This window comes from Echeneis naucrates, chromosome 13 (assembly GCF_900963305.1).
Source record: "Echeneis naucrates chromosome 13, fEcheNa1.1, whole genome shotgun sequence".
Classification (NCBI taxonomy): Eukaryota; Metazoa; Chordata; class Actinopteri; order Carangiformes; family Echeneidae; genus Echeneis; species Echeneis naucrates.
In genome coordinates this window covers 12,693,557-12,765,645 of record NC_042523.1, presented here as the reverse complement: position 1 = coordinate 12,765,645, position 72,089 = coordinate 12,693,557, and the positions used below count along the sequence as shown (strand labels likewise).

Sequence of the window (72,089 nt, the reverse complement as noted above, 5' to 3'; positions counted from 1 at the left end):
ATTAATTTAATTCTTGAACAACTTGTTAATGATTTGAAAGTGCTTGAGACAAAGGGACTTCAAATTCCAATCTTAAAACATGCGATTCATGGTACTGTAGTTCAGGTCACTGAGGATATTCTTGGTCTGCATTGTCTGTTTGGCTTTGTGGAATCATTTGCGGCTCGTGACTGCTGTCGTTTCTGGTGTCTGAGAGGTGTCAGGAGGTGACCTGAACCTGTTAAACTGGTTAAACTGGTTTGCTCTGTCCAGGCTCCCTGTCTGCCTGTCTTTCCCTTTCATCCCCGTGATGTGCTTCATTCCCATCCACACATCTTTCACACTGTTTTGCAGGAATTTGGCTTCCAGCTTCCTCCTGTAATTGTTCTTGCATGTCCTCTGCTCCTCTGTCTCCAGACCTGAAAGCCCTTTTCTTCTCGTTCAGTGTGCCTTCAGGTCGCTGGTGATGCAAGGCTTGTAGTTGGAGAAGCAGCGTACAGTCCAGGCTGGCATGGTGGTGTCCTCACAGAATCTGATGTACTCAGTGATTCAGTCAGTCATGTTGTCATCGTTCTCCCCATGTGGCTCGAGAGTACATCCCAGTCTGTCGACTCAAAGCAGTCCTGCAGTGCTTCAGTGGCCTCATGTGTCCAAGTTATTTAAAGTTTTGTCCAGTGATGATGCACAATTAAAATCACCTGTAATAACCATGAATGCATCTGCGTGTTCAGTCAGTAGTTTAGCAGCAGTGGAGCTGATGTCACAGGCTCCTGCTGCATCAGCTGACTGGGGAATGTAAACAGCGATAACAATGGTGGACGTGAACTCCCTCGGCAAATACGGGCACATTCCCACAGCCAGCAGTTCAATGTTTGGATTACAGAGAGATTGCTTCACATTAACATGTCTGGGGTTGCACCACCTCTCACTCACAAAGTGCAAGTCTGCCATCTTTTTTCTTCTGACTTTGGGAAAAGTTTGCCTCCCCGTACCAAACTAATCTGGGACCTCAACACTGCTGTCTGGAATGTGCGAGTGTAGCCATGTTTCACTGAAGCAAAATAATCACGGTATTCCCTCTGGGTCTTCACTAGCGCTGCCAGCTCGTCTCTCATTCCCCAAAGACCTCACGTTCCCCGTTATACTTGCTGGGAGCGCTGGTTTGTCTTCTTTTTTTCCCTCCATTTCGCTCCGGACCTGCAGCCCCGGCATCTCCTCCGTAGCTCCTGCGGGACCACAGGTCTGTCTCCAGGCAACAGCAGGGGTTTACACAGTGCAATCAGCTGTTCACGGGTGTAAACAATGCTCCCACAGCTGCCGGCGGCAATCTTCCCAGTTAGAAACAGTAGGAAAAGTAGGAGAAAAACGTGTAGGAGTAACAAAATTAAGTCCAGCTTTAAGCAGCAATTAAAGCTTTAAAAACATAACAAAAAAAATAGCCAAAAAGCACCAAAGTTATATGGCAATGTATCAGGAGTCCTTTAGCAAGGAAAGATTTTTGACTTTAGGCCCAGGAACGACTTACTATTCCCATGCCTTTAAGGTCAGGCTGCATCCAGACAGGGTTCCAAAGGTGTTGCACATAGATGATCTTTTACTTTAAACCATTTGATGTTCAAATGAAGTAAGGAACGACAGATTCCCCCTTTACAATCTTATATTGTTAAATGCCTCTTTGCAAAGTAATTTCGTAAAATTTTGAAGATAGAATAAACTTGTAAAATGTATTTTTGTGGTAACTTGTGATTTTTTTTATTATTTATTTTTTTTTTTTTTACTCACTTAATAGTGCATTTGAAATAGCAATACTGCAGTATTTGAATGGATGCAATTTGACACTACAAAAGGGTAAATTAAAGTGAAAAATTAACACCATATTTATTTGAGCAGTGTTAATGGGTGTGAGGATGTGACTCTATTCGAATATGTTTTTCACTGCAACAGAGTAAATTATCAACACGGTAATGTGCAATATTAAGACTTATTAGAGCTTAAAGACCCTCCAGTGTTAACCTTTAATAACTCAAAGCAGTGTTAATGTGCATTAGAATCAGTAGATTTTTTTTCTTTTCTCAGAAAAGTAAATTGTCAATTCTGCAGAGAATCATATTTGAACTCTCCAGAGTTATTTAACCTGCAGTGTTAAATTTGAATAACACTATGCAGTGTAAGTAAGTTTTCTTTTTAACTTTGAGTCCATCACAGGACCAACACGCAAAGACAAACAACCACTCATGCTCACATTCACACCTACAGTCAATTTATAGTCTCCATTTAACCTGGACATGCATATCCTGGGACGGCGGGGGGGGGTAACCCACACAGGCCGGGAAACAAACCCATGACCCTCTTATTGTGGGGTGACGGCGCTAACCACTGCGCTGCCGTGCTGCTTAAGTTCTGTCTTTTCTGGGAAAAGTCATAAGTATACAATGTCAATAATGCTTAACAAGCAACAAAACATTAAACACTTAACAAAAACAACTTAACTTCTCCTACTCCAGCGGCTTGAGCTCAAGTATTAGTTTCTTGATTTCGTTTTTCTGATCATCCAGCTCTAGATGGTATTTATAAAGGACCCTCACATTGTCTGCTCCAATATGTATATTAGCAAAAACATCAAGCAACAGATATGAGTGGGGTAGACTTTTCAGTTACGCTGGTGTACTGTGTTCTTCACTAAATGTATTTTTTGTAAGGATTAATTTAAAAAAGTTGACATAGGACTGCTAGAAATTATAAAACCCTTACTCCTTATTTTTTTTTGTGGGCCTTGAGGTGGTGGCCACAGGCTGAGGGGAGGGTTGCACAATGTCCTCTCCCTGTGACATTAATGAGCAAGAAACTTAAGTATTTCTAATGTAAAAAGATGAATTTCAATTTTAAATTACATTTTTATTTAGGTTAAGATATATACCCCAAACGGTACCTCTGAATACACTGAAACTGTCTCATTATTGATCTCCACCTGTGGAATAATTTAAGAGAAATGAATAAAGTGGATTCAACACAGCAAACAAAGTTAAGAGTACATGGCAACTTTCTTTGACAGTTAACTCTCTGCTGGCGGCTAGAGCAACTCTACGGTGTTTCCTTCAACTGTAAATTAGATGAAGACTTTTCTCATCTGAGAAAAAAATAAATATGCATTTGTTTTACCACCAAAACACTTATGCATACCTGGGAAAGAGAATTGCTGCTGGGAGCTGCAGGCACCAGGGTGTGATTGTCAGGGTCAGTCAGTCCTTGTGCCAAGTTTAGAGGGGATTTTGTAGTTCAGGTAGTAGCTCCTCTTATCCTACGTTTCTATCGGAAGTCTACATTTGTTTTTTCCCCAGTGATAAGAGCGCAAACAGATCCAAGTTGATTGAATTTATGTTGGGATCTATGTGTAAACTTTTCCTGCATTTAAGTCCTCACAGCGTAGTTTGCAATTAGTTACATTTCAGATTTGTTTGACCTGTTTGAACTTAGTCACCATGCACATACATGTAAATGCTGGGCCTTTGTCCTGTGTCCATGTTTTGTCTTTTCATTTCCGTTTTATTTTGAAAAGTAACTCTCATTTCAGGTCACTTTCTTCAACCCAATGGAGTTGGAGGTCTTAATGCAGGCCTATTGAGAGTATTAGCACGTTTCACCATAAATGTAATACCGCTGCAGCAGCGAAGGAGAAACAGCAGGAGAAAAAAAATTACAACCTGAGTCAACGCGCAAGTTTGGATGTACTCTTCGATTGATTTTACATTTATCTGTAAGAGATCATAGCTTACAGTTCTAAATATAAATGGGATCAAAATCAAATATTCATTTAGGTGCAGTCCATCAGGGGAGAAGCTATTAAAACTGAAATATCAAAACATCATTCAAAAAGGTAAGGGATATTTTGCTGGGCTATGACTGTACCTCACTTTGATTTTAATTTAATTTTTTCTAAATTGACTTAAGCTATTAAACTAAATATTAATTTAAACCCCTAACAAAATGTCATCTCATTTAACAGCCCACTGAGTAGATGAACACATCATACAATGTTTATCCATTTTTATCGAAGTAATTCAAAAAGTGACAATGTGTACACGAACGAAATAAAATCTACTAATTAAAAAAAGATTAACATTTTAATTCTGTTTAGCCAACAGAAAGAAGGCGGAGGGCCGCGAGTGGAGCTGCCGCCACCACCACCTCTGACAGAGGCTGAGGAACTGAGAGCATCCTGGGGGCACCCCCCAGGACACAAGTGCCTACATCGGATTTAAGTATACATGTGTCTTTTAAAAGATAGAACGTATACATATGTAAAACTTCTTATATATAAAATCTCCATCCCACCTCCTCCCCCCCAACAGTTGTGGATGGTGTCATCTGCCTCGTTCATCCTCTGACTGAAACGATTTACCGCCCGGCAGCTGTAAGTATTCCAGACTCAGATCTTGCCCCAGGTGGCAGTTCAAAGTAGAATCTTTACCTGTATCACAGAGGGATGATGAAGAAACAGTCTGCTGCCACAGGGAGAGCAGCAGAATGTATAACATTGTGTTTCGGGAACACTCCCATCATTGGGAGCAGCCGCTTCAGTTACTTTTCTCACAGCTCCAAAGTGCTCTGCATCACTGACGTTGTAAAGAAAACTATTTTCAAAAAAAATAAATAAAAAAAATTGCACCACACATAAAATTTTCTGTGGTGTGAGCACACGTCCAGTGTGTGAGGTTGGAGATGTATGGCCGGAGATTATTGAGATAAATGAGATATTCCTCTTTAAACGCCAGGACATCTAATCTCTCACCACATATACACATACTTGGCCTTCGATATCAATCGGATTGGGAATGAATGGACAATCCATGTCTAACAGCTGTGTGTGAGGACACAGGTAGAAACTCGGGGTTTCTTAAAGGAAACCTGCTAGCGAGCAGACTATGTTCAGTCTGTTACCATGGTGATAAACTCAGAGTTTCAGATACCCATCTTTCTGGAAACAGATAACTGAGACTTTCCCTCATCTCAGCGTTATCATACTCAGGGTTTTCAGATAACTGGAATACCCCTCTGGAGTGTTTTCCCTTCTGCCTTTTTATTTATAGTCTTGTTTTCCTCCATACCTGGAGTGAATTTCACTTACTGATAAACGTTTGATAGTGTATTGTGTATTTCCTCGTTTTAGTGGAGTGATTCTTGATATTATTGATATTTTTCATAGCCACACATTTTTCTGTACTGAAGAGAGGTGATTGATAGAGCTGGGTTCATAGCCTGTTTAGTTTCTTGATTTTGGAGTCTTTTGGAAGTAAACAATAAAGACTTCATTGTTGCACCTGAACCCTGCACCTGTGTCCTGAGTCCTCCCTCTCACTTTTCTTCTTGTTTGCTTCAGATAATATTAACACATAATGTTACGCATTGTATTATCCACGTTATAGTAAAACAGTGAACACATACTACTTTGTATTATATTTTTGTGCTTGGTCCGGATTTGCTGCCAAGACCGTTTTGCACTGCTGGTACTACAATAGGATACCAATTAGAAAACCGCTTAGACTTTATCACAAATAAGACCAACCAAATGAATCTCACTATTTGGCCCTAATCTAACTGATTAACTTGCGCATTTACACGATCTGCAATTTTATACCAGACTTCTTGTCTTGTTTGCAGCAACAGTGTTGCTTTAGGCTGATATTATTGGTCTGAATTCTTTGTAGATCTCCCTTATCGTAATCTGTTCCTCTTGGCTGAAATACGCAGCACGTAATCGGACCATTTTCGTGCCTTTCTTGGGCCAGGAGAGGGCTTGCCCGAGCCATAAAACAGGAAAAAAGGTCAAACACAGTTTAAAGCAAAGAATGTTAACGACAGAATATTAACTAAAATGTGTGCAAACAAACAAACAAACATTGAAACATCAAAACATTAAAGTGTGTGCTGTATGAAAACAAAAGACCATGTGTACTGTCATTACTTAATGTTTGCATGTTAATGGTGCTTCAAAGAAATACTAACACTGCGTGACGACATGTGGTGTGGCCACCACAATGTTAAACGCGGTTGGTAGGATGGCTCAACAACACGGGGCTTTGCGACAGTGTTCCATCACCCAGAGAAAACAAAGAGGGGTGAGTAGAGTGGAATGTTACCAGAATGTTACCACGTTACCGTGTATTCGCACCAAATGCCCTGAACAAAATAGTTCAGTACAAATACACGTATCGTTACACCCCTACTTACCCCCGACTGAGCAAATCAAAGCAGCAGTTCTTCCCTACAGGGCTTGCTGACTGAATAATTTGAAATGAAGAGAAAACTTATCGAACAGAACGGAACAAGAATCAAACAATCAATCTTTGTCACAGTTATACGATACCAGTCTACAACCTTCAGCTCACAATTATTCTAATTAATACTAAACACAAGCCAGGCAGCATCTGGCAGAGAGCAAATCCAAGAGTTGTTATATGAGCCAGGGTCCAGGCTGAGGCCTAGGGAGCAGCAGCCCAATTCACAAAAGAAAATAAATTCCTCCTGGGGAACAGACTGTATAGAGCTACTTAGAGCTAAAAGTTGTTGCCTCTTTTTGCAGTAACACAATAATTTAACAGTTGAAGAAAAAAAAAAAAGTAGGTGAGATTTTCTATTTTTCTGGTGGTGGATTTCACTTCTACCATAATCCTCCTTTTCTCTAAATCCTCAACCATGATATATACACTCACCACATTCATGTTGCAAATTCATCATACTTTCAAAATCTTCATGCTTCAACAGTGAATGTTATCATCTATACAGACTGGAGTTGATTCTCTTTTTTGGAAGCAGAGATATATCACCATCTTCTCAAAAGAGTTCCCAGCAGTGACTTGCATCAGCTGGTCAACACGCTTGGTCCTCATTCCCCACACTTCCACAAGCCTCTCAAAATTTGAAAAATGGTTGAGTATATTTATCTTACATGGGAAACAGGGTGACTTTCGAGTTCTACCATATATTCTTTGATGTCAGGACTCTCAGTTGGCAACTCCAGAGATTAAGGCCAGGTTGCCAAAACCTCATAACCTACATAGAACAAATGTGTGTACATTAAAGGGAAGGGAAGGGTACCACTGATGAAGGAATTTAGCAAATGTAACAGTTTGTATCAGATCTTTTTAGCATGAAACATGAGAAGTGCATTTCAGGCTAAAGCTGTAGAAAATGCAAGACATTTTTACACAGTGCGAAGCAAACTCAGTTCATTTTTTAAGACTGACATGAAAAATTCAAGCCATTCCAATTTGAAACCAAATTTCTCCAAAATTACCCACAGGAAATAAAAATACACTGAATGAGGTCTACACAAACATCCCAGATGCCCTATAGTTGCTACACCTTGGAATCAGAGTACGTGTGTCCCTGCCTCTCATCCCACCATAAAAATGACTCATCTGCAAACAAGAACCACCCATGCTGCTTCAGTTGGAACGTGTTTGCTGAGGATACAAATCTGAAGGAATACACCTGGGCTGTCCTCTCCTACTCTAACTTTGTGTAGCAAGTGTGACTGCAGCAGACAGTTTAAATGTTTATAGTATGGATAAGCCTCCATACTTACTCCTCTTAGATCTCAGTGCTGCATTCAACACCATAGATCATAACATTTTACTACGGAGGCTGGCATTGGCATTAAAGGAACTGCACTAAGGTGGTTCCAATCCTGTTTATTTTATGTTCATGTTAACAGCTCCTCCTCATGCACTGCAGTCAGTTATGGAGTCCCACAGGGTTCGGTACTTAGACCAATCCTCTTTACTCTTTATCTGCTTACTCTAGGCAACATTATGATTAAAATGTTTATTGTACTCTGCCCTTAGCTTATGTCCTTTGTCCCTCACATAAAACAAGTTAGTAGGGCAGCTTTCTACCACCTGAGAAACATTAGGAAAATCAGAAACATCCTTTCTCAGGGTGATGCAGAAAAACTAGTCCATGCATTCGTAACTTCTGGGCTGGACTACTGTAACTCATTACTATCTGGATGTCCAAACAAATCTCTGAAAGGCCTTCAGTTGATTCAGAATGCTGCTGCACGAATATTAACAGGAGCTAGGAAAAGAGATCACATCTCTCCTGCTTTAGCTTCTCCTCACTGGCTGCCGGTAAAATACAGAGTAGAATTTAAAATTCTCATGTTAACATATAAAGCTCTCAATGGCCAAGCTCCATCACATCTCAGAGAGCTCATAGTTCCTTGCTGTTCTAGTAGGCCACTCCGCTCTCTAGATGGAGGTTTATTCGTGGTTCCTAGAGTCTCCAAGAGTAAATCTGGAGGCAGATCTTTGAGTTATCAGGCTCTTCTTCTGTGGAACCAACTTCGAGTATCGGCCCACGGGGCGGACTCCTTAGCAATTTTCAAAACCAGGCTTAAAACCTTTCTGTATGACAGAGCTGAAAGTTAAAAAGTTAAAGTCCATCTACTCTTTAGCTATGCTGCTATAGGCCTAGGCTGCTGGGGGGAGCGCTGAGCATCCCCCCCTTGCATGCGCTGACAATGACCATTTCTTAGAAATCCCTGTTGTCTCTCAGTTGTTTCCCTGAAATCCCTGTCTCTCCCAGATCCTCTCCTTTCTCCCTGTTCTCATCCTGTAGGTGGTGATTCATCGCCATCCATTGTTCCTGCATTGCCTGGTGCTCCCTTATCTTCCTGAATTCCAAACTACAGCATCATCTCCTTGAACTTCCTGTCTACACCTGTCTTGAATATCCCCCTCTCCTGCTCTCATTCTCATGGTACACGACAAAAAAGTGCAGACTATGCTCAGGGCACGAGACTCTTCTAAAGCTGGAGATTGACAGCCAGGTACAAACTGCCATATCCACCCACACCCACATCTCTTTTTGCTTACACAACAAAAAAACAAAACAAGGAAAAGTACTTTGTATTCTCTACGTGAGAGAAAGTGATATGATTGTCTCTGAGACTTTACTTCCTGGGGGTTGGAAGAAACCTGACACCCTAAAACCGGCCCAACAATTTCTCAGAAAGCTTCTGCCAAGTAAGAATGACTGTTACATTGCGGTTCAATCTTCCATCTCCCATGCCATCTGGTCTCTTCGAAGAAGTTTTCTGCAAAGGCTCCGCTACACCGAGTTTTTCTGTTCTCACTCCCCAAAAAATTGACATTTTCGGCGCGACCTGCACGGAAAGAAAACGAAGTTACCCCCAAAGGTCCACCTGCTTCCGGTGCCGCGCGGAGGCTACGCTACATTCATTAAACAAGCAGCGAAGCCGGCAGTGTCGGAGTATTACAGCAAGAATGACCAGGGAGCCGTTCAAGACGTCTGCAAAACCTGGCTAAACATTCAAACACATTAAACTTTATGCATTTGACTCCTTGTTTTGTTAAAAAGGGGAATACATAGCTAGCTTGTATTTAATTCCAGAGACTTGGACCTTGCTCCTTATATTTATTTTCAATATTAGTGTTATTTATGTTTAAAAAAAAAAAAAGCCAACTAGAAATTTCTTTCCACCATGTTTGCTAATTATCTACTCATCTAAAAGAATTATAGAAAGAATACGCAAACTGAAAATACAAAATCAAAATAATTTTGTGATATTTTTAATCAAAATAGCCATGCAGACAGACAGACGTCCAGCAGCCTTTGATTCCATTTTTTATTTTTTTTTATTTTATGTTTACAGAGCAGAGGTCACTTTTGTTCAATTCCAAAGGGAGCGATAGACTTTTTGTTTATCTTTGTTTATTGTTTTATTACTGTGTTATTTCTGAAAGCAATAAATAATAATAATAATAATAATAGATGAATTAAACTCTCCAAAGAATGGTCATATGCCTTTATGCATTAGTTCATTAGTAGTGTTGTGAAATTAATTTATTCATAATAATTGTGATAATCGTGAAAACCGTGATTATTCCTCAGACTATAATTGTACAATCAAAATGTATAATCGTTAAATCCCTAGGTGGTAGTGTAAGCTCCAGCCATGTTTGTGTAAACATGGTCCAATGTTTTGTTTTCTCTTGTCTTGCAGGAAACATGCTGATGGATAGGTTTATGCTTTATACTTTTTATCCTTGCGATTGGGCAGCAAGTTTTGCAACTGAGCTTGCATAGATAAAGTTGAATGCTGTCAAGGTAAAACACAACCCCTTACACAGTTGTCTTAAAGAATCTAACCATATAACAGCCTAGGTAGCTGCATTTGTGAGAGAGAGATCAGCTCAAAAATAACTTAATATTGCATCTTCTCTTATACAAAATTAACATTTGTGCCCGTCATTCCCTCTTATCATAATGACAAATTGTCCCAAGTCATTAACCAACACCTCAGCCAACCGTAGCATTCCAAGAGTTTCTGTTTAGTTTCAGAACACAATAATAGAGAGCATGACAGAACAAATACAAGGTGTAAGAAAAAGAGATGTCACGAGTAAAAGAATGGGGGGATTCAGACTACTCTGTAAGGGTGAGAGATGAGGGTGAGGAAAAAGAAAATGGAAAATGATAGTGTTTCTTCAATGTGTAAAAATCAAGTTGTTGAAGTCATTCAGAATAACAACACAATAAAAGGCAGAAAGTGTATACTGTAGGTGTAGCATTGAAAAGATAATAAAAAAATTTGGTTCTACTTAAAGTATCTAACCTCTGGATGAACTTGAGGGTGCATTTGCCTCTTCTTGGTATTGAAGATTAAAGTTGTACAAGGTTCGCAAATAATGCAGCAAGCCCCATCAGGAAAGTGGTCTGAATCCCCTCAAGGCTGACCATCCAGCACTGAATACTTCCTGCCATTTCACCTGAAATTTAGACAGTTAATCCATCATGAGCATTCTGTCCATCTGTATTTAAAGCCCTCAGAAGCAATGCCAACAAAACAAAGCAAACCATCACTTACAGTAGCTAAAGACTTTGTATCAATTAATAAATCAAACAAAATTGCTACGCAACAAATAATTGGTAAGATGGGGATGGATGAATGGAAACGTGAGTATCTGGCTTCACATGTGCAGCTGAGGTGATGCTTTTCCCAGAATGCAAAAAATACTGCATCATGCTGTCAGTTAAGATACTTTAATGGGAAAGTGCTGTATTTTAAGAATGCATTACAGTTCTGTTAAAAAAACAGTCAATGGAGTGGACTTTAACAGATTTTATTTGCATTAACAGAGCACTGTATTTTACAAAAACAAGTTAAAACTGTTGAAATTCTGATTTAAAAAACATTAACTGTAGACAGTCATAAACACCACACAATAAATAAACTCGGTGTGAAAGCTATTTTCACGTCTCGCTGCCTGCAGAAAACAAGCATCTTGAACACTCATTACAGGGTCATTTAAACACACACCACCAGACTGTTGAACAGTTTCTATTCCAGATTTACTAGATAGAAAAAAACCGCAATGATGAAGTTTAGTAACAGTTTTTTACATTCCTTCTCAATGCAATGTGCTTTTATATGAGTCACTGAAAGCAGTCTTGTGAAATGTGAAAATACCTTTAAAATGATTTCAGCCCAGCCCAGAAAATTCGAGGTCTCTTGGAAATATTTTAGTATTTTGTGTCTCAATTTCTGCATCAACTGTGTTTTCGCTTGCATTTTATTCCTCCTGCTCTCGTTCTCCCTCTGATGACACACTAATTCGCTAAAGAGAGAAAAGAAATGCTCGAAGTCATTTGATTGAAAAAATAATTGATTTAAGTGAGAGACTTTCATATCTCCATCTGTCCGGAAGGTGGCGATGATGCGCATGCGGTACGGTAGTTCAGACCATAAGTAGGTCGACGAAGAAGAAAAGAGGAACCGACGGACAGAGTAGGTTAGTGTCCGTCTGTAGAAACATGTTTTATGTTTTTAGTTTGTTGTAGTTACGCCAGCTTTAATCTGAGTTGTATGAGCTGTAGGAACAACCAGAAAAGTGTAAACTAGTGCGTTTGAAACTTAAACTTCCTATAAACTGTTCAAAGTTCCTCGCTAACATGCGTGTGAGAAAGATCACGTGATCTCCATTGATAAATATAAGCGATGTAGATGTTGGAGGATGATTAACTAGTTATAGTCGATTAGCCAGTTTACAGGGAACACTGATGTTGTTGAGGTAGCTTATGTAAACCGAAACTAATCTCCTGTGTTTTGAGGCATTGCCTCATTGGTGTTCATAATCTTCGTTGTCCATCCACAGGTGTCCGCTAAAAGAATCAACATGGCGACGCCGGTGTCTGTGCTCCGCCTGCCGAAAGGACCCGACCCTAACAGCCGAGGGTTTGACCCCAAATCAGCCCGTTTCATTGCTCTCTGTCGCCCCTCCATCGCCACCTCAGCTGCCTCCGGAGCGGAGCTGCAGAGGGAGCAGCATGCACGGTCCGTGCTGAGGGAGACTTTCCTCCGCTGCCTGCTCTCCATGAACAACAAGAAGGTCCGTTTTCACATGCACGGGAAGGTGAAGGTGGAGGCCACGTTCGGGGCGTCCGACATCGACGTGCTGAACTTTCAGGTGTCGGACTTGCACACTCCCATTGGGGTGCAAAAAGAGGCACTGATCAGGAGTCAGGATGTGATTTCATTTACCGTAGATGAATAACAGCTGGGGGATTTATTTTCTGTCTGAGAAGTCTGAAGCTCAGCTCTACATTGCTATTCAAGTCTTGTGTTGTGCTTTTCCATTTGATCATCCTGATGTGACGAAGCAGTCAAAAATCCAACTGTGACAAGTAGTCCCCCTTTCTGAGCAGAAGAGGGAGTCCTAGCTCTGTGTGTCAAGGCAGATGTCCAACCCTAACGTTAGAACTTGTTTGCACCAGGACCTGACCAGTACTATTGAGAGTCATTTTGGCAAGATATTGACCAAAATGTTGTTGCTTTGGTGACATTTCACAGAGAATTAGTCGAGCTTTCAGAAGGCACCAGGACCAGGAAATGAAACAGTATACTAAACATCATATCTCAGTCTTAGTGTTGTTCATTTCTGCCATACACCACAAGGGAAAAGAGACATTGGACTTTAAACATGTATGTACATTGTATTTTGAAAAATTAAGTCTTTGATTCAAGTATACTAGAGCTGGTTTTGTAAATATCTGAGGGATGGTGCTAAATGTTAAGCGTTTTCACTCTTTGTCAATACCCTGGAAAGAGATAGTTGTCCACTATGCTTGTACAGTATGTATTGTAATAATTATAATAATAATAATAAAAAATTTGATTTATATAATGCCTTCCAAAATTCCTAAGAACATTTTAATTCAATTGGTGTAGTGTCTCTATTCTGTTAAATTAAGGTTATTAGAGTTTCATTGTCTGCTCATCAATGAGTCATAGATGTTTTAACAATGAATGCTGCAGTAATAATATAAAATGTCTTCATAGATAAAGAATGGAAAATATGTGTTCAAAGGTACTATAGTAAAAACCTAAGATGGAATTTTTATAGCTTTAATCCTGTTTACAGTGCCATAAAACATTTATAAATGTTTATATACTGCTTATAAAAGCTAAAGGGATGATCTCGATCAAGTAGTGTTGCCATCCAGTAAGACTGTGCTACTAAAAGCAAAAACTTGTATGCATTGAAAGATGGGATGGTTTTGTATCAACTGTTGGGAGTGTGGTTATCAGAAGATGAACTGGGTATTGCAGTGATGCGGACACTGATTTTCCACTGGGGGAGTCATGATCATGCCTCTGCCCTCAAGGGACATTGAGAAAGACCTACCTGTTTCTGTTTAGTTCTACTGTAGTTTAGTCTGGCCGCTGACCAGCCTGCATCTCAACTTCTGGGGATATTTTCACTGACTTTTGGATAAACTTGGTAAAAAACGGGTGCTAAAATAACGGATAAAAAATTACAAATAGTCTGGAGTTGGTCATTTCATTAACTGTTTTGTGCTCTTGCTGTTAAAACTGACAGCTGTGCCTCACTGGCTGGCATAGGCTAACATGTTTGACTGTGGCTGTTGGACTACACCAACACCTCGTGCTGGTTAGCAACATGGACCAACTAACCCATCAACACATTGAGTTGGTGACTGGGTGGAAATCATCAACTGCTCCCAACCTGCAGGAGATGACGACAAAGGTTTTGGAGATACAGCTCCTCAGCAGTATCAGCAGTGTCGCCTCAGGACTTGAACTGCAGTTGACCCCCATTGACACTCCACCAGTGATCACCTCCACTGAGAGGACAGATGTGTTTATGGGTAGCATGGGTGGATGTGGGGTGAGCACGTATGCCATGTAACTGCTGCGTTCCAGGTCTAAATCCAACAGAGGGACCTATGCTCCAAATCATTCCTCTCTCTCTCTCCCTGTTTCCTGTTGGCCTCTCTGCCAATTGCTGTCTGAAAGTAATGGCCTAAAAAAACAAAAACGTGAATGATAGGAATGTTGTGCTTCCACCTACGTATAACGGACATGCTCCAAGTCCGTCTTTGGCTAATTTTGTGTTGAAGAGGCTGCAGATTGAAAGGATTTCCCAGCATTATCTCGGGATACTAAGTTGGTTAGTTGGTCTGATCATGCACCATCACACATCTCCCTCTCAAGATGGTGATGCAGATAAGGCAACAAGCCAAAAAAGAACTTGTCGGAGTCGTTCCCCCGTTCTAGGAGTGCGATGGTTTGTCAGTCTTTGCCAGCAGGGAAGAAGCCCATTGGAGAGAGCAAACATCCAAAATGGAAAGGAGGGCAGTGGTCATTTCTCTTCTTGCACTTCTGTCAGTTATGGCTCCTTCTACCAGGGCTTTTTCCCTGCAAGGCAACAGATGTAGCAGGTGGCCCTGTTCAGGGTCCTCTATTTCCACTATCAGGACTGAGTGTATCTCTGTGGCCCTGGAAATTAAATCCAGCTGAGAATTTGGAGTCACCTTCTAACTCTCAAATTGATGAAGAAAGCAGAAATCTTTGTGCCTTGTAGTGCTCCCTTCTTACATGTTTGTCGGTAGGGAGCTGATAAATAGTTTTTTATTCATAGAAAAACTGAGATGGCTACTTTCTGATTGGTTGGTGTAAACATCCATAGTGCCAGTGGAGGGCTGCTCACACAATCAGCATGCACTTCCTGTTTTATTTTGGATTGGGTGTTCTGTTATTCAGCGATGCACTGTAGCATAGTCATTAGCATTGTTGCCTCACAGCAAAAAGTTTGTGGGTTAGATTCCCAGGTCTGGGGCCTTTCTGAGCCGGGTACTCAGGGTTCCTCCCACTGTCCAAAGATATCATGTTTGGGTTAACTGGTGACTCCAAATTGTGCGTAGGTCTGCGTGTGAGTGGTTGTTGGTCTCTGTCTCTGTGTGTTGGCCCTTGTTTTCTAATGTATTTCACCCAGTCTCATGTCCCGGCCTTTGCCAGATTGTCTTTGTTACTCCTCTGTACAAGTTTTCTGGGGTTTCTCTCTCTCATTTGTTTTCATTGACCTGTTTTTGACCTTGGATTTCTCTGCTTTACCTGTTTTGTGCTGCCCGCCTTTTTCAGTAGGACTATTTGCAACTCCTGTATTAAAGAGCTCATTTTTGGGACATTGCACTTCTGCCTCACTTCTCTCTTACATTTTTAAGAGTTACATTTGGATCTTCACTCACCTGCCCTTCACACACATACTCATAGAGCTCAAGTTACATCCCCCCAACAATTTCTTGGCCTTGTTTAGTTGTGATACTTTATCTGGACAGCATATTATTTATATTGCTTCAACTGCTGGCTGTTGTTCCAAATTATTCATTCTGCATCAAATTTCCTAATGGCCACACTCCAAGGGCAGTCAAACTTCACTCTCATTTTGAGTAGTTAATGTTACTAAAGTTATAATTCTGGACACGGCGTTTGTGCATTCCCATCAAACTGTAAAATATTTAAATGTTTTAGAGTCTGGCATTTTAGTGATAATGTTGCGATAAACATTATGTTTATGTCATATATCTCATATGATATTTTAGCCCGAGTATTCCTGAACACCAGTTGTTGTAGAAATGAGAAAAATAAACTCAAAATGTAACATATTTTTCATCTAACCATATCAAATAATTCAACAGAAATATGCTGCATAATATCTGAATAAGCAAATACCAGACTGAACAAAAAATTAATTTAATAGTTTTCAGTCACTGATCCAAAAAAATTATAGACAGAGGTACATTTCTGAATTTAACTAGCCACTCAACATATAGTATTTCATCAATCAGGTGATCAGATCATATTTCTGTATGTCTCAGTAATCTTATAACACAGTGAACCCAGATTCCATATCTGAGCACGGCACAAATATTAGTTATTTAAATCCTAGGTCATAAATAAAAGAATACAGAAGTGCAGTATTCGTCATGGTTTAGCACCAGCACCATAAGGACAAGGAGAGGGCATCAATACTATTTAATCTTCCTAAAAGGTGTATTTTGCGAGTTCCCAATAAGTCATTTTATTTGAGTGCCATTAGGCAGGCGGGCTGTGCCTGTGTCTCTTTTTGTGCCTGAATTATCTGACCACTCAGTGTAGACAGTCATCAATGAGGCAGTGACTCATCTTCTGTCCCTCTCTCTCACTCGCCCTCCCTAATCCGAAATATGACTTAAAACCTTATGTGACGTCACTGGGCCTGTGTGATTCAATCAGGAAGCCCTCAAGGACAACCAATGTTAATTTCATCTACACAGGCATGCTGTTCTGTGACCAGCACCTCTCAACTCCCTCAGTTCTCACTCTCAATTCTGTGATGATCAACTCTGAGTCCATAAGCATCTACAGGACTACATGCAGCACACAGACATACCTGTTTCTCTATTGTTTCACGTGTATAATTTTGGTTGCGTATTGTATAAAGCCCTGTACAATTAACAGTTTCATTACATATTTTTAGATCGTGGTTTGACTACGTTCAATAAGTGAAATATTCTGTAAAAGGCATTTTGAATAATAAATGTAGTGACAAACAGTTTTCTTTAGTGTGCTGGTGTACTGAGCAGAGTCACAACCTCTCTCCCTGTGTGTTGTAACGTTCTTTGGTTCTGGTATGGTAATTCAAGCAGGTATCGGCCCTCCTGTTAGTCATCCCCACGTTTATAAACATGCAGGCACTGGCCATGGGTGAACCGACACAGAGAAACCACAACGTTTCGGTGCCTCCTAAAAAGATATAATTATAATACAAGAGCATCGGTGCACTGATGTGGGGGAATGCCAGCACAAATTCTTTCAGATGAATTCATGAAGAATTTGTCAGGAAGAAATTCTTCAAATTAGGCACCAACATTTATTGAGCTCAAGGATGTAGTTGATTTGTTTTTGCTGGTCAATATTACACATCCCTGTAGTGTGGGATCAAATAATACATTTTTAAGTATTTTGATTTGAGATTGCAGATTGCATCCTCAACAATGGCCTTCTCCTGTCTGAAGTTCCTCCCATCTCGACAGAGGATGTCTGGAGTTCAGGCACAAAGACCATCAGGGTCTCTTATCAAAACTGGTCTACCCTTGTAGTTCTTTGTATTGAATTACTTAGAGGCCACTGTGTTTTTAGGAAGCTTCAGTGCTGCAGAGTGTTTGGAGCCCTCCCCAGACCTTTGCCTGCAGACTCCTTATGATGACACTAGTTATGGATCAAAGTAATCACACTCAAGCCGATAGAACATTTTACTGGATGGAAAAAGAGTTCTGGGGGGCTTTCTTTGTTTTGCTGTGCATGTAAACCCTTTTCAAACATGTTTTTAGGGTTAGACACCAATTTGAACTTAATCAATACAACTAGATTGCAGTCTAATTGCTGGTTGTAAAGTGCTACCATTATCTCCTCTCAGTTGGATTCATGCTCTCTTATTTGTGGCGGTGCACGGGAACACACTGTCTCGGTGTTATCTAGCCTCACTGTTTGTCTTTCCTGACAGTCTGCTTCTCCCTGATTTCAGTGCAAAAACATTCTTGCCTTTTAGTTTCCATTTGTGTTTGTTGGTGTGTCAATGCCTTAGTTGTGATGGTACAAGGAATCTGCCCTCTATAACACCGCCAGCCAACAGGAAGCACATTCCGCTCCTTCCTGTTTGTGGCCCTTTCTCACTTCCTGGCAAGTGTCTGATAACTTAGAAAACCACTTAATCACCCTTTTGCCCCAAACTCCTGCCAACAGACTAAAATAATTGGGCAGTGACCTCATGATCATGTATTTTTAGTGTGTTTGATTATGGACATTTTCAGGGGAGATGATTCACATGATGAAACTGAAGAGCTTTTGAATGAGACTGAAACTAAACATAAACAATGTAACTGATTAATGAGCTTGCCTCTGGGCTGTCGCACACAGAGGACAACAACACGGACATGAGTCAAGCAGTGCGATGGCGAATTTACTCAATCAGCTGACAAACCAATCAAATTGCCCCTAATTCCGTTCTGCTTCCTTATTAACACAAAAGTAAATTTGAGACAGAATGAGTAGGTAGATTGTCCAAAGATAATGTCCTGAGTTTTTATAAATCTACTTTTAAATAACTTTGTTTGATATGTGCCTTTTCTAAGTCAGAGTTTGACCTGCAACCTCCTCACCACCTTCTGGCATATTTGCTGCTTTCAATAAATGCAATTTTCCATTTATTCAAACTAGGTAAACACAATCCAGCTATACATTATGTTTTCCATAAAACACCTCTCATTTCTAGGAGGCAGGGTGTAACTGACTCTGGTGAATCACTGACTTTTCGGGTGCTGCAACCAGACTATTAGCTTTTATCAAATGAAATACCTTGACATGCTCTTTTCCCAGTGCAACCTTTGGGTTAGTCTGATTCATGACCAACCAGCAAAGCTGTTCCTACCACAGCATGTTAACATCTTTGTGAATTTGCTGATGTTGGGATGTTAGCAGAGCCATATGTGTGGTCTTAGACTCTCCCTGTAATTACTATGTAGTTTGTGACAGTTTCTGTGTCTCATCTGTGACTGTAACATTTGTGCCTTCAAAGATGGTCATAAACGAATGAAAGCTGCAACCTCAATGCAAAACAAACAGGAACAATGCAACAATTTATGAGAATTACTGACATGCAATGTTACGTGAGAGATGATGCTTAGCTGATCATGAATTATTATTATTTTTCATGATCACCATTTTTATCTCTATTATACAGAGACACCATCATCATGATCATTTTTGTTATTATTAATATAACTCTTCCTGATTAAAACAAATCCCGTTTGTCCCAGTGTGATTGCATGCTGGTATTTACTGTTCAGTGTGCAATGGAAGTGTTGTTGAAGCAGCCAGACAGGCAGACACGAGAGGAATGGCTGAGTCACAGTCGGTCCCCAGGTTTGTTTGAGTTATTGTTGGATTGGGGGGGGGGGGTTTGGAAGATATCCAGTGATTGTGAGGGCCAGGCGCAATGTGGCAGCCTCACTTCCCCGACTCAAGTGGCCAGAGAGATAAAGGGGCCAGCAGGGGAGCATGCCAGCTGGACCCCACTGAGCTGCAGTCTGGGCCCTGAACATAAATAAGCTGTTTGGCTAAGAAACATTGCTTTTTATATGTGTTTAGGCTGATTCTGTAGTATATATATGCTTTATAAGCACTGGCTTCCTTTGCAAGTCACAACATTATAACCTGTGAAATTACAAAATGCTGCTGTAAATGTGCAGCATGAAGAGACAAAAGGCTAGTTAATGAGATCAAAAAGCTGCCACAACATCATATGGGAGAGGATACGCATATACTCAACTCAAGTCTAGACAGGAAAACATATGAGGAGGTGGGAGGAGAAGGGAAGCACTAATTAGGGTAAGATTAACACTATCTTCATTTATCTGTAAGTCTGTGGACTCCATCGTGGTTGACTCCCTCTCTCAAAGGAGTAAACACAGGAAGGAGCTGCTAATTATTGTCTGTGATCCTAAAGAGCCACCAAACAACGCTGATTGGACAGATTCATCATCTGAGACCTGGAGGTTGCAGTGCTGATAGTTTTCAGACTGGTTTGTGAATATCACCGTGTGAAAGCGTCACACACGTTTATCTTTATGATTGAGGTTTTCTTTCCCCCCTGATGAAGCTACTTCTGCCTCTACAGAGGGTGTGGCGGTCAGTTCATCCAAGTTTCAAACAGAAAAACTGCTTGATGTATTGCCATGAAACTTTGGACAGGCATTCATGGACTCCAGAGGAGGACTCGACAGAACACTACTTTCCTGTAGTGTTCTGTCAGGTTATTTCGCCTCTGTTGCAGTTCAACAAATTTACGCGACCTACATGAGCATTCATTTCCTATCATTCTGCATCTGCATTTTAGTCCTGCTGCAGGGCAACAGTCAGGTGGACCATTGAAATTTCATCTAAAAGCTTCTTGAAAGCAGTGGTGAGGCCCATTTTATCCCACAGTATAAGTAGGTAGTATTTTTACCATTAAAATCACTTTCTACCTCACCTCTCAGCCAGGTCCAGTGCCTGCCACCGAAACCTTTTCCATTTCAGCGCAACAGTCCTTTAATTAGACAAAAATAGGAAGTAGCCATGTGGTATTTGAGAAGTGGTTTCCTGTTGGAACTGGCTGCAGGCGGCATGGGTCCAATCCTGACTTCTGCTGTGTATGCCCACTCTCAAAATGGATCATATTATTATTATCAGCATCTTATGTGGGAAAACATATGGAAGCACTCCAGTGAGCAAATACCACTTGAGGAAATGTTTCTGCGGCATTAAATGAGTATGCTGCTAAGATATGTGCTTATGGTGTTTGTAAGGGAGGTCTGATGATGGTGTCTGATGAGGGGAAGCTGCCTTGGTAGAGGGGGTGGTTGTCTGGGATGGAGCTATTTAATCAGTGGGGAGATCACATACTTGTGAAAATGTATCTTCCTGTAACCATGTGCTGAGACAGAACCACTGTTACAAACCTTGACTGCTTCCCAAAAAGATGAAGGGAGACTGCTACTAAATGCATTTCCTCCAATGCTGTACTTTTTGGGGTACTTGAATATTTCAATTTTTCTACTCCTTCATAGACTTACCATCTACTACATCTTTCACTTAGCTATGCTGAAAAATGCAATGATACATAGAAAGCATAAGAAGAGCTTATGACACAATAGATACGATAAGATGCAACACAATTAAATCATTTTAAAACACTTAAGCTGAATTATTTCAACTCCTTTACTTCACACCTTGTACTCTGTGTTCAGCAAAAGGCATTTCAGTGAATTCAGAAGCTCGTCTAATTGCTTATAATTCCACTTAGACACGCATTCATTTCCAGTCCAGTGCTCCCTCAGACAGCAATCTCAATCGCCACCATCCTTGTTTCCTCCCTTCCTCTCCTCTCTTTCTTTTATTCTTTGCCCCAAGAGACATGATTTACTTGTGTCATAGACAAGGACATCTGCCTATTAGCAAGTGCCACTGACGTAGGCATCACCTTCCCCTCCTACTTATTATCCCCCTTCCCTTCATCCACCTTCTTCTCCCGCTCCTCCTCCTCCTGCCTTACTCAGATTGGGGTCACCAACCTTCATCGTGCAGGCTGGTGAATCATCAGTGGGACTCACACCACACTGGCAGGAAGGATGCTGCCTGCCTGGGATACTTCCGTCCTCCTCCCCAAATTACCAGGGTAACCCGACATTGTCTGCTCTCTACTGTCACATCACTCTGTCGCACGAAGAGAGGAATAAAGAGAATAGAGGCGGAGGTGGAATATAAATGAGGTACCTGGCGGTTAAGGGGAGCCTCCTCTCGCACAAGATACATTATAATTCCTATATAGTGATATCAAAGCTCACCACTGTTCTTGCTTCATCAAACAGCCATTGAAGTGCTACAATACACTCAGCAGTGGCAGAAATACTCAAACCACTCAATCCAGCCCACTGTCGAAGTCAGCGGCCACTTGATTGCCTGATTGGATGATTGCATGAATAAGCAGGTGCATAGATGTTGAGTACAGTGCTGCTGAGTGCAAGTAACTCATTTACTGCACAGAGAGTGAGGACCAAACAGTCTATGGTGGAGGAATTCACTAATGTGTATAATGAGATCAATGTGATGACAATGTGATGACATTAAATGTCCAGGTGTAATAAAGCTGTTAGAGATGTACATGGCCACACAAAATACTTTGCTATCTTGGAAAGATTAAAGTGTCGACAGGAGAAAAACAACACAAAGAGAACCTTTCAGTTTGCCTCTACCGACCAGCCAGGTTGAAGGAAATATGGTCACAGTCTCCACTTCCTGAGTAGCTGCACTGAATAATAACCATAACTTAGAACCAGAACATTATGGCGTCACAGTGAAGTTGGCCTTATCCTTCAAGATATTTGATCTAAACTGTCATGTAATTAGTGTTTTTGAGGTCACAATGATCTTAAACTTTGACCTTTGAAAACCAAAACCAGACCAAGTTGATGCCAAATTCCTGAGATATTTTTCAAGGCCAAAATTGTGTTTTGTTATGTTACTACAGCCTTGACCTTTGCATCAAAGTCACACATACTTCCATCTGACATGATCATTTTGGTGAACTGACCTATTAATTATCTCACAAAGTACAAATTAGAGTTTATATATAGGGACAAAAATATTGGAAAAGTCCAATCAAGGCAACAAAACAAATTCTAAACTTAATGTTTATGTTTTTCAATTGACTAAACTTACAGAGGCCAGGCTGTTTTCTTCAGCCCACGCCAGTGCTCAGTGTTTACTAATGGGCACAAGGAAGAGAGCAGCAGGGCTAAGTGTGTGTGTGTGGGTGGGTGTCCGTGTGTGTTTGTGCGTGTCTGTGCTGTGTGTGTTCACAGAGGCAAAAGGTCAGCTTTGGCTTGGTCCAGCGGCATCGACTTGGCTGTAGCTTATTTGCTGATGCTATCTGTGAGTAGGAATCTGAGTAAACAGAGAGGCAAGATAACATGTACAGCACATCTTCCCTCTTCCCTTTCTTCTTGTTTTCTCCACCACAGACTGCGATGCCCCTAGAACCCAAATTCTTCTTCCAATGACACCAAACTCTCCCCATCCTTTCATTTCTCACACATCTTCCCAAGATAAATCTTTATTTGAAATCTCTTTCAACCCAGGGACCCCTCTTTATCTTTTTCTGTCTAAATCTCTCTTCCCTCCACTGTGCCGGAGAAAGGAAGACTTGAGTGCCCTTTTCCTGCTGTAAAACTGCGGATCTCTGTCCTTAAACTTGGTCTTTTTCGCCTGGCTTAATATATCAATGGACACAGCTGTCCAGACTGGACAGATAACCACATCCTGCTAAAGATAGGAACAGAAGGATGAATCACTTGATGTTCATTCACTTTACCCAAACCTGCATCAACAGGACGTTAAACTGACTAACTGGACAAACAAATCTTCACAAAGTTACTTGTTATATGTTTGAATTTTATCGTTCGCATTTGGTTCTTCTCACTCAGAGTTCGGAAATGTGTCTGACCTCGCGCCCTGTATGGAGAATTTGGGCTGCATGGCGTGACGGGGCAGGCCACACCTGGACACATCTGGACTAGGGAGGGCAGTCCTGTTCTGACCCCAGCACATCTGGAGCTGACACACTATGAGACAGCGAGGAGATGCATAAATAACACTTACACATATGTACAGTGTGGTCTTCATGGGAAATACACATGCAGACAGGCGTGTACCTCTACAACAAAGAACAAACATATATTCTTGAGCACATGTGCTCCGTATAAGCTTGTCTAAATGCAGGATGACCAAATGTATGTTCAGCCGCGTTATAATCACACACAGACACGGACTCCAGATACAGCTGGTCTGTTCTGCCATTTCATGAGTTGTGAGCCTGAATTTTTACTTTATGTATGAAAGGAGACTCGTGTTTTATAACTCAGCTTCAGAGAGAAATATGAGCAGGTGCTGCAGCTGTTTAGAGGGCATTTTAACCTCCAAGAGGAGATCACTAACAGTGCAGGACACAACATCCTCCCTTAGGGTCAACCCACAGATACAAAGTTGTCTGTGGTGTGAAATACTGAATGAATAACAGATCATCTTCTCCACAATCAAAGCACCACAGAATTACAGAAATCAGACTGTACAGATGCAGGTTAGATTGAGGAGTAAATGCAGGTCATTTCCATTCTTTAGACTTATATGAAAACAATTAAGTATCAAAGTTCATTATCATATTGCAAGTTCAGTCACGAGCACAAATGACTCTGAAAATACTCTGAATGTCAGCACCGAACTTTCATCCATAACTCGTTGGACATTTTTTATTTTACTGTGAGCACAAGTCTGATCTCTCTGGAGACTAATATCCATGATCGAGTAGACATAAAAACTGAGTATTATATACTGCAACATGCCCAACACATGCTGGCAGGGTGGCCATGTCTACCCTAGTTCAGTCTGCCTGCATGTATGTTTGAGGGAACATGACAGTCAGTTTTGTGGCCTCGGGGCTCCTCAGTCACCAGCTCTATCCTGTACTGTCACACTCAAACCGTCTCCCACTCTGGGGCTCTCTGCTTCCTGCTTGGCTTTCCGATTTTCTTTTTTTTCTCTTTGCTATCCAAAACCTTCACCTCTTCCTTATTTCTGCAATTGTCTCCAACTTCTGCTGTGTTGGTGATGTTATAACATGTCTTTCAGTTCAGCTGTAGTTCATCCCATCTCATTACTCAAGCCCTTTGGCATCTTCAAAATCTTTCCCACCCATCCTTATCCTACTATAAACTGTTTGCATTGCTGTACGTTGTCATGACGACAGACTCGACTGAGGGGTAAGCTGCAGGTGTTCCTGTTTGGGTTTGATGGCGCAGAGCGCCTGCTGTGTCTTATTTTAGTCTCACAGAGAGCTCTGCTGTTTGTGGATTGAGTAGGTCACTCATCTATTTGTTTATTTATTACAAACGGCCAATCACAAGTGCAGGTTCGTGTCAACATGGAGGGCCAGCTTCCTGTTATCACTAACCACACGCACACACACACACATACTAATGCATATACAAACCTATAATATGTCAGTTATTATTATATATATATATATATGTATTGTGTAGCAGCATGTAAACACATAGTCAGACATCATAAGTGCTGAAGCACTGTGTGCCCATCTGTTTTCTCATATTTGAAATGCGCACAAAATGGCTGCCAGAACGTGAGTATCCACCTCTCTTCCTATTAAATTTACATTTGTTTTAATGTTTTTTCTACATTAACTGTCAATCTTCTGTTTTTCGTGTAAGCTCAACACCTTGATAGACGTAAATCTAAAAAAATAATCACTATTTGAAAAATCAGTGTATCTGATGCTTGTAGCTGATTCTGGACAGAAATGCTTGAGAATAAAACAGAATAATTCTAAAGGTTAAAGCCAAATGAAATGTTTTCTTGGATCACAGCGTTTCTCCTCGTGCTGTAAGCATTTACCACACAAGATTAGCATGCTGCAAAGGACCTGGTTTATGTTACGTGCTGCTTTTAATTAGGAGATGGAGAGAAACCAGATAACATCATCCACCTTAGATTAATTCTCAATGTTAAAGTTTTACGTTCTGTACCAACTATGTGTGTGTGAGTGGGTTTGTGTTTGTGTGTGTTTGTGGACTTGGGTATCATCTCTAGATACTGAAGAGTGTAGGTGGGCGTCTGATTGGACACAAGTTTATCCCTGTTAAATGTCCTTGAGTCAGATAATGAATGCATATCAGCTTAAATGAGGCTCTTTGTGTGTTTTACACTCACACTCTCAAATAATACAAACACAAACACAAAAGATGCCTCTATGCCTCTTCAATGGCCTTGCTTTTAGCATCAGCAAACATGATCCAACTGAAAGGTGCTGCGGAGATTGTTTTATGATAACAATTGTTATCTCGTTCCTGTTTCCTTTCATAATCTTACAGTTTCGTTTCTCTCAAAGAGATTTGTATTTATTGTTTTTTTTTTGTCTAAACAAAATAGGCAGGAACTTTCCATAATCAGTGTGTTGCTCATTCATTTGACTACATCGTATTTACACAAATATGCAATAAATAAAAGTAAAAACAATACTATTTAGAATATTGATAGTTTTAGGATGTAAAATTAAGAAAAGTTGAAAAACTTTAGTATTTTGATAAATACTATTCATTTAACTTCTGAGAATTACACTTAAAAAAGGAGTTTCCAGTAGAAGTTCAGGATAAGATTCGTGTATCAAGATAAACCCTTCAGTGACCACCTTCTAGAGCCACAGGAGAGCTCTTGATCTCAGTGAGACTGGCTGATTATATATATATATATATTATTATTTATTTATTTTTTTTTAAGAAAAAAGGTTGAGGTAAAGGCGTACATAATATTTACAAAAGGAATTTTATATATGTAACTTTGTAAATGAAAACAAAATGTGTCTAATATTAATACATAAGTGTATGGATTATGATAAATTTTGTGTTGTACAGTCATTTAAAACATGTTTCAGATGTGGTGCAGTTTCCCATCTGCCTCTGTACATCAGCTGTCCAAGGCTCCATGGCTGCTGTAAGAGACCTTTATGCAGTTTGTCCTTTTAACGAAATGGCAGGAAGCTTTGTGTTGAGTTTGAGTGGGCAGGACAGGAGGACATGAGGTGATGGCATGAAAAACACACAAGCACATTCTTACACGCGCATACACGCACACACCCACACACACACACACACACACACACAGACATCGCCTCTTTCTCCAGAAACACTGACCTCAGGATGAAGGAATGAAATCTTATCGCTGCAAAAACTCACGCTGAAATACCTCACTGGTGAATGAAAGCATCAGACCCTGTTTGTGTGACTGCATCTGTGTATAGTCTGTCAGCGTGTGTGTGTGTATGTGTGTGTTTTGTGTGTCTGTGTGTACATTCATGCAGGTCATGTAGCCATTTCTCTGAATTGGAGTGAACTTGAATTTAAATCTCTTCATTGTGTCCCTCTATTCTTTGCCCTGTTCCCTCTTTATTCTCACTATCTATTTGTCCTTTTACCAGCATGTAGCACTCACTAATCAAGTGTTTCGTTTGTTTGTTTGTTTTTTTGCATCTTGATGCATCTAACTTGCAATCTGAACACTTCTCATCATGTTGTGTCTGTTACTCACGTGGATTTATTTGCTTTATATCTATTAAAATAAGCCTTCTTTCATCTCATTGTAACAGTTTCTAAAATTTAATGGGGAAAAGGGATTTATAAACCTTTTAATTTGTTCTAATTTGTCCTTGCTCTTCTGTTCAGGGTTGCTCCTTGAGATCAACATCGTGCTTTCATTGCAGTCAGACAACATGATTATTACTCGACCCAACAGGATATCTTGCAAGACACAGTCTTCATTTTGTGGTATTTTGAAGCATTCATATGTAATAAACAAATCATCAGCATATAAGGAGGTATCAAAAGAAGCCAGCAGATAAAAAAAAGTTTAAGTTTTAAAAATGTTTGTAGTTCTTCTGAATGGTCACTGTTAAAGGTGGCGTGAATCAACAATGGTGTCATATTTAAATATATGTTTAAACATGTTGATGCTGATACACAGTGTCAGTAAGTGTTGCACTTTGTTGGTCACATGAAATATGCTAACAAGCTTCTCCTCCTCAGTTACGGCACTAAAATAATTCTTTAAAACGTACACTATGATTTCACACTAACCAGGATATAAATTGCCAATCCTTCCTCATTTTGTCCTGATGGACATTTGTGTTATGCTGTGTCATTATTAACACAGTAATTAGCACAATTAGCGTGTTTTATGATGTGAAAGTGACCTTGACCTTTGATCTCTGACGGCTTAATGCTCACTGTGGTTTAGTTAACTGACTACTACAAATTAAAGATGAAAGGTGAGCATGGTTGTACTGCAAACACAATGGAAGAAATCCAAGTTTAGCGTGAACTGTTTGAGGAACCAGCAGCTCACCAAGTTTGATCATTTTAGGGCATTTGGAACAATATAAATTGTGAAGGTAAATGTAAGGTCACCAAAGAAATGACTCTCATGTTTATCATTCAAGTGGTTTCCCAGTGAGGCAGCGATCACATTAAGTGTTTGAGCATCAATCTTTGCTTATTTTGGGGCCTGTGGAGTTTGTTTTTTTTTTTTCGAGTGGCTCACTCTGCTATGTGACGTGCTCTTCTCAGGAAAATTTGATTTTGGAAAAGGATTACAGATGACAAAGTCATTAAGCTCCATTGTTTCCATTGGTTCTCCAAACAAGACGTCACATCATGTGGATGTTTATCAATGTCACTTCAGTGGTTTCATTTTCATAACAGTGAAGGCAGATTGCTTCTCATCGCTGGCCATTTTACTTCCAGCACAATCAATGAAACATTTTCATGCTCAGAATATTCAGAAGTTCTAAATTAATAGATGGATTCATTTAAACAGTTTTCACAGCTCAGAATAAAGTGCTTTTCCATTTCCCAGGGCTTTATGTTAAGTTACTTAATGCCTGGAGTTGATAGGTTGACAACTGGAGTGATTTTAACAAATCCTGCTTCTGTATGGTGGCTCATTTAATTATTCCCATCTTGGATTGTGCTGTATTTTTATTTATCTAAACAACAGGACGTTCTAAATCAAGTGTGTACAGTGAGCACATGCATGGGAAATGTTACACAACTAGGGGCTATTGGCCAATACTAAGGATATTAGGGTGAACCCTTTCCCAGGTCATCTGTTGTGCCAGCAGAGATAACTTCCTGTCCTGTCTGTCCTTTGTCAACTTTTTACTTGCGGCAGCGCTGCCCCACAAGTTCTCATCCTCTTAAATCAGAGCCACCCATAAAATGTTTTACTCAACAGTTTTCATACCTTCTGTACGATTGCAGTATAATGGGCGGGAAAACAGATTACCACCATACATTTGTAGATGCCTTTGGATAAATACACGCAATTAGATCATTTGAATTATCATAAATGTAAATTCAACATTAAGTCTGCTTATATTACAGTAACAGTCAAGCTCAGGCATCAAGCTGGTGAGGACAGCATGGGTGAACTCCCATGATGCGCTGAGCACTTCTTACTCAATTTGTAACGGATTTATACCATTCTCCTGCACGTCATTAACCTGTCTTCTCTCTCATCTGGTTTGTGTTTCTCCTCAGTCTGACAGCGCTTGAATACAACAGTATACATAGTTATAAACAGTTGTCCCTCCCCTCAGTTTTTCCACCACCCTGTGCTTTCTCCGGGTGGAGCTGTTGCTTATATATAGTAGAGGATACTGTGGGTCAAGATATTGTCTTTACTGTACTCCATGAGATATATATTATAGTTTGGCATATAAATAAAAGAGAATTGAAATGTATTTAAATCAGATTTAGTCCGTTATATGAAGTGTTGGGGAAACAGATGTTACCACTACTTTATTAGACACACACACATGGGTGTGTGTGTGTGTTCTTACAGCTGTTACTACCATTGCTATGAGGCCAGGTCACCTTCCTATTCAGGTTTGCTGCCCTTCTTCCCACTGTTACTGAATGACAGATGACCGCATCATCAATGAGCAATTATGTGTGACTGTTTATTGAAAAGGACAAAAGAAGGCAGGATGTAGTTGAGTTGAGTTCAAACGCCCTCTTCCTCCTTCTTATCATCCTCCTCATCCTCTTCCCCTGACAAGGCCTCACTCTCTGTGTCCATGGAGGAATGGAGTCGTATGGATGTGGGAACACTGGGATACAGAATGGATGAATGGCTTGTTAAGAAGGCGGTGAGGTATTACTTTAAAAGTTTCTCTCCACCCCCGTCGGAAGCCAGCGGGACAGGCAGCCGACGGCTTTTCCAGAGGATGGGAAATCTGGAGGCTGGAAATACTGCTTATTTGAAGAAGGCACTTGGTAAAGCCTGTGGCTCAGTTTTTGGTGTCTGAACCCTAAATAGCCAAAGACATTTGTCCATTTTTACACAGCAAATGCTTTACTGTCCACTTACCATATGTATATTTGAAGGTTGGAAAAGTAATCAAAAAACTGAGTAAAATAGCCAAACCCCCATTTAAATTCCTCTTGGTGAACAACAGCCAAGCCTTCAGTGGTTTCCCACTGAAGTTTTGAGGCAAAGCTACACTAATTGCCATGTGAATCATCAAATTTACAAAAATGTTACTATATCTGTAATAACAAGGTGTATGCTGGTCAGAGCCATTGTGCCTTGAAATGTTTCCTTTTACCACAGACTCAAGGATAAAGTGGCAATGAAGAACAGCTGGTTTTACATTACATTGACTGACTTATAGTGAAGTTGAGGTGGGCTATGTTTGGAGATAGGAAAGGGCAGAAAAATCCTTGAATCTATAGTGATCAAACTCCTCCTAAGAGGGATCAAAGGTCGTGGTCAGTTGGATCAGCAGGAGGTCTGTGATTTAATGGAGGATTTGTCATGAGGGTTGAAACCCCAGTTGAAGTACATGCGCTACACTTACTACATCTCCCAGAGGCACACTACCTATGTGATTGTAAAAGACCGTGTTTCAGTGCAATGTCAGGAAAATGCCTCTCAAACATTTTACATATTTTCTCTCACATATTCACAATTGCCACGAGCATACAGTGCTGAATGTGAAACCAACCAGAGTGTAAGTGAAACCTTTTCCAAAAGCCAGTGTGTGTTTGTGTATTTTAGGAGCACAGCCAGCATGTATTTGAATGTAAAGTTGCTCTGCATTGAGACAATTACTCAGCCTCAGGATGAATGAGGTTGGTGGATGAGGTTTTTGTATGTTTGTATGAGAGTGGACGGGAAGAGCAAGTGGAGGGGACAGAGAGGAGGAGCAGGGGGACGTGGGCAAGTGATTCTCCAGATGAGATCTAATATGTGAGACGATGCATCCTAAAGAGACGTTTTCTCATGGGCTCAGCCCATGAATACCAATTCATCCCGCCACCCGCTCTGCACTGGAAGGACAGATGCACCTTGCTTCAACCCATAGTGGAGAAGTACAGAGTGCTTTTCTTTCTTTTCTTTTTTTTTACCTCAATGCTTACTTCCATCCAATCACAAAACTCAACTGTGGTGACTTCATGGTAGCGGTGGCTCTTATGAGTCATCCATTCATACCTTTGTTTTGTAACTGCTCTTATTTGCTCTTATTCACTCTCATGGCTCTTGTATTTAAAATGACTGCGCCAGTGTCCGCGAGCATGTTGGCCGAAACGTAAAATGGTGCCAACGAAACACAGCAGGTGAGTTTGTTAAAGCAGGAGATGTGAAAAATAATTTGCTTTTGTGTGATGACCTCTGAGTTTTCTGAACCAGGTTAATGTACGTGTGTTTGTGTGTAGGTGTGTGTGTGTGTGTGTGTGTGTGTGTGTGTGTGTAAACATATGTGTGTGTGTGTGTTATGTGCTTGTATGAGATCTTTTCCTTGATTGAGTTACTCAAGACTTAAATGTCCACTTACCTAAAGTTGTGTGTGTGTGTGTGTGTGTGTGTGTGTGTGTGTGTGAGTGAGTGTGTGTGTGAGAGTGTAGCCTGCAAATGTGCTGGGACTGGTCTTTGTGACATCACTATTTGGGAGGATTGAGGTGGCCAGGAAAGTCAATCAGAGTTGAACTAAGTTTACCAGCTGGACACTTTGTATAGGTTAAAAAAACACAAAAAAGTTGTGCGTGTGTCTGTGTGTGTGTGTGTGTGTGTGTGTGTGTGTGTGTATGTATGGGAGACAGAGAGAGAAAGAGTGAGAGAGGAAAAGGGGAGGAGATACAAAAGGGAGGAACTGAGTGGAGAGGAAGGGAGAGACACATAGTGAGGAGGTTTAGCAACAAGAGGGAGTTGTTGCCGGTGATACAGCACAGACAGACAAACACAAGTCATTTCTCTCCTGCAGCTTCCATGCACAGCAGCAGTGCCAGCCACCAAACAAGCAGAGGTGGAAGTGCAGGCGACAGAGAAAGGGAGTTGCCTACTAGCAGAGGTCAGGCAGGCAGAGGGGAAGCCGGTGGACGTTTTAACACTTATCTGACACTGACAACAGGATGAGAAGCTGAGCAAGGCAGCAGAGAGGGGAGAAAAAACATGGAGCAAGCCACATTACCTACACTCCATTCACATAGGAGATATAGGACAGACAGGCATTGGCTGTCCTGAGAGAGGTGAACAGAGGCACCAAGAGAAATTGCTCTGCTTTGTTCATTGTGTCCAAAGGAGTGGGAGCAAGAGCCGAGGGATCGTAACACTGGAGCTCAAGGATAAACCATGGACTCTGCATACATCCCACTACACCTGGACGTGAGTACTACATCCCAATGCCTCTCACTCACAGTCACAGACACACACACGGGTCTGTCAAGAGACGGGCCACAGGAACTGTGCTGCTGAAACCATTAGTCCCTCTGGGGAAAAATGCGCACACACACACACACACACACACACACACAATCATGCACATGCATATGCCACTGGCACGCAGTGTTGCTCAATCATAATCTTGTCTGGTAAGCAACTTCTCCAAGAATAATGCACCCATTATGAGTTCAAAGAGCATAATGTAAGTCACCACCGCTGAAACATACACAGTCTGAATTGGCCCTCAGTGCTTTAATGGGAAAAGCAGCGGTGTGTTTTTGTTCTGTATTTCAAATGGGTTTAGCTGTCAGCCACACAACGACAGCAGTCTCTGAGCTTTCAGCAGTCATGGGTTAGATATGTCAGTATTTCCACTGATGCTTTTTCAGTGTTGTGTTTCAGTGGGGCCTCCTGTTAACCACAACTGCGGTTAACAGGAGGCCCAAACTCTGCACTTGTGGCACAGAGACCTCCAGGCATCCCTGGCCAAGACGTAAGAGGAGGGATGAGAAAAGCGAGCACAGAGATCAAAGAGATCAGCCGTGTGGATTAGGTGACCTGTTGATGCTCAGCTCGAGCTCACGTCAATGACACCCAAGTCAAAACTTAGTGTGTGTAGTTTGTGTAGATGGCAGCTGATCAGTCAGGTAGAACAGACTGCAACTTCAGTGTTTGACCCGCAAAGCACCAAATTTGCTTAACACCTCAGTGTCCGTAAAACTTTAATTGTGCTTTTGTGTGAGTGTATGTGTCCAATCCTGTTTCCTACTGTTCTCACCTATTTATGAGCTTCTTCTCAGTTGTGTGTTTTTGTGCATGTGTTAGCGCTAATGCTTCCTGGCAGTTAGTGGACGTTCAAACCCTTCACTGTTCTCAGCACGCACATGTGTGTGTTTGCATGTGTGTGCATGAATAACAGAAAGGGACGCTGGACATCTGGGTCATTAGACAACTAATTGGTCCAGGTGGAATGAATTAAAGTGCTGTTCTAAGAGACTAATAAAACCACAGAGCAGCCAACGTGGAATATTGTCGTAATGATTTCATCTGTTGGACCCAAAACCACTCTCACAACTGTTTTGGACACATTTCCGCACACCTCATTTATATATTAACTTCACAGCTCCAAGTCATGCATTAATGACTAGTTTAGCACAGTTAATATTGTGCAGTGATAGTCAACCTCACATCTGATTGCACAGATTGTGCCAAGTATGTTTGGTTTTTATGTGACAGCAGAATGACCAGTGTGATACAGATGTATCCTCAGAAGTGAACTTAGTGTGTAATTGTATACTGTTCATCATAGTTGAGCTCACTGGGCTACTGAACATGACATATTTTATGAGAATCTGAGTAGGCTCAGAGCAAGAAAATGAACCCAGTCACATGTATGCGGCACATATCATATTCTGAAAGAATGAGACGGCAGCATAGAAAAATGTAGGCTGGAAGCGGGAGAGGGAAATCAGAGAGAGCAAGAGCAAGAGGAGGAATTTGGGAAAAGAAACACGGGAAGAACAACAGGAAGAGAAAGTTGAGGGATCAGGCGTAACATGAAGACAGTGGCGGTGGATAAATCAGCCGGCTGCGGTGACACTCCAGCCCTCTGGCCCGGCAACGGTCCGCCACACTCTTCCGCAAAAACACCATTCATTTAAGGCCTAGGAAGAAAGAGCAACGAGATAGGGAATGGGAAGGTGATGCAGAAGCACAAAAACACATAATGTGTGACAACTTCAAGGACAAAGCTAAAAGACAAAGTTCACGGAACGCAATGAGGAAAGAGGAAGGGGAAAGCAAGCAGGGCTTGAAATATACGGAATGTGACGAGACATCAGAGGTCAGAGGTTTTAATCAGTGAGTTCAGAAAGACACGGGGAACGCCGGCGACGTCACACACTGCCACATGCCAGGGTCACGGCACTGTCTGCTCAGCAGACCAGTTCATGTCTAATATATTTAAAAGGTCAAGCAGCATGCACGTGGACGGGAAAACCAACTTAAACTCAACCCTTTCCACCTCACCTGATTCCTGACAAATTCATTACACAGTTTTCCTAATTTAGTCTGTAAGATCAAGTCATTGGTCTGTCATGCCAGATCCAGACAAAGAGGAAAATTTTAAAAAAAAGAAGAAGAAGAAGAAGATAGAAAAAAAACATCAGAGATAAATAGAGGAAGAGGGGAGGGGAGGTGTATCATAAAAATGACTAACTGGAATGAGTTGACATCTGGGTGGGTGGCACCCTGATACACATGACACATAAAGATGCTAAATTAGGCCTGGATCCTCTTTGCCCAGTTTAAATTAGATAGAAACAGCCGGGAAGGAGAGGAGATGCTGTATGTATGTCAAAGTGATGTAGGACAAGCGTGGCCCCCATTTCTCTCTTTTAATTAGTGTCCCTCTGCCCCACACAGCACTCTGACACACCCCACTGTGTGATGACTGAACCTTTGAACCTCAGTGTCACCTGGGTGGTTTGTAGGTGAGGAAAGTACAGGCGAGGGTTGCTGTTGTTCTCCTTAATCTGCTTTACAGGCATCTTCAGTATATGGGAGAGGCTGTCCAGCAGAGAGTCTAATCTGTAATTGTCCTCTGCTGCGTTGCCTCAGGTGGAACAGCCCTGGGTGGGGCGGCGAGAATTTAAAGGATAGCTAGCAACACTCCCACGCCTGGAAGTGGCTTATTTTCCCAGGGCAGCCCTTTGAACCGTGTACCACATTGACAACACACATGCATAAAAATATACACACCTTCACACCTGTGACCTCCTTCTAACCTGCTTCTCTGGCCGTGTGGTAAGATTAGCAGCTATTACAGCGTCATTATGTGTTCACTCAGCCATAAACAGCTTTGTTATCTTACTTTGAAGGGACCAATCACATCTGTCCCTCACAGAGACAAGATAAAGAGATAGAGCCAAGAAATATGTGAAAGCTCAGAAAAGGAATGAGAATAAACTTGAGAGTGACACATAGAAATTAAGATGCACTGACTTCTATCCTCTTAACCAAACCGACATGATTCTTTTTTATTCTTCCTTATTTCTTGGGAGCTGTCGTCATTTGCGGTTCAGATCGTTTCTGACTGGACTGACTGGTCCGCAGGTTTCCCTCCTTTGTTCTGACCCTTTTAACACCTCACCTCAACCCCTTCAGGTCAAGAGGGTCTTTAACTTGCTGGTTTCTAATTACTTACTCAGTTATTAACACCCACACAAAGGTGCAAGGTGTTTGCCAGGACATTGTGGTCCTTGTGTTACTCCTAACGGTGGTCATGTTCCCGGGCAGAGAATAGACAAGGAAAGATATAAGCTGATGAATTTTTGGTAAAGGATTCGTCTCTCAGCACAGGAAAGTTTAACGAAAGGAGCAACAGTAGCATCTTTTTTTTTTAAGAGATTATGATGCAGGCAAAGATCAAAGTAAATAAATGATCATGTTTCAGTAATCCTCATGAAGTGAATGAACCAACACCACACAGCAGAGGTTAGGGTTTGACCATATCTCTATTACAAATTACTGAAAGCTTGGCTTTATCACTGCATGTACCAATACAATCTGATTCATCTTTTCAATGCTGGACGATGATTTTCCTCTTTTGAATCTGTTTTACAAAAACTCTTCAGACTCTCTTGTACCTTGTTGCTATTTGAGAGAAATCTTGGCTGTTCAACAGCACGTGGAATTATCTGGCAGAAATCACATTTACAAGGTTTACAGCATAGTTTTAACGGCATTTCTATTCTTGTTTATCATCAGCATTTTGCATATACACATGCTTCAGAGGATTAAAGCGTTTCATTCAAAATTATGATCTTCCAAAATTTCTCTATACAGACAGAGCTCTACTCGTTTTCTTCAACCACATATTTTAATCTGCCAGACGCAAAACAAGCTTTCAATTGCTTTGTTGTGGAGGTATTCAGTGAGAGGAGCAGTTATCTTGTTGGCCTGCAGAAGTCCAAAGTCAATGAACACATTGCTGCAGTGTTAGCACTTTTCCATATCATTGAACCAGATGCAAACAAAATTTAAAATGGTGGATTTGGACCGAGTATTAGACTGGCATTTGTTCATAAATAAAAATCGACAGAGATACCAGCGATATCTGAGTTATGAATGTTTCTGTGTCATTCTTTTAGGCAATATCAACAGGCCTGAATTTTCTACCACAGTCAATCAGCCATCTATAGATAAAACTGCTCCTTTTTAAGTGGCACTTCTTCTCCAGTAGTTGATTTGATTTGAAATTGGTTTTGCATTGGACAAACTCCTACATCTCCATTATATGATGCTGGAGTCTACAACTGTTTCATACACAGCACTATAAATTTTTTGACACACAAACAGAGCATGATATAATTACAGATGGGGGCAGATTGATTACTCCTGTTTAGGCATCCTATTGCAATAGATAGGCCTTTGGGGGTGAGATGCTTGCCATAACGTAACAAAAGAATTTGCACTTTTTCTGCAGGTGGTAGTAACAAGCAAACGCCTTTAAAATGATATATGGTCACGCTATTTCTACAAAATATGCCACATGAAGGCTGGTGATTAATGAGAAACTTGTATGTCCATGAAGAAAAAGACACAAGCATGATATAGAGACTTCTGAAGCATCTTGTAGCAGCTCTTTTGCAGATTTCTTAGCGTATACTTTATTTGTGTCATTATATCATGTGATTTCTGGATGAGACATGTTTACTTCACATGCATGTAAATCAAAGCACTTGAATTTAATGAGACAAAGACATTCTTATGTCATCTTTATCTCCTTTTGCTGAACATTTCTTCTGTTTTCCACGTCCTCTCATTTTGCCATACCACACCATACCTGTCTGATAATCACCTCTACTCACTTCCATGTCTCCTTCCAGGTCCACCATGTTCCCTGCTAACCTCTTGCTCCTCATGGTCCTGCTGCTACCTCAAGCCTCGTATGGGCGCCAGGGTGGAGACACCAGCGAGATCGACCATGGCAGGGTGTCCCTCACGCCCTCCTCTCTGTCACACCCACCGACCAATTCCCTCCCTGAGCCCAGTCTGGCTCAGACCATCCAGAGTCTCCTCCTGAGCAGACTGGGCCTGCAGTCGCAGCCTGACCCTCGGCCTGGAGTGCCAGTTCCCCGTTACCTTCTGGATCTTTATCGCTTCCACCAGCAGCAGTACCATCTTGTGGAGGACCCATCATTCAGCTTTCCCAGCCAGCACATCCAGCAGGCCAACACAGTACGCAGCTTCCACCATAATGGTAAACTCACTTACACAACATAATGCTGACCCACCTTCCACCCTCTGCCCAGTGGCTTCTAATTTCCCATTTAATTCAAGGCAGCCAGCTCTGGAATAATATTTTTATCAGTTTGTTACAATTTCACCAAACCTTCCTATGAATATGCACTATGCTAAAATTATACTAATGTTCAAGCTAAATTTTGATAAATGTCTCAAATTATAAAAAATGAAGAATTTGTGAGGCCCTGTGATGGAAAATGCGACACAGAGAGGGAATTCCTGACAAGAAAAAGCTATTCTGTGGTCATTTGTTATTTCCCCTTTGAAATCAATTGATACTTCCATTATCCAGTGCTGAACTGAGGCAGTGATCAGTCTTTAAAAGGAGAGAAGTGAAATTACACAAGGTCTGGGGTATTAATAGGCTTTGATTCTGTTTTGATTCTAGTACAAAAAAACACAATGTACAATTCACAATCCTATCATGATAACTTGAGTTATTTTCAACAAGTATTTAAAAGAGGTCATTTGAATTTTCCTTGATTTTGAGACAATTCAACAAAGGATCAGTAAATCAGGTAGTCAGTGTCAGTTTGTGCGATATTAAGTGTGTGGTGCAAAGATTTACAATCATATGAAGAAGATTTACTGTACTCCTATACTTTCCTATCTCTCCTCTTAGAGCCACATGGAGAGAGTCCTTCAGCAGTGGATCATAAGAGGGTGCACATCTTTTTTAATATCTCCTCCATCCCTCAAGATGAGAGAGTACTCTCTGCTGAGCTTCGACTTCTCCGCAGCGGCAGAGCCTCTCTGGCCCCCGGTCCACACAGACTGAACCTATATATCTCTGAGGACCCGGAGCCCACCCTGCTGGAGACAAGGTTACTCACTGCTGCTCATAAAACAAATGATTTCTGGGAGGCTTTCAGCCTCAGCGCAGAACTCCTCCATAAAGTCCTTTCAAGGAGTGGCACTCTGGGGTTTCTCCTGGAGGTCACACCCGAGAACAGCACCTCTTCACACTCTGACCCAATTCTCTCCTCTGTTGCCAGTAAAGTGGAAGCAGAGAAACATAAGGAGGGACACCTAAGGGTGTGCAGGTCCGTGGGTCAGAATGAGCACAGCTGGGCTCAGGAAAGACCCCTCCTGGTGACTTACAGTCATGATGGGCGTGGAGAGCCTTTAGTGAAACATGGCAGGAGGATGAGAGGGAGAAAAGGGACGAAAGAAAGGGCAAGGAACAGCAGCAAGGGCCATAATAGGGACCAAAGCTGGGTAAGGGCCAAAAAAACTGTTTATGCCTTGCCTGGTTGGAGTGGTGATAAAGGTAGGGTCAGTTGGAGTGAACGTGGCAGGGTTAAAAGAAACGGTGGCCGTGCAGCAAAACTGAAACGGCTTTCTCGTAACAGATGTCGCCGTCATCCTCTGCATGTAGATTTCAAGGATGTGGGCTGGCATAAGTGGATCATTGCACCCAGCGGCTATGACGCCTTCTTCTGCCTGGGAGAGTGTCGCTTTCCTCTCGCCGACCACATGAACTCCTCGAGCCACGCCATGGTGCAAACCCTGGTCAACTCTGTGAATGGAGCAGTTCCTCGGGCCTGCTGCGTCCCCACCTCCCTCAGCCCCATTGCCCTGCTATACCTAGACCCTCAAGACCGAGTAGTGCTGAAAAATTACCAGGACATGGTGGTGGAAGGCTGTGGCTGCCGATAGTGAGGTGGAGAATCCTGTGGGGGGAGATGCATTGAGGGAGATAACAAAAGCATGAAAGGGCCCTTTGAAGAAGAGAGCAACTGTAGATGCCGAAGACAACATACAGACATATAGACTGGCAGAGACAAATGTGGCAATGTGAGAAGGATGAGTAGAGATGAGGGAGTTCTCTCAGCTAAACATCATTATCATGAGGAAGGAATGTGAGAAGGAGAAAAAAGAAAACTGTGAGAGGAAAAGACATAACCTGCCACACAACACAATAAATAATAAGGCAGAAGAAGTGTGAGCAGAAATATGCTCGGCACAACAGGTAAACTGCCAACAAATACATTTCACTTCTTTTCCAATTTTTGAACGATGTAGCTGGGCTCCCCGTCAACTGACAGGTTACTTGTTCTCCCATGACAAGTAAGCACTTTAACATCTGAAGGCGTCTGCTTCATATTCAAGTGTTTGCTGCTTATCTCACTCCAACATGACTCTCTGACAGGCACATGTGTTTAGCTGTTGTGGAAGGTGTATGAAATGGTAAAGACTTAAAGTAGGCAGTGGTGTGGACATATGTATTAAGCTCCAATGCAGAGTTTATGAAATTCTGTGTCTTTCTGATCTACTCACTACATTAGCAATACGATGATGGCACCAGCATGGCATCTAAACTTTATGTGACAGTGTTGTTTCTGCAGTATTTGAACCAAGAAGTAGGGCACATATGAACATTAACATGTTGACAGATTGTCCCTTACAAGCACTCCTACATCACAAGCTATTTAAAACCACAACAATAATGCTGAGGAACTGCTATTATGCTATTGTGTGAATGTACTACTATCCTTATTATTTAAGAAAGAGAGTTTTTTTTTTTTTGTACATTTCTTTTGCAGACGTAAAGAAAACCCAGTTGATGGTTGTCTTGTGATTATACATAATTCCACTGAATGGCAATTCTAACTTAAAAGACACATTATGTATTTAAATAGCAGCAATATGGTGTATTTAATCTTGAGAATATTTAAGATACCTGCACTCAGCAAAGCATATGGAAAACTGAAAGCCTGCTGTTCACATGAAGCAAGTTATGGTAGCTTCACATCAGTACAAATGTTCAGTGTATTGAATTAACGGTCTGTGTTACTTCAAGTTCCCATCTAGTCATTGCACACATTTCAGTGTTCAACACATGATAGCAGACCTAAGTGTTGTTCCCTTAAAAAGCTCAACTAACATGTCGATTGGAAGCTCTGTGTATTGTAGCTACTGAAGTGTGTAACAACAGGTGTCTTTGTTAGTTGTGTCTGCATGTGTCAAGAAAAAAATGGAAGATTTCAGTCCTCCATTTTCTTTTAAACTGGGACTTTAGTGCCTTTCAAACAGGGGCTTAAAAGTGTTCTCTGCTGAGCTTAGTAACTGTTTTTCAGTGTTGCATTTTTCTCTCTAAATGGAAACATTTAAGCAAAAGCTTGTAAAATGTTTGACAATATACCTCTAATAAAGAAAGCAAACAGCAACAAGTGTCATGTTTTTTGTCTTTGTAACAACCATTTTCTTCTTTGTGCATTTATTTTTTCATTTTTGACCAAATGCATGTACAAAAAAGTCTTGTAGACATACATGTATACATTTTTCATCAGCCTACAGTGGATTTATTGCCATGTTCAGGGTTAAAGAAAAAAAGGGGCCAGAAGTCCACAGAGAGCATAAATCTAAGAGTGTTTTTGCATTTGATATTGTATCTAAGGAAGCAGCCACAAATTCTCACACTGAAGCAGCTGTTAGTTGTAGGGCCAGCTCTGAATGAAAGAGGAAATGTGTACTCTCTACTGCAGAGCCTCTCTGACAAAACCAGCGAGGCACTGAATCACTTCACTCCACCACCCAGAAACGGCACACATGTTTCTGATCTCAGAAAGAAAGGAAGTAAGAAAGGACAGAAGTAGGGTTGTATAGTCAGTCTCCTCCTATTCTTCATTTGCAAATGTAAAAAAATAAAAAGTAACAGACAGATGGAGGATAAACAGGAGCAGAAGGTCTTGGGGGATGGCCAGAGTTCGTGGATGATGTTACAGGGGTCCATTGTGTAAAAGCGTAACCAGGGCAGGGAGAAGATCAATTCAATAGATGCTGCCTCGTATTCAGTGGAGGGCAGGAGAAGGTAAAGAATCCCAAGCAGCTCAGGAGAGGCAGATTCCAGAGACACAGAGTCTCAAGACATGGTCGGGGACAGGTGGGGTTGATAACAGAGAGCCGGGAGTCTTGCGTGAAAGGCAAAGAACAATCTGGCAAAGGAGTGCGTGTGGAGCTGGTGAATATAAACTGGCCAGATGAAGTTTAGCTATGTTCACAGGTGAGTAGAGCTGTGGGGGGAGGGGGGGGGGGGGTGGCTTGGCAGGTGAGTGCAAAAGCACTGATGGGAAGTGGATTATAGAACTGTGGCAGTAAAGGAAAAGGGAAGCTTGTGAATTGATTTCACAACAAAGGAACATATGAATTGTTTGCACAGGACAATAATAAAAAGAAATGATGTGTGCAAGTCATTAAGATGAACTATAGTTACACTTAAATCATGTGTAAATGTACTAATCCGATATGCCCTCATGCTAAGAATAGGGAAGCTGGGCAATCAACAATTCATAGCACACATTAAATGTCCATGTAAATAAATATCACCGAGATGCCTGCTGTGCTGGCTAGTGAAGCTCTGAACTGCTCAGGTGGGGTTTTTCATCACCATGAGGTAAGACCACTGATGGTCCAGTGTGATGGTTTGAATCCTGTTGGTACCTGGAGGCAGAGTGATGCAGGAGGAGCCACGACAGTAACTTTTGGAGTTCTGTGGAGAGTAAAATAAAGTGTAGTTTACTGACCTGTGAGCGGAAGTCAGAGTAACAGTCTGAGTATTTGTCACAGTACAGTACATGTTTAAATATTAAAAACAGGTAGTAAAGGTAAATAAATTTTTCCATTTTTTTCAAAGGCATCAATAAAGCCTGTGTTTGTTTTCATGTCCAAGTCTGTGCTCACTACAGCAGGTTCCTGTGCAGGCTGTGGAGTTCCCCCTCTTTGATAGATAAATAGACATCAGCCAGGGTCCATCTATCAGTGGCCTCTTGGCAATTTCTAAAAGAAAAAATAAAACCAGGTGTGCAGTTATATTGTGAAATAAAAGTTTTGTGTTTCTTGGACCCTTATTGTGGTTTGACAGTCAACTGTCAGTAAAAGAGGAATGTGTGTGTGTGTGTGTGTGTGGGGGGGGGGGGGGGGGGGGGGGGGGGGGTCAGTTTGAGATACTGACGTTGCAAAGGAGGGACTAGTTGGTTAGGGGAGGACCTTTTTTCATGTCCTGACAACATCACAGGACTTCCTAACGATTATATTAAAAAACATATCTGCACATTAGGTGTGTATTGTGCTTCTCTTGGTTTATTTTACGTTTCATCTCCTTGGTTGTAACAAACTGTGGTTCACATCCCAGTTGAGCATTGACCTCCCACTTTTCATCAGTGACCCACTCACTCCTATCCAGTTCACCTAACCAGTATTCATACCGCTCATGACTTATCCGTTACTGATTTTTGTATCTTCTTTGCAAATTATTCCTTGATCTTGCCTTATTTGTCGTACACCTACCCATCCTGGCACTGCTGTCACCCACAAACCTTTTCCTCTTTCAAACTAACCCACTCTTCTTCTCTCAGGTGATAAGGAGATGTGTAATGTATGTATGTATGTATGTATGTATACACTGCATATAAACTAGTATGTGCTGCTGTTCTAAAACAAAAACCAAAACTTTATTCTGGTACATCTCATTCAAGGGCAATTTTGGAAATTCAGACATTTATGCATTTCTATTCTATTGTTCCATGAAAAAAATGTATGAAGACACAATTTTCTCACAATTGATCCTCCACTGGCCATTGTCACGTATTTGAAATTTAGGTAAATACCCCAAATTTTACAAAGAGACGTTCAGGCTGAAGTTTCATTCACCTCCTCCATGACCACCTGGTTTGATAACTGCTCTGCTGCTGAGGGTGGTGAAAATACAGAAGATCACCTGCAGGAGGACATTTATCAAAGCAGGTGCAGGAGCAGTGCAGCCTGTATCACGAGGCCCTGACCCACCAGCCCATTGACTCATTGTCCGAAACAGGACAGCTCGGCTCAAAGTACACATTTCTTTCATGTGAAATTATGCAAATGACAACAAATCAACCTTGAGGTTTGGGGAAATGTGTATTAAACAGTTCCTCTATTTGAATGTCTTTGAAATAGCACTAGTTGGCGCAAAGGTCACTCACACCAAGTTATTGTTGTGGTTCATTGTTCATATTGTGTAGAGTAAGATAGCTTATCACACCACTATTTCATCAAGGCTGAACACTGCTTTTATCTCACATCTATGCCTGAAGCCCAGTTTGTCCTTTCTTACTCAAACATGTGCTCAACTCATAGATTGTTAGGTGGCGGAGCATAAAGCCAGGATATGACCAGGCTTATCTTGTCAGGTGTGGAGTCTGTTTGAGGCTGGGGAGCAGCAGCCTTGACCCAGTAAACCCCAAGGAACAGCTTCCCTCAGTCCATAAATCATGGAGAAGAGTTGTGGAGGGTCACTCCCTGTGAAAAGGCAACACGGACACACTTCTGACCAGCTGCCTGGATTTATCTTTGATATGCCTCAGACAAGTTGAAGGGAGAGCAGAGGGGAGTCCAAATGCCTCACATTACAGATTTCTTCACACTAGGACTGGATCTGGTCTTTGAGTCAATGTCAGTCATTGCAAACACATTACTGTAATATGTTATACAGGAAAATGTATATTTTTTCATTCATTAACTAAATGTGAATATGAGCATTTTGTTGATTACAACTAATTTCAATTTTCTAATTACTTATTTTCAGATAACTTAAGAACATGCTCTTCCTCAAGGTTTCTGATGATAAATAAACGAGGTGCAAATCATTAAATCAGGCTTATAAATAAATGTAATATTAACAGATTCCACAGTTTGTCAGGTTAATACTGAATAGTGATGTGTCGTTTGTTCCGGTCTGGGGGGTCCAGCTTCTATGGAGGAGGGGGTCCAGTCTAGTCTCTGTCCCCTCAATCTTAATATTGTGGGGCAACCACTACTACACCGTGCCGCTCAAATCACTACACACATTCACATCACTTAATCCAGAATCGAACCCGCGACCTTCTTATGTGTGCTTGACCACGACCCCACCGTGCTGCTCAAGGTACCACATGTGTTTACATCACTTCACCTAAATAAGTCCTGTCGCCCAGCCTGGGAATCGAACCTGCGACGTTCTTATTTGGGGCGTCCATTACTACACCGCGCTGCTCAAGGCACACGGCACAAAACGGGTAGATCAGCAACGTCAATCTGCATTTTTCATTTACATCCCAGTTCATATACAGGTGCAATGTGTTTAACCTCCAACATGACAAACAGATCGTTTTCGTACACACATTAGATGATGAAAGGTTTACAAACACAAAATGGGCTTCGCAATGAACTATACTGAAATGTACGTTGATACTTGTGGCACATGAGGTTTTGTGTTAAAACAGCTGGTTAATATCCACACAGCTCCTCTTCAGGGGATCAGGAAAGAGGCAGAAAAGTGGAGTTTGAATTTCCGATTTTTTGCTTCCTCTCCAGCAGGAGGCATCAAACACAGTCTGGGGATCTGGACGGCCGGTCCCAGTTTCAGCTGGAGTAGCTCGCCGCCATGTTGGTGCCAAGCAGCAGAATTAACGAAGATGCCAGAGAACTGTGCAGCATGTTCCCGTTTAAATCGGCGGACCATCGCAAACAGGGCATTACTTTGCACAGGTAACACTGAACATTACTATTGGTTGTATTTTGTGAACAGAATATCCTGTATTTGTGTCCACCAGTGAAATCGGAGCCAGCTAGCTAGTCAGTGTTCAGTATCGGTGTTCACCCGGATATGAACTGAGACCTTTAAAGTCATGGCCCATAACACTGACCTGGATTGCAACGAACACAAGAATGCTATTGTAGAAATAAAACAAATATTGCTGGTATAACACGGACCAGTGAATTTTACTCAGGTGGCACAGACTGCATTATTAACATGCACCCTAATGAAAGTAAGATACCTGTCATGTCTCACACAAGCCCCACTGAAAAACAGGCTTATTCAACATTTCAGTAGCTTTGGTTCATTTGACTCAGAGATGGTGCTATTCCATCCATCTTCAGCTTCCTGGTTCACCTCCAAACAGAAGGTGTATCATCATAAGGCTATTACCATTCATGAATGTAAATATTCTGTCATCAATCACAGGGTAGGTTGAGACACTTATCCCTGTATATCAAGTATTATGCTTCTTCATTTTAGCTGGAAAAGGGCAGGACTACGTCTACCTCCAGAACAGCTGAAGAGAGCCTGTCTGTGGCCTCTCGGGATGCCCCAGAAACAGCAACCTCAGCCTAATGATGTGAGTATTTTTACTTTAAACATCATATCATAATGGTCCCTGACAAATTAAAATCTCACTGGTATGCTGCCTCACTCATATTAAACACACTAACAAATAAACCAATACACACACAATTGAAGACATGTACACACACAGGTGACAGGTGATGATTATAAGAAAGAATGTGGGCCATACACTAGCAGTGTCAAAGTGATGTGTGTGAAGTGAAACATCACTCAAACCATGTTCATCCCTCTTTCTAACGATCATGGCCATATATATAATATGTAGTGTGTGTGTTTTGCAAGATACCTATCATACATCACATATATATCTGAATATTCTATTACTGTTAAGCCCACTATGAATATTGAAATACGCCAGACCATGTGTCCTGTATCATAGCTACGTGTATGACTTTGCAGCAAAACAAAAAAAACCCTGCATGAAAATCTCTTAAGTATTCAGCAGGTTATGACTGATTAAATATGCAGACAGTTCATTCACCTGCCAAACAGTCCTTTTTTCCCTGGTCCACACATGCACGCCACAGGCTCAGATTTGTTCATGAACAGATCTTATATTCTCTGTGTAGGAATGGCTGATTTGTTCACGACTCATGAAAAAGGTGCTTCGGGTCTGAGTCTCTCGTTCACTTGTCTCATGGCCACTGCACAGGCTCAGTGTAGAAATGTGTGATTCGTTCACGACTCATAACTACGGGTCTTCATTATTCCCGTGATTACAGCAGTAACAAGACCAATGCTGTTATTACCGGAGAGGAGAGCTATCTGACATTAGCACGAAAGTTAACGTTAGCTATGTAGCTATGGGATGGATGATGAATTTGCCTTTCCGTTGGAACTAATTCATACACTACAGGTCTTCAGTGACCAGGCAGGCTGAAGTGAACAGCCATCATAGAATGGGAATTTTTTAATGATAGGCGGAGCGCTCTTCTACCGGCAAAGGAAGTAATCAGTCATTTCCACTTCAGTAGGCTTTGGCTCAAAAGGGTGCTCAATAGTTTAACAAAAGCAAACTTGTGTATTATATGCCAAGTGAAGCAGTCCATGTTGCTCTTCAGTGTTTGAAAGTCATGCCTTTTCAGTTATTGCTGAAAAGACAGCTACAGCACCACACTGGTTCCGTTGAATGTGATGAACGAATGACTTGAAAAAAGATTTGTTCATTTTACTGAACGAGATTAAAAGACCTGAGTCATTAGGAAGATCTTCCCATCACTAAAACTGAATTCTGTTCCTGCTCTTATTTAACAAAGTCTCTTGTCAAGTAGGTCACATCTTGTCTTTTCACTGACTAAGTGGCATCTACAGCTGAAGGTCTAACTTCTTCATGGTTCATAACCTGAGAAAACATAAAAGGGATGCAAGTCTATCTTGATTGACTTCCTGTGTGGCCACACAGTCAATCAGCTTAATAGCTTTGATTTTAGATTTTATTTACACATTTTTAAACTCTTAAAACACTTTTTGAACTGGTCATTTAATCAAAGTAGACTTAACTTACATGATTCAGACAGCAGGAGAACTTTTAAAATGATTTACAATGTAACAAATAACAGCACGAGTGAATACAGCAGTGAAAAGAACACTTACTCATCACAGCTGTGAACAAAATGTGCTGCCATATTTCTGCTGCCACTGAATTTGAATCTGTGATTGGCCTGCACCTTCGTCCTTTCATCAAAAAAACTGGTTTCTGCTGAAATAGCTTAGCCCTCGTTAACTGTACAGTCAGGTCGCAAAGTCAGCAAACAGTGCTGCAGTTGAGCTTTGGAGCACGTCCCAGTTGTTATGCATCATATTTCACCAACGTTTCAGTGTGTGTGTCTTTGCGGTTCATTGCAACGCAGTTGGAGTGTATGCAGAGTTTATGAGGACATGCCTGCTACACGTCCATAACTGTGACAGGTGCCGAGATTCACCACAGACCCAATTATCCCTGTTGTCCCCTGGAGACTGCCGGCCAGATCGCTACCTGCATCATCCATGGCGACTACAGGCCTCCCAGTACCTTGATAAATGTCTGGGTCTGCTGCAGCCCACCCACTGCGCTTATGAATCCTTTAATGATACCTGTCTGAAGAATGTTTTGGATTGCTACCAGAGAAAAAATCTTAGGAAACTGGAAATGCTTTTGGCTCTTCTGCATCACTAGAAATCACAAATGTTCTTGTTCCAAAAGCTTTTCCATATTTTTCTAAGACAACCTCATTTCCATTAGTGAAAATGTTATGGTTTTGGCAAATTGACAGAGATACAAATACTATCAGCCTGCAGTTTTTCTAAGCTGTGCTGATGAATAAAAGCTAACATGACAGTGATATACCAGCAGCAGAAGAACCAGGGCATCACTTATACTGCCAGGGTCAAAAGCCCTTAATGGCCGCAAAAGAATCCATTTTGGACATCAGAGACAGTTTTCAATCATGTTAGCCCCTTAAGTACACTAAATTGCTGTTTGATACATATAGTGTCACACAATAAAATGATAGTGTCCCAAATCATTCTAACAGATGTGGATGTATCTACCAGTTGTGTGCCGCTGCTGCTGCTGCTGTTGAGTTGGTGGTTTCAACCTGGAAAACATAAAACAGACAGCAAGGGTTTTGGGTTTCGTCTCCCAGCTTCAAAGACAGACTCATGTTGAAACTGAACAAGCAGAACTGGACCTGAGGGTCACAGAATGAGGCAGGTGCAGCATGTCGACACGCAGGGTAGGAGCAGCTTTATCTCTGGCCAAAGCACTGTCTCCTGAAGTCCAGGGAGGTCCACAGTCCACATATGCATTGCTTGCCTCTCTCTTCAACTTTGTCCACATGTGTATTTTCTATAGTGGTTGAGAGGCTGCATAAGGAGCAGCTGTCGTCTCAGATTCATCTTTGTCAATGGTTTCTGATTAAAAATGTGCGGTCAATAAACACCCAATAAAACCTTAATCTAAAGTGATAGTAGCTGAAACGGTATATGAATCAACAGCCATTTGTATCTCCTGCATATCCAGTCTTTTTTTTCCTCTTCTGTCATCTATTCATGTCTTCACATGTCTTCCTCCAATTTCCAACTCCGTCTGTCCTGTTCCATACTGTTCAAGGATGAAAAATTATGTTTTTACAGGTGTTTCACAATGCGGATGCTGTCCCTGCCTAAATGGAAATTGCATTCAAGTTCCTGTCCTCTCTCAACGCCTCTGATTTGCTTTTCACACTTGGGGCATGCACTCAGGAAAATATGCCACCATGGTTGACAGGGAGGAGGAGAGATTCCTAAACTGAAGTTTAATTGGACATGCTGAGGATGGATGCAGTGCTTTGGGCATCCTCCATTGGGATATTTACCTCTAAAAACTAAAAACATACACATATTTTGAACTGATGCAAAGCCATGACGAAGCCCTTTCAGACTCACAGCCACTTGCAAAACATGACCCTGCCAAAAATTTTATGTCCTCTGGCAGTCTTCACACACTTCTCTTTGTGTAACACCTGCCTTGTGGTGGGACCATTGTTTTGTAGCCCTGTTTCCACCTCACAGCAATTAGCTTGGTGATAATGATGTTGTAATTACAGCCCGAAGTGGTTACAGTAAATGTGAATTATCTCTTACATTTTGTATCTCTGTAAAAAATATAGGAAGATATGTCCAGTGTCGTCTGTCATTCTGATCATAAGGCCCATAGCAGCAGGGTAATGGCAGTATAAACACATCTGTCTCTGACACTTACCTCTTGATGAGCCAAGAACAGAATGGCTGAAACAGACATACACCCCATAGGCTTCATTTATGTAGAAAAGGTGGTTGAGAAAAAATGATGAAGGAAGAGAGGGATGGAGAAAGCGAAGAAGGAGCTGGCAGACAGATGTTGGTCTGTTTATTTGGAGGATATTGCTCTTCTCCAGATGTTGTACACACACACACAGACGAAGAAGGAAGTAGAGAGAAAGAGAGGAAAAGTGACAGAAGGATATGAGTGATTGGAGGTTCAGTGGTATTCAGCAGGTTGGACTCCTCATAGTGTGCTACATTGTCTGCAACCAGGACACAGTTGTTGGGAATGCCCTGTCATGGGATTAATCCAGGAAACAGACACACCAGGATCAACAATGACAAACCCAACAATTCCCCTAAACGATTTTAAAAAGCAAAACAATTAGTTTGAAAGGATTGTGAAATAAATAAAGTCACAATCAAAATGTGAATGTGACTTGGCTCGAAGTAATTAACAACTCATGTCATCAAGCAGAAAGAATTGATTCACATTTATTTATACCTCTAATCTCAGCTAAATTTCCAGGTTTTGTGGCCTGGGAATTTTTTCTGGCAGTGGCCTCTTGTTTTTGTGTCGGGAGGCTGAAACCAAAGGATTTGTGTTTTTTGATAAATTCTGCAGAGTGAGTTTAACTTCTGTTGAACAAGAAGAGCCGTTGAATCTGAGGGACCTGTGAGTGTGTTACAGCCTTGCCACTGTCTCACAGAAAGCCTCTCTCCCATCCCACATCCAGAGGGAGGGAGGCAGAGAAATCAGGGAGGGAAAGGGAAAGGGAAAATTGAGGAAGAAGGCGACAAGTGGAAGAAATTAGTTAAAACTCAAAGTGGGCCCTAGAATTTATTAGTTTCCCTGACATGAGAGGTCAATGTAACCTCTTTCATCCTGTATCGGAGCCGTATATTACCAATGCAACACGCCTTTGGCAGAGTTTAAATAACCAGAAAAGTCTGTGGATCAATGAGATGTCAGAGTGTAAAAGAAAGGTCATTGAACTTGATAAATGCTCAGCGTGGGTAATATTCTTAAAAAAGAAAAGGCAACCACTCTCTTGCCTCTTTGTGTCCCTTTAATCCTCATTGCTCATAAGCACCTTTGTGCAAGGTCATTTTTAACTTTGCTCTTTCTCAATTCCAGGCCCCTTCATTGCAATTGCACGTGTCTGCGTCTGAACACAGGGCTGATAACCGATGCATGAATAACAAGGGCTCATCACCAAGCAGCAGCAGTACATGATGCTCCAGAGATGCATTAACTAAGACTGCAGCCTTTCCAACTGCCCCCCCCCCCCCCCCCAAAAAAAAAAAAAAAAAAACCAAAAGGAGGAAAAGAAGAAAAAAAACTGAGACAGGCAGAGGGAGAGGGGAAGGAAAAAAAGATGAGGGGGAAGGCCTGGCATAAAGATTAGATTAGCACTTTAAAACATCTGTGAACTCGTCCGGCCCAAGCTACTGCTTCCCTACAGATTTGGATTTGATCTCACATTTTTTTCCTCTACCTCTCCTCCCCTGCTCTTCACTCCACCACCCTCACCCCTTTTTCGTGGTTTTTATTCTCTTTTTTATTCTGTCATTGACCTTTTTCTTCAGGGGTAAGGATAATGTAGTTTTATTCTTTTTTTATTTTTATTAGTGATGCCCCATAGCGAAACCAATAAACTGTGATTTCAGCTATGCAGTTGCCTTCATTTACTTTTACCTTTGTGCCAATGAACTCCACTGTATTTAAAAAGGACAACATGATTAAATAGAATAGACCTGACAGTCCAAAAATAAATGTCTCTGAAATCCAATTATATACATGAGGACGAGCTTAATGATGAATCCACACGTGAAACACTGTTGTGACCTAAAAAGAAGAGCTGCAGCATCAGTATTCCCACCCTCCCCGAGGGTTCATCGTTTTAAGGCCTGATAATGTGCCTTAAATTAAAGAACCTCTCTGAGACTAACAACCCCTATGAGCTAAAGTAAGAGATGACATGTCTGCTCATGTCCCCATTGGTAAGAAAGAATTGGACTTGAGTGCAGGAAGAGGGTTTCCTTTATTCCTTTCCCTTTTAGCCATTAGCTTGCTTGTAGCAGCACTAGCTGGAACTCCAAGGGGAGGAAGGGTGGGAACAGCATGAGGACAAAGCGATGGAGAGACTGATTTATACTCTCTAATCTTCATGGGTGGGCTATGTAAAGACTCAATTATTCTGTCTGAAAATTGAGAGATGTACTGAGCCGTCCCAAGGGGCTAAAGGAATGCCAATCCCAAACCACAAATTTGAACTTGATATACTCTTAAAAGAGTGCCATGAAGAAAGCTTCACTGGCACACCCAAAATCTTTCTAAAATCTGTTCCTAAAAAACTATTTAGTGGTGTTCCGGTTTTTTGAATCTTTGTGTGTGGTAAAAGAAAAAAAAAAAAAACAAAACAAAACACACAGTTAAAATGAAGAATGCTGCATTTGTGACCATCCCATTTTTCACAGCTTATTCAATATATAAGAATATATGATAAATAAAAAACATATTAATTCATTCTCTTCCTGTTTCGTCATCCTAAATTCATTACCTTATCATTTCAGATCCTAAGATTTTCTATTTGACCTTCAGAAACCTAAGCCCCGTATATTATTATATTGTTCCCTGAAAGCAATCTGTTCACCTGTTCCCTCTCACCTCATTATCTGTTTCATTTATAAAGGGGTCCGATTCATCTGCAGGTTCTTATAAAACCAGCAACTAAGAGGAGTGGAGTTTAAATGACAGCTCTGAAAATGATATTGTTAAAACACAATATTCTTTATGGCCTGCTGAAGCTCATCTCACTCCTTATGTAGTGTCCCTGCAATGGCTGCATTTCTTTAGTTGTATTGAAACACAAACATCACTTTAATCCACAGTCCAGACATTTTCACCCTCAACCAGATGTCCAGCTGAGCTCTGTGGTTTACTGGAAGAACAAACTCCCTTTGAATGAAAACAAGCTGACACATGGTCCCATCGATTCCCAAAATTTCGTCTGATTCAAGATCATGTGTGTGAGATTATGTGGGGATACTATGTACCTCCACATTTGGCAGACTGCGGCAACATCTAGTAGGAAGGAAGAGAAGAGAAGCTAGCCAAGTGGTCATGGAGCATTTCCATGGCGTTTCAACAAAGCCTGTTGCAATATCAATGAGCACTATAGCAGGTGTCCATATTATATTTGTTATGAATAATCCTGGAAATAGAATTTACTGAAAACCATCACAAAAATTCTTACTTAATACGAAGAGAGAGACACATCCTGTCTGTGGTTTCATCACAGTATGAAAACACCAAAAACAGGTCGTATAAACATCCTTCACACTCCACTTGAATTCATTTATTTAGGAAGCTGTTCAGGAACCAAAGGTGGGGAGGTTTAACACATTAAAATCACAGCCAATGGTTACCAGGAGGAACTGTGAGTATATCCATCATACAGACTTGGAAAGTCTCCAGCAATGGCCAAATCCAAGCAAATCAAACACAAAAATATTTTTTGGCAAGTTTGCATCCACTGCTGATTGTACTTACTTTGATAAAATGCAGTCAGCTATGGGATATTAAATGTAAATCAAAGAGGATTAAATGTTTGAAACAAGCTACAGTCTACTAATTTGCACAACAGCTGCTTATCAGAATGAATCATCTTGATAGAACTGATTGAATAGATTGATTCTTTGATTTGATTTTCTTTTTAAGAAATGCTTTCAAAAATGTGGTGGGCCGTATTGATATTCGCCTGAGTGAACTCTAAGGTGATGTTTCTGCATTTTTATTCTCATCTTCTTAAGAAGCACAGGCAGAGTCGTTGGTGTTGATCGAGCTTTAACATCTCAGGTTCTTGCTTTACCACAATGAAGCAACTGATCTATTTTCTGTCTAGTGGCCCCTCCTTCAATTTCTCTGTCCACTCATCCCTTTTCCTGTCTTGTTTTGGCCAAAGCAACAGCACAATAACATAAATCACAGGTCTGTTTTAGCCAGAATGAGAAAACCAAGCCTGAAGTTATGAGAGCATCTGTTTTTCCCTGTAAAACACACAACCACACATAGACTTGCATACGACAGCTTTGAGGTGTCATCCCGTGGGCCCGAATCCCACAACATGTTATTTTTATATGTATTGACAGGCAGGGAGGGACAAACCTGAGGTACAAAGCTCTCTATTTTCCAGTTGTTCACCAAAACACTTTCCTGAATGATGCAATGTTCATTCCTGGTGTCATGTGAGGGGATGTGAGAAGAAATATTTTAGAGACTCACTCACACATTTGATTTATATTGTAATTTCAAGATTTGAGTTTTCCTTATTGATTCACCAAATGGACTGGGCTGCATGTGGACTAATGAGTGTGTGTTGGTTAATGTGGCCTGATGCACAATTTTTGATGAAAAGAGCATTCTATAATGCATGTATGAGCATGCCATACTGTTAGACTCAGCTTACGTAGTCATTTGAGGAGATTTAATTCTCTAAGACTGGAGAGTCACCTTTCTCATTGAAATTCAGTGACTCAACTACTGTTTCACCACCAGTGCTATATTTCAGCTCACTGAGGTGTTAGCAGCTACACCACTAAGCCACAATCAATTCTTTGCCACTGTTTTGATGCACCACTTTAACCAGGCTGTAAAACTGAACAATAAGCCAAATATGTTATGCAGACATCCAAGTCACTCTTCTTCTCTTTCATCAGCTAATTTTCTGCTGCAGACCCTCAGAGGGATCTCAGAGAGTTCCCTCAGTTAGCGGTTCCTCTGTTCAAGCTTTTCTGTTACCTGGTGTCAACATGTGAATATTTGAAATGTGGCATAAGAACAAATATGCATTCTTCTCCCTTTTGGAGAAACCAGACAGATTCAGCGTGTTCAGTCTCAAAGGAAACTCACAAGAGCAGTTTCATATTCACATGCTTGTGTTGGGAAAACATGCTATAACTTCCTGAAAACAAACCTGGGAATTGTTTCTGTCAAAAGTATCAGAGAAATTCTGAGAAACTTCCAACTCTAAAAAAGAGTAATATGTTGAGTTTATTAGTGAGCAGGGTTGTGCAGATTGTCCATTAAGCGGGTTGATATCGCCTGAGAAAATCACAACAAAAATTTTTGTGACAGTCACAGCATCCAAAGAGCAGTAATAATAAATACAGCAGTAGAGGTCTGCCTCTCTCTTTCCCTCTCTCTCCATCTCTGTCAAGTGGGAATGTGACCATTCAAAGGAGGAGGAGGAACGAGTGCCAGGACTGCCACTTCCTACATGGCGGTTCTCAGGGAAGCAGGAGGGCTGGGAACAGGAAACTTCACAAAACACATCACAGACAGACGGAAATGAACAGTTGAAGAAATGAAGTGTGTGTGTGTGTGTGTGTGTTTGTGTGTGAGATGATGAGGTACCAAGGGTGTAAGGAGGAGAGAGAGAGGACAGGAAGAGAATTACATTAAAAATGAGTTATACAGTGGAGAATACTGTGAAAGGGCGCCAAAAGAAGTTACAGCTAAAAAAGAAAAAGCGAGAGAAAGGAAAGAGAGAAAAACAGATGGAACAGAATTAAAAGAAGGGAGGTTTTTTGTGGAGTTTTGCACAGGTGGGATGGATGGACTGGTGTCTGGGTGGATGATGGAAAAGCTCTTTGTCCTTCGTTCTTCTGCTTTCTTCTAATTACGTGGCAGTGGATTTGAGGTGCCTGTCTTCTTCTGGTCAATCCCCACACACAGCTTCTCAGTGCCAAATCAAATCCTACCTCTATTTTATATTTCCCAAGGCCCACCCTGTGTTTTCCTAAAGTTTAAAAAGGGAAGTGTTTTTTTTTTTTTTATTGGGAAACCAGTGACATGTGGTATGGACATATGGTATCCATCAAAGCTGGCTTTGGACCTGAGGAGGAAAGACAATGCATAGGGTGATGCAAAAGATGAGGAGAGGAGAGGAGAGGATGCTATGAGCGAAAAGTCAGAAATGCCAGAATATTAAGAACAGGAGGGACTAATTTTGTAGACAGACAAATATTGTGACTTTTCCATAGCAGAATGAACTGGTCAACAAGGTCAACACAGCCTTGAGCAGGCCGACCGCACCACAGTTCAAACCTTCTTTGTGGAGCTGTTGGTGAATATAGTGAATTTAATTTGCTCCCACCTCCTATGCCATGCCAAGTATATCAGGGCATCTATTAATTTCATAAAGATTCACAGAGATGTTACCTACTGGGTGTGTGATACTGCTGTCCCTTATCTTGGATTTCTTATTAGTTTTTTTAGCAACTTTTTACACAGTGGTGGATACAAAAAAAAGTCAGTTTGCCTCTTTGTAGAAATATTTCCAAGCGAAAGGCTTTTAAGTGAAGTTACAGTTAGTATCAAAATATTATTTTGTTTAAAAAAGTGAACAGATTCTGTGATTACCAATTTATCAATTGCTTATATATTTCAATAATAAACTTAAAACTGAAGCGTGAGGATAAATGTTGTGGAGTCCGTAGGTTGGCACCTCCCTTTTGTCCATGCATAGTAAACTGTGACAGTAACTGTTAAACATAAGGCTTCCCAGAGGTATTTCACTGTGAGGTGACAAGCATTGAGTCCAATTCATCTGATCACCAAAGAGGTTCAGGAAGTTCGGCATCCTGATCCAGAATACAGAAGCAGATGCAACAGCTGATGTTCATACATGAACATTAGCTTTATCCAAAGAATCTCAGACTTTACAATCCAACTGAGCAGCGATGACCAGTCCAGTGTCATCACGCTCCCATCACATCCCTTCCATGTACCACGGAAGTACCCTCAAGAGAGGGAACCATTAAATGGCCCATAAAAATTCTTTAAAATACTGACACAGTGAAATCCTCCACTCACCTCTTTTTTATTCTACATAGTCATATAAATGTTTTTACCACCACTCACACGCTGTGGTAGATGATATGCAGGTATCTTCATATTTGTGTACAGATGTATTTGTTGCTGCATTTATTGTAAGTTCTACCATTGTACTAAAATATTGCTTTATCCCTTCTGCTCATGTTAATTCAACACACAAAGAATTGAGAGTTTAAGAATAAAAAAATATTCTCAGAGGGAATCATAATCTAAATCTGTTGATGCATGTTACAGAACAAGGGAGTAATTGTGCATTGCCAAGATTTCATAAAAAATTCACGACAAGCCTCTAATCCCACAAGTGTTAAACAGATTCTCTAGCTTTTCTCCACATCCCAATGGTGTGTTGGTGGATCTGGAGGCTTGTCAAAGGAAAGAGTTGGCCTGCACATCAAGGCAGAGGAACTAGGAGAGCACACCTGAGTCCCTTCATTATTAATGTGAAAATATAGAATCTGATTTAGGAGATTTAGCCCACTAAATGTTTTACATGTCAGTCACTAAGAATACGGTTTTGACATTCATTCTAGGCTACTAAAGGTATAAAATCAAAAGAAAAAAAAATTTTTTTCAAATTAAAGTCCTAAGTCCAGGAATGTGATCAAAGCATGAAAGCTTTTTCGATGAAGGCACATGCCAAAACTTTCACAAAGCTGAAAACAAAATCACATTTTAAAGAGACATGGGATGCCTTGGACAGTAAGAATGAATGGGGTGACACGCTTTTGTTCTCAGCTCTTTCCAATGGTGTATGACCTTCCTGAGTAAATCCAGATACAAAACAGGAACCAGTGGTTAGTTATAGTATCTTACTTGAATTTTTATTTGATAAATTTAGTATATTTTCTTTCCACTTCACACTTCTTTAAGAAATAATTTTAGAATAGTTTTAAACATTGAGGTAATAATTCCACTGCTCATTTACCTGTATGCTACCAAAATTCACCTACTCCCAGCTTTGGACAGAGCCGAGTTATTTATTCTCTGCTTTCAGGCTTCAAGCAAGGACATGTTGAGGACCTGTGGGCTCTATTATACTGACTGAAAGTGGCATCACTTTCTCATAAAACCCTTGGAAAGAAGGCATGTCAAAATGTCAATATATTCCACAAAAAGCTGCTTCAGAGTAAAGAGGTTAATACTCATATAAATAAAAACTTGCGCATAAAACACATAAACACAGAATGTGTAAGTTCTCACCAAGGGAATAACTTTAAGAAATAGTAGTAGCTGTTTCTCTTTTATTGTATGGGAATGAGCCGGAGCTGCTGGTGAAGAAGTCATGGAAAAACAATTAGGCGACAGCCTTTAAGCACTTGAGGATCTTGGGGCCTTAGGACACGCAGCTCACTGTGGGTGTTCATGAGGTTTCAAAATTAAAGTGGGTCACTCAGCGAATGACTCATTCTAAGATTACAGTGCAGACACTCCACATTAATTGTTTCTTTATTTACTTAGATGAGCGCATTCAACACATTTTTCTGCTGGTAGGGCTCCAGTGTCCTTGTTATCTGGAAATTTATGAGTGAGAAAGGAGTGGTTGTTGATGAAAGAGGTGAATAGTTGCAATAAAACTTTGGCAGTAAATCAGAAATCAGCACCGCTTCTTGCATGTATATCTATAATCATACAAGTATATCTGCAATTAAGGAAGAAGTCACTGACCCCTGAATATGCTTCATGTCAAAGATGAATTGCTTTCCAAAGCATGGATGCAATCTGCTGTAGAGCCCTGCTGACATCCCTGTAAAGCTGAGCAAAGAGGAAAAACCAGAAGTCAAAATCCTCCTAAAACACACTTTTATGGATTGATTGCTGTACAGGGGAAAAAAAAAAACAGACCTGTGTCCATGAGAGACAATGAGGCTGCCTTAACTGTTTACCTGCCCACCTGTGTGGCACAAAGAGTAGGACCTACCTCTAAATCCAACTGGTCAGCTTGTGAAAAATACACATGAAGGGTAGGAAAACTATTTTATCTAAATTATCGCAAGTTAGTAGACACAAAAGAAATCTTGTTAGGGCTTTCTGGATCTGGTTTTGACTTCAATCTCTGGATTTAATGGTGTGTTTGGATCATTTCTCGGCTTCCTCCTCTCCTCCTTTCATCTGCTCTCCTCCCTCGGCAGCAGACTGCAAACCTCAGTGTTAGTAGCTACAGTTGCTAATAAATAGAGACGGCCTTCAGCCTTTATCCAGATGAAGACTCTCAGGAGAAATACACAAAAACAAATGGCTTGTCTCAATGATGACAATTCGTGTGATGAAAAGCTACAGCTTACAGTTTTATGCACTGATGTAGTCTCTGCTGAGTGCAAATAAATTGTATTAGGAACCAGCTCAAAGTGTGCCCTGGCTTTATACTTGACATGCTTAAGAGTTGGCTGTAGAGTCATTTGTTGGGATCTTCTCTGTGACAGCTTGCGCGTCTGGTCCTATCCTCTTTGTGATGGAAGGATGTTGAGAGGTTGAACAGAATCACATCCAATCTGTCCAAGGACAACCTGCTGGGAAGGTCCCAGCTTAATTTGTCTTCCCACTGTGCCGCCATTGGCGCTTTGCCATATTTTAAAGTGAATCCAAACGGTCAAAACATCTCTCTTTCTTTCTTCCATCTCTCACTGCTGGCACATGCAGTGGAAGGCAACAATGATACATAGGACAAAGCTTATTGCATTTACATTTGGTAATGAGCATAATGACAATGACAACACAACTAATAATTGACTTGAAGCAAAACATAAGTGGGAAAACGTTAAAAAACACGACTGAAGATGCTTCCTGTGCAATGTTAAAAGATTTACTGTATGTTTAGCACAACAAGGTCAGGCCTACTTTGTCCATTCATTCTGTCATGTTAGCTACTGGCCATTTTAATATAGTTTGGTAAAGTAAAGAGGAATTATAATGTCCTGACAACTTCAGGGCCAAAAGGAGTTGTCAGTCAAGACATATCCTATTCCTGTTGACAATCCATGTTTGTCCTCCAGTGTAAGTACAGCTGTTTAATTGGTTGTTTGAAAAAGCCACTGAAGGACAGATGAAGTTTACAATGTTATCACAATGTCATCATTACAAGGCAGCTACAAGGGGATGGCTCAACGAAGATGCAAGCTTGGTGATGTGTGCAATGGATATATTGAAAACAGAGACATTAACAGACCTTGAATTGAGATATAAGACCATCAAGTTCTGTTCTGTCCACAGCAGAAAAATCCAGCGAGAAGACTTTTTTTTTTTTTTTTTTTTCTGTACTCATTAGTTAAGTTGCACCAGATCGCCACAGGATGCAAGTTAAACCCAAGGTCTGTGCTGCCATCTGCTGCTGGTGCTTTTTTTTTTTTTTTTGCCACTCCTGCATGATGATGAGATGTTGAAAACTATTAGTTTTATAACTTAAACAAATGTGTTAAATACGTAGGACAATGAAATTACTCTGATGACTTTACTTTTACTAGCACATGACAACTGAGTGATTGTTCTGACACATGAACATACACAACCTTTCTTTTCTGACTTATACTTTATTGTGTCAGAAGACAAATTTATCTACTAGCATTTATTATACTGTATCACCTAACATCCCTTACGTCATTTTGGAGCTTGAAGACTTAATTGGGAAGTTACACTTTCCAAATTGCATTCACTGCCACTAAAACCGATGTTGAAATTGACATAATTTTTCTGTTAGTGTTTCCTCTAATTGAAAGTTTTTGTGATTTTTTTTCCCCACACCTTGCAGTCTCAAATTGATCTTGCCCAGGTGTTTACTATTTGGATAATTTGAGATTCCTCCATACAAGAAATTGTGTTTGTGCAAAAAAGTAAAAAGAATTGCATTTACAAAAGTCTCCTCTAGATGTACTATTTATCACAGTGTATGTAAAATGTAGGTTTTGCTACTACACATGTAAAGCAGGGTACAATCTTGTAAAATGCTGGAAAGTAAGATCTTGCCATGCAGAGGAGGACCCAGGTGTTGTGAATCAATTTTTGATGCCAGACTTGTTTAAAAGCAGTGCTGTGTGTGGTGCTGGGATCTTTACTTGAAGAAAGTGCAGTGTACTGGCGTGTGGAAAACCAAAGGTTGTTGTGGTCACACTGCTAGAGGGTTGACATTTGTTTTCTTTATAGGTAAGGTAGGTTTATACTTGTTATAATGATGAGCTCTTATTTTGTAGGCCTGTTTTGTTTTCTAATTTTTTTGGGGGTGAACTATGTTAAGGTGACTGTTTTCTCCTCCCAGATAAAAAGATGTCTGGCCGTGGAAAGAAAACTGTGCCAAAACCAAAATCCGCAGTATCCCGGTCATCCAGGGCAGGAATCACTTTCCCGGTGGGCCGCATCCACAGGCTGCTCAAAAGGGGCAACTATGCTGAACGAATTGGCTCTGGCTCAGCAGTATACCTGTCAGCTGTTCTCGAGTACCTCTGTGCTGAGATCCTGGAGCTGGCAGGAAATGCCAGCCGTGACAACAAGAAACAGCGCATTGCTCCTCGCCACATCTTGTTGGCAGTGAAAAATGATGAGGAGCTCAACAAACTGTTGGCAGGGGTCACCATCTCTGAGGGGGGTGTCATCCCAAATATACAGGCAAGTCTTCTCCCCAAGAAGACCAAGGCACCCAAAGATGACAGCACTGCCAAAGATGTTCAGTCTCAAGAGTTTTAATTGAATGTACAAATTTTTAATTATTAAAGTATTTTTTTAAAAAGTATTCTTTGCCACATGTTGCATAAATGCTGAAATGGCTCTGGGATGTCTTGGTGGTCTCTAGGGGAAACCCAGGCAAACTTCTGTGTGCTACAATAACCAGCAAAACTTTTTTTTTTTTAAAGAATATTGACTGGCAACACTTTCTCAACACTTATGTTGCCTTGAGTTGAATGCTTATTCTTGCGCGAACATGTGCAGACTGTCTGGCAGTGGGCTCAGATCCTGTTCAGACGTCTCTATTTAAGCTTACTATGTGGTCCGCATTCATGACAGAAAATGAATCAGGTTGTCCACGTGGCCATTGCTATGTTTTGAATCTTAGTTTTACCAAGACAACTGAATTTCCAACATTTGAACTTGGTAATGAGACTGGCTTGCTAGGGGGATGTGTTCAGGGGCAACATGACACCACTTGAACGGGGATTGCCCCATCCAGCACGTCTCACTGCAGGTGAGCAAATATCAGCTAGGAAAGTAGTTCGGCTATTTCCTGGGCCTGTACACTCACCTAACAGGTTACTGAGGACGCAATACAATCCCAAAAATATTCACCATACCCATTTCCTTAAGACAAATGTTCCTACTGAGAGGCTCATTTTATGTATGAACAAATTATCCTGATAGATTCGTTGGTAAAACTGAAACAAGCTGCGTTACGACCGCGAACGCTATTGCTGTAAACACAGGAGAAGTTTTTTTCGAGATTTTGCAACCATCTGTAACACTGGGTCTGTTGAACGTACCCCGTGGGCGATGACGTGCTGACGTAAGACGTGTGAACAACAAACAGTTGTTGGACTTCAACAAGCTAGCGAGAGACGCTGAGGGATCGAGACTGGTCCGACAGACTCCTTCCGGGCAGACGGCGACCTGCGGGGACCTACCCGGGCGAAATAGCTCCAGGCTAATCCCATTATAGATAGCGCCGTTTGTGCCGGTAAGTCCGGCTCGACACGGCTGCCCAGCGTCGGCGTTAGCCAGCGAAACATGCCCGCTGCTCGGAGTGTGACGCCTGTTTTTTTTCTGGCTGCCGCTGGTCGACGGCTGTGATGTGAGCCGAGCTGCAGCGAGACAGGCGGCGAGAAAAGGGACACAACCGGAAAATATTCTCTCCGGGCGCAGGAGAATGGACTTTGTCGGGGGGAAACAGACGGACTCACTCTCAGGAGCAGGCATGAGACGGCACACGGGCCTGTATGTCATTGTTGGGCAACAACTTTAGCGAGCTAGCTAACCTTAGCTGTTAATTTCACGCAAATGAATCGGTTCGGCGTCGGGCACTAAGCGCACATTGGAGCGTAATGGAGGCACCCTGAGTGACTTGATCATTTCAATTGACTACCCTGGTGCTTTTTCAATACTGTCGGCAATGTGCTGAGGACCAGGGAACCTCTTAGTCCGTTCCCGCTTGTAGCAATAGGACACGGTTGGCAGGAATTACCAAACGTTGGTTACCTGCCTGCGTGATAGTTGAGTAAAGTTGCCTGGTTTGGCAAATAAATATTAACCGTAAAGAGTATTTATATCGAGCAGGCATCACGTCTTTTGTGTGAAATTGCACTTTAATTAACATCTAAAGAACCTGTAATTTACGTTTTGGTAAAACTGAAATTTCAATCGCCCCTTTACAACAAACAAGTAAGGTTATAAGTGTAATTATCTGCATGTAATTTGGTCAGAGATCAGAGACTCATCCACGCCAACTGCTTCCGAGTTGCTTAACCCCAAATCTAGGCTGTCTGGAACAGTTAAAGACTGAGTTTACCTGGAAATGAAATCATGAATATCGAAGAGCAGTGTCTAGATTTGTGCAATGTCAAGACAAAGGGTAATGTGGATGATGATCACAACTCCACTAACAACACAGATGCGGTCAGCCCTTGGATCTCTGAACTGATGTCAGATAGTAACACAGAAAAGCCAAATACATTTCCCACAGAGGCCTCTGAAACGTACCTGATGCCCCAGCTCACTGACAACCTTAAGGCAGTTGAGGAGGACAACCACCAGGTGAAAGACACACTGGAAATTGACGAGGTCAATGGAAACAGAAAAAGCACTGTCCAAGAGACCCCTCTGATAGCAAATCCCGCCAACGTGTTCTTCTCTAATGATGAGCAGCACAAGAAAGATATTGGGGTGGAGAAAATGAAGGAAGACAAAGAGACTGATTGCGTTGTGGGGACAGGGGATGATGGTGGGGACATGGACATGGGTGTGGATTTGAGTCTGGATGAGAGTGGGGTGCTGGATGCTGTATCAACAAATATCAGGTCACTTTCGGACAGTACTTCTGACTCAGGGTCCACATCTCAGGATGTCCCCGCTGGCAGCACAGCAGAAAGCCCTTCAGATGCAAGCCCCACCAGCAGCACAGAGGCTTCTGCCACAGATCAGGCTGGACTGTACCCCTTAGTTGAAGAGGGGGACAATAAACAAAAACCAAGTGGCAAAAGGGTGACATTTCCTTCAGATGAGGATATTGTCTCTGGAGCAGTGGAGCCCAAGGACCCCTGGAGACATGGTAAGACTTCTTTTTTTAAGACTGCAAGTATATATGTTTGTGAATGATTTTTATGTATATATCCCACTTGTTTGCTGTGCCTGTATAAATATGCCGGTTCAGTTTGCTTCACCACAATTAATTCCTATAGGACTTATAGCAATATTCTTCTCAAACTGCTGACTGGAAAAAAGTCTGTTTAGATTTGGTTTTTGGATCTGTTATGTCATGGTCCATAGTCTATGGGTTGTCTGAAAATCAATCTGACTGTTATATGGATGTTGACACTGATGCTTAGAAGTTGTGTCAGCATACTGGACTTTGATGGGACTTTTATTGTTATGTATACCAGTTTCAAAGCTTGTTACCTCTTGCAAGGTGACACCATAGCCTATTTAAACTTCAGGTGACACTTGAGCCCCCACCCCCTTCTCAAACATATTCCCAGTTCCTACTTGAATGGGCAAATAGATGGCATAATAGATTAGTACCATTGCATTTTGCCCCTCAATGGCCAGATACACCTAGATCTATATTCCCAGGTCTGTGCTGTGTGCAGTCTTGTGAGTTTGTACCACCACTCCTTGAGGTGTGCCATATTGCCACAGTTCCTGTTCTGTGACACACATTTAACGGAAACGTTTGCAGCGTATGCCACTGCCTCTTCTGTGTTGATATAAAGGCACAAGTCTTTCAAATTTAAACATAAATATAGTTAGTCTGTTATTTAATAATGATATGTAAAAAGTAAACTTGGCAGCCGCATAAAACATTAGAAAGTTAGATAGGAATAGCGAACAGATAAGGAGAAAGTACTGGTGTACATATAATAATATATGTGTGGAACGTTTCCACTCTGCTGATCCAGATCAGATAGCCAATCATTTATATTTTTGTACATAAATTGTTAGTGTTTGTATATGGATTGCTACCCATACAGTACAAGCACAACCAAGCATAACATGGTATACAATTTCTTTTCTTTTTCTTTTTTTGTACCTTTTGATTAGATTTATATTTACTCTCATTGTCTATATTAAGTTAATGTACAACAAAGTACTGCAAATAAACATGCATGCATTTTTGGCTAAATTGTTGTGTAGCAGTAACTGAAGTGAAAGCATGGAAAGTTGTATGTTATTTGAGTATGACTTGGACAGTCATTCATCTGGCATGGACAATTACATAATTGAATAAACAGACATACAGTCGCAGTCTGAAAAATTGGTGTTTGCTCACAGTACAGTTACACAGTTAATAGGTGACTGAGAAGATATCAGATTTGTTTAAAATTAAAGCATGCTATCAGTCGGGCCTTCTGGTTTTAGTGTTAGTGTGATCTGTAAGGTTTAATGGGTATGTCAGTGAGAGCCCTGTGTTTTTCCCTGGTGCATAAAAGTAAAAATGTGGTTCAAGGCAAGGGTCAGTAGTGCGATATGTCCAGATGGGGGAGGGGGAGTAGACAGAAGCACAAAAGCAACAAGATTAATATGCATGACTAATACTGCCTCATGTTCAGCTGAATATGAATTCTTCTATTAACACCCTTGCAACTGGTCAGAAAGACATTTGTGTTGTCAGGACGTCCTCCTGACACAATTTGTAAATGCAAATTATAGTCACTTAACATAATTCACATGTTTATAGCGTCTATTCCCCTCACTGCATCTCACTTAGCCCTGCTGCTTGTCCAGACTGCCTGTGCCCTTATAGTGCACATGCCAGGCAATCATTTTGATAGTAAATTGGACATGAAGTATCTGTAGCCACACACAACTGGGGCAATGTCCAATCCAGTTACCCAAGAGTTCTGAACCCTTATCACAGCACATTTATCACATAGTTTAAGCAATTTCTAAGACGTACACAGTTGATGCCAGAAAAATAACTTGTATGATACAGAATGTTCTGATTTTAATATACAAGATTATAACACCCCACTAAATTTATCAGAACAATTTTAGCAAAGTGTGCTGGGCTAAACTGATAAAACGACTCAGTGGAGAAAAAAGTAGTTACATAATTTTGTACTGTTCAGTAAATTATAGATGGAACTACAAACTGTTGTTCCATCCATCTCAATCTTGTCTTTTTTTTTGGGGGGGGGGGGGGGACTCATTCTGCCCCCCCCCCCCCCCCCCCCCCCCTTTTTTTTTATTTATTTATTTATTTTTTTGGATTTGATTTGATAATCACTTTACTGGTTTATCATTGGTGAGATTCCTTAACTTTTGTTATATTGAGCTGGATATTTTGTCTTTTGTTCTTTTCTGCTGTATGTCTTAGCTCATAAAGTAATCTACGTGTGTGAGTGTCGACAATTGTTTATTCCAGGAAATTATATGTATCTTATGTATCATATGTATGTACTCTCCATCCCAAGGCTCCTCATTCTTCTCCAAAGTAAGCACTGTCTCACAATAGATCCGTAATCTATCCAGACCATGGATGTGCAGGTCCAGTGCCAGGTTCTCCATACCCATGGTTAATGTCCGCTATCAGAAATAGAGTAATGTGGAGGGCCTGTTCATTTGTAGTCAGCAGGAGCTGTTATTTTAGTAGTAGAGGGTAGAATGTGTTAGATATTTCATATTCTACACAAATGCTTGCTTTTTTGTTACGAAAGACTTTGGAACAGGTGTGAGAAGTCAATGAAGCTGCTATTTAATGTTAACACTTGGCTCAGACTTGGGAGAACAAGAATAGTCAGCTGTGGTGTCATAGTCCTATTTCTTCCAGGTTTATGGCTATGTATGAGGTGAGAACTAACCAAAAAATACAGACAGCAGTTTATTTGATTTGCAATACTCTGCCCAAGGGTTTAATAATATAAACATACTCTTGAATAGGATAAGGATAAAATATCTGAATGTCATTATGTTATGATTAATATAAAATACTTCCCAATAACTCCTTTCATACCCTTCTCCCTGTCCAGACTTGAGGGACGGTTGTTTTTTCCCTCCAGGCCTGAGCAAATACAACATCATATCCTGAGATTCCTGAACTTCCCAGCATGCTGCATAGCTTCCCCTCCTTAATTTTTCTTCTCCCTGTTGAACCATTTCACTCTAGGTGTAGTTAGGGCTTAAATCCTCAAAGCATGTCTTTACACAAGTATTATTTGATACTGCAAGCATCTGCTAAGTTGTTTATTTTCATCGGACCAGGTAGATCTTGTTAAATCTTGCGATACAAGATTGTTTTTCACAGGAACCAAACAATAATTGACAATCTGTACTTCAGCCACTTACCACACAGATGATCCTATCACATTAATTAGTGTTTATCCTGCAAGCAAGCCTGTTCTTTGGCCTACATGTAGCTCTGTCTTGTGTCATCAGACCCAAAGCCCACTTGGCACCCAGTTATTAGAGGATCTGTGACCCATGAAATGTTATGTGTTATGGCTGTGGCCCAAGTTACCAACTGATAAGTAAAACTTTCACCATGCACACTGGACAATGGCCTGGTAAATGTAGGAGTTAGTTGATTTTCACCAGAGCTGGATCAGTACTGGATTTTGGGGGTCAACAAAGCCAGGAGAGTAGAAAATTTTAAGTCTTTTAATGAAGACATATCACATTTGATAAATGTGCAATGATCCATGACAGAAATAACCTGCCTGTTAACTTTTTGGGGCACACCAATATTATTTATCTTTGGGAACAAATGCTAGATCATCTGGTAATGCAGACTGCTGTATAGGTCTTTGTATTGTTTAAAAAAAAAAGACTAATCAAATTGTGCTCTTAAGCATGTTCTTCAACTCATGTCAGTATTATTCTGTAATACCTGCATTAATGAGTTGTCAACTTTGTTGTGGTTTCTAAAAATAATGGAAATTATAGGCAAGTTTTATCTTATTATACAACTTTGAATACCAAAGGGCCCAACAAGCAAAGGTTTTATTTGAAAATACCAGTTAATTGTTGTCACATCAACAGATACCAAGTGTCTTAACTTGTAAATATAACTTGGCATTTAAAACGGGTAAAACATCATGGGAACATTTCATTTCTCCAATGCCAGCATCTGCTCAGCTGTCACAGAGCAACTCTGCTGACTCAGGTGTTGCAAAGCAGTGTAAACGCCAAAGACTGCTAGAGAAAGTATCTGGCAATGACACTGTAAATTGAATTTATTTTATGTTTCTGGTTTTTCCAATCAGCAATACACTTTATTGCCACATACCTTAAGTATGATGGTGGTGATAATATGAGCACTCTGGGCAAGCTCTAGTTTGTGCATGATTCTATTTTACATTTTGCTTTTCTGTGCTACACATGCACCTTTGTCTTGCAAATTTGAGAGAGTGCATTCTTGTTGGTGTTTGCTCCATGATTGTACCTGCCATTTGAACTTTTGTCTTGCTGCACTGTAGCACACTTATTATTTTTAAAAATTCTTTTTCTAATCCTGTCCTAATGTCTGTGAAGGACTTTCTGTCCTCATAAAGCAGCACTTGTTTGCTCTCCCTCTCATGTACCTGCTGTTATTGTTCCTTGGGAAGCTGGATGGGACAAATATTACCACGCTACGCAATCTATGAAACACTTCCTTATTTAAAAATAGAGAATTTAATTGTTGTTCACTCAGAATGTCACTCTCCATCTGGTCTGGTAGCCTTTTTCTCTCTCAGACATGAGATTATTTAAAATGGCTGCTGTGTTTTATTTTGTAACCATTATGTCAAGAGAGAAGCTGGTGCTGCGCCACAGATATACTGTCTTGCACTGTTAAAGGAGTGAAGTCATCATTGACATTTCGATATTCAGCTCCAAGGTCCTGTGTCTGCTTTAATATGCAGACAAGCCCTAAATACAGGAGGTCTTTGTTGTGCATGCCGTAACGTGAAATGTGAGGACTGGTATTGTATTAAATATTAAAATTATGACATTCTATGTAAAGGAGGTCAAACTTCACTGTGAAATTTTGGCATTGTGAAATTTTAATGTTTAGTCTTTATTCAATGTTGTTACTGAGAAACAGAAAAGAATATTTTCAATGCCAAGAGTACATAAATTACTTAGGGGTGCAGTGAAATTTACCAAATCATCTTTTAATTAAGGAAAATTACATTTACCAACAAGCATTTCTTGGACATGTCTGAGTTTAGCCGTGTAATGGTCATAAAATATTCAGTAGTACTTTGCATTATTTGAAGCTTTTTCATCTGTCATGAATGAAATTTTGCTCTGTCGGAATCATCTTTGTTGGCCAAGCATGAGAACATGAATTTGACTATTTTCTTTTTCATACAACAGAACAAGAACAACAAAGTTTTAAAAAGTCAATTGACTTCTGGGGCCATTTTACTTATACCTATTCAGAACCACATATTATTAATTTTTTTTTTCAGTCTGTACAGAGATGGATCAAGAAGACGAGGTCGAAATCATGATGCACTTTGATCGATATCAATTTACAATCAAAATTGTGATGCCCCTATTTACTTTTGATTGTCCCCCTCATTTAGACTGTTGGTACAGTTTGATGAAGGTAGTGTGAATACATTTCACTTGTTTTAGAGCAGAAGGAAGCTCCCATGTGAAACATCTATCTATGTAGTGTTCACCTACTTTCCCCTTCTCGTCATTCAAACTGGTATAAGTGCACAGCAGCAGTGGCACAGACCGTGCCGTTCTGCCCCACCTTTGACCAGCCAGCTGTCATGTGTGAATGACGCTGCTGTCACCACCCACAGCACAGCAGTGTGAAATGGCAGGGAATGGGACTGAAGACTGAGAGAGTGGGGCTATTTTGAACACTGGCACTTGCATGTTAAGTAAGAGCTGGCAGCACTTCTGTGCTACGTCCCTACATAACTGCACCCATCTCTGGAAAACATCCAACAGGCTTGGTCTGTTTTATTTCTTATATTTCTTTTGTCACCCCCAAAACATGAGGGATTTCACATTGTTTTATTTGGATAACAACAATAGGTCACCTAAATTTGAAAATCATTTTTACAAGAAAGAAATAAACAATAAAAATGTTTGCTTTTAGTGATTCCTGTATTCAGTGTGAATTAGGCTGATTGTGAAAGGTGTACCTGATCATTTTCTATATACATTCTTAAAATATTTAGCTACAGAAACATTTTCAGATATGCTGCCTCACATAGCTGTTTACCCTGCCAACTGACAGCCCATTATAATTATTGGTCTATACGGTCACTTGAACGGTTTTAATGAAATTCACCATATAGATATTCTCATTTACATATTTCTTGTTGTTTACCTACTGAACAAGTATGAAATTATTTAAGTGTGGCCCATGTTACGGGGCAACATGTTATGCTCCAGTAATACGATATATACCAAATTTCTTAACACCATCAGAGACTAGTATCTCTGCAGTGTACTTGGCCACCAATCACAGTGAAATTTAGAAATGAATTAACAGTGTTTTAGCTTTACATGCACACTACCTTTGGTCCTCACTACACACTAAAACATAAACTGATAAATGTGGCATTTTATTTCTGCAAGATTTTTTTATCTGCCAGCAACAAGATGCAAACAATATCTGACTGACTGACAATGGAAACCATTTTCAGATATGACTGGATGCCATCAGCGGGGCTGCAAATAAACATGTCGACATTAATATGGGAAAAAAAAGGTGATGTTGGATGGACGTGGTCTTAATGTGTTATTCAGTGCAATCCTCCCTTTTGGAGCACCTTTTTATATGAAGTCGTGGTCAGAAATAATTTCCCCTCAAAGCAAATAACCTGTCAATGTTGGTTTCTTGGCTGTTACCTTTCTACAGATATTTTAGCTCGATAAATTATTTCTAAATGATTGGTTCAAGGTAATGTTGTCACTTCACAGAGACTTCTGATTATGTAAGTGTTTCCAGCTTTCTGGTCCTGCAGTAGTACTGGTTGGTGTTGTTTGTATTAGCTGTTTGTTGGTGCCTCGTAAGCCAGTCATCAAGCTGACTAACTCTCAAACTGACCTTTTCCCACTACAGACATTTATTTTCTCTGTCTGTTGTCATGTAACTAAAGATTTTTGTAACCCCAGCTGTCTTTGGAGCTTGAAATGTGTAAATAGGGCAGGTCAGGTTTTTATTTACAGCTGCTTGTCTGAGGCAGGTACAATCTTCACCCAGTTCTTCTTCCCAGTCTCAGCCAAAGTTTTTCTTGAGCTTTTGACATGAAAATCAATTGTAATACTCTTTCACTGGTGAAACCAGGATGTGTATACAAGTCAAGCGGAATGAATTAAAGACATCATGAAACATTCTCTGTGGAATCCTCAGTTTGTGCCAGGTCTCTGGGTTGTATGTCTGTCTTTTCAAATGTGGTTGCCTCTTTGTCTGCACACATGCAAACATTTGTCTTTGGTTGTTGCCTTTTTGTTGTTGAACCAATGGAAGAGAGCAAAACACCTGCGAACTGTGGTATATTTGCACTTGGTTTCTTGTCAGCGAGACAAAGAATAAGAGTGAGTAATGAACGTACAATGATGTTAAAGCTTAAGATGAACAAACGTACAGAAATTGGGTCAGGCTTTGCTTGAATTCTTTCTCAAGAATTTAAGAATTTGACTAACCATATTCTACTTATCCTTGATGCAGTGTAGTAAACAGCATCTCTGCAATGAGTATGCAGATGTCTGTCTATGATGTCTGTCTACATCTTGTCTGCACTTTATGACAGCAGCTTCTTTGTGGGTGAGGTGCTAGCATGCGTGTACTGGCCTAAAGGTTTGGCCTCAACATCAAGAGATCTTTGAGATTCGCATCTAAATAGTTAGAGTCCCTTTTTGTTACTTGTAGATGTTTGTTTTTTTTTGTTTTTTTTTTTACAAAAGTCTGAAAATAATGGAAAGCTGTTTTCATAAGTTCAGTGAAAGAGATGTGAGTGTGGCCCAATTTACTTTGTAACTTTCCAAAAGTAGTGATCCAAAAGCCAGGTGCGAATAGGTGGAGAACAGTTGGCAGCATTTCAAGTCTTCCACAAACACCGAACTCCATAATCCCCACGGTCCTGTTTCGATAGTCCGTTTGAAAATGGTCAGTCTAACTTACAAATTCCATAGGTAGTATCTCTGGAGAGGTGAAAACAATATAGTGGCAAAGAAAAAATCATGACTTCATATCTCATATAATGGGTGGTCATGAAGATGATAATTGTTTACTCCAGTTTGCTCATCTGTCTCAGCAAGACGAGCACAAACTGAGTCATTGATTTTAAATGATCCATATGACTTAAGCATGGCGGACAAAAATCATTAACATTGCCCTGGGTGTTTACAGCCACTCTGCTAATAAAATACCTTGTCAATAAAATACCCTTTTATTGGCTTTGCATATTTATCCATATAACTAACTTTAAAAATCCATCCATCCATCTTCATCCGCTTATCCGCGGTCGGGTCGCGGGGAACTTTAAAAATATCTTTAAAAAACTTTGTCATGCTCTAAGCTCTTATCTGAATGTGTCTGTACTTGTTGCTGCTCTTCCAGTTACTCAGCTCAAGTAATTGATTCATAATATATGACAGGTACACCT

At 40.8% G+C, this 72,089-nt stretch overlaps 4 protein-coding genes across 6 annotated transcripts in view; all 4 read left to right on the top strand.

Annotated features, from left to right (window-relative positions):
- The first annotated feature begins 11,765 nt into the window (after positions 1-11,765).
- Positions 11,766-13,178, top strand: gemin7 (gem (nuclear organelle) associated protein 7). The gene is made up of 2 exons (XM_029518198.1): positions 11,766-11,795; positions 12,159-13,178. Exon 2 carries the CDS (start codon positions 12,180-12,182, stop codon positions 12,555-12,557), a length of 378 nt encoding a protein of 125 aa, XP_029374058.1. The 5' UTR covers positions 11,766-11,795; positions 12,159-12,179; the 3' UTR covers positions 12,558-13,178.
- Positions 13,179-31,690: 18,512 nt separating this feature from the next.
- Positions 31,691-40,701, top strand: bmp16 (bone morphogenetic protein 16). 2 transcript variants are annotated; one of them, XM_029518294.1, is made up of 4 exons: positions 31,691-32,170; positions 37,117-37,490; positions 38,157-38,680; positions 38,846-40,701. In XM_029518294.1, the coding sequence occupies exons 2-4, from the start codon at positions 37,124-37,126 to the stop codon at positions 39,191-39,193; spliced, it is 1,239 nt and encodes a 412-aa protein (XP_029374154.1). In that variant the 5' UTR covers positions 31,691-32,170; positions 37,117-37,123; the 3' UTR covers positions 39,194-40,701. The 2 variants fall into 2 exon arrangements, with proteins under 2 accessions (XP_029374154.1, XP_029374153.1); XM_029518293.1 differs by having other exon boundaries at positions 38,157-40,701.
- Positions 40,702-60,597: 19,896 nt separating this feature from the next.
- Positions 60,598-61,014, top strand: LOC115052974 (histone H2A-like). Its single transcript, XM_029517484.1, has one exon. It carries the CDS (start codon positions 60,598-60,600, stop codon positions 61,012-61,014), a length of 417 nt encoding a protein of 138 aa, XP_029373344.1.
- An 848-nt stretch (positions 61,015-61,862) lies between these two features.
- ppp1r37 (protein phosphatase 1, regulatory subunit 37) overlaps positions 61,863-72,089 on the top strand; it is a 32,247-nt gene continuing 22,020 nt past the window's right edge. For both annotated transcript variants that reach the window (XM_029518036.1, XM_029518037.1), the window contains exon 1: positions 61,863-63,583. In XM_029518036.1, coding sequence (XP_029373896.1) covers positions 62,839-63,583 — 745 coding nt within the window. In that variant the 5' untranslated portion in view covers positions 61,863-62,838. The remainder of the gene's footprint in view (positions 63,584-72,089) is intronic.

Bases quoted from the DNA above. Each gene is read 5' to 3' on its own strand.
- LOC115052974 (XM_029517484.1), top strand. From the start codon at position 60,598: ATGTCTGGCCGTGGAAAGAAAACTGTGCCAAAACCAAAATCCGCAGTA.
- bmp16 (XM_029518293.1), top strand. From the start codon at position 37,124: ATGTTCCCTGCTAACCTCTTGCTCCTCATGGTCCTGCTGCTACCTCAA. The intron at 37,491-38,156 runs GTAAACTCACTT...CTCTCCTCTTAG, and splicing joins ACGCAGCTTCCACCATAATG to AGCCACATGGAGAGAGTCCT.
- gemin7 (XM_029518198.1), top strand. From the start codon at position 12,180: ATGGCGACGCCGGTGTCTGTGCTCCGCCTGCCGAAAGGACCCGACCCT.